Genomic DNA, 70,639 nt, shown 5'->3' with positions numbered 1-70,639 from the left:
GGTAATAGGCTGCACAAGGAGTCGGCAACATTTCTCATGTGGAATGACCATTTATCTTACCATTTCTACTGATCTGCGTGCCAGTTATAGTTTTCATATGCACATTTTTATAATAACATCTTCGTACCTCAAAATCATTGTCATGTGGTTAATCAAAATTCTATTCAAATCTAAATGAAAATAATACAAACCTAAAAAGTAACTTATATTGCCATTTCCAACTATAGAAAAATAGCCTATAAAGCCAACAAATAAAAACATTGCTGCCTGCAGGTAGAAAATGTCCTGATAAAAGTATATTCAATAAAACACATTGGCTACGCATGGCCTGCCTGCAGCGAACGTTGAAACATTGTATCAACTATTTACTTGGGTCTGGCCTGAAACTCCTTGCAACATTGTATAAAATATCTTGGGCTCTCAAAGTTGTCCATGCTAATGAGCTCGGGACAAACACAGCTGTAGGCTATTTGCTTAAGGGATAAGAAGTAATCAGTTTGGCCTATTTTATGTTTCCAGTGGATCAGAGCATACCATTTTTCCCTTTCACGCTGAGTGGTTATTGAAAGGGAGAGAGCTGGAAAGATTTTTCTTTTTTTAAATACATTGAGGAATTGTCATTTTCAATGGATGTGAAAACCTACTTTGTTTGAGGTGAAGAAAACAACATTTCTTTGAGAAGCTCTACAGCTCATTAGTGTTCGTGCATTAAGCCAATCAGAAATACTAACATATCCCCAAATGGGCACATTTATATGCCTACATTTGCTCAGGCCAGGTAGACAATAAAGACCACATTTACTCAGGCCAGGTAGCCAATACAGACCAACTTCTATGCATAATCAGGTGCATGTCCTTACTCAACATCGACAGGAACGCTCCAAACAAAAGACAGACTAAATGAACAAAACTCATAAATGGAATTAAATAAACCAAAACTTGTTTCTCTCAAGTGTAGCACAGGTTATGCACTCTGCAAACAACATGCCCACTCCAACAATAAGAATGGTACAAGTCTGAAAGAACATATTTAATGCATTAAAAGACATTACCGTAACCAACCAAACTTTTGTAGATGAGATATTATAGGAATGAACTGTAAATGTAGTACTGGTGATGAACGTATGTAATGGGAAATTGATATAAACTAACAGTCAAATGCAAACAATTCACACAATGAATTTATGAAACAATGAATGTACACAAATTGGCGGGAGGGAGCCCATTCTGGAGGGAGACGTGCAGCCACACTCCTCTTCTGCTTGGACTGTGCCACCCCCACGGCCTCTGCAATGGATTAGTCTCGGCCTCCGCAATGGATTAGTTCACTGAGATGGGCGCAAATAAGGTGGGTGTCTCGTGTGCGATTATCATGTACAAAAGTATGTGGACACCCCTTCAAATGAGTGGATTTGGCTATTTCGGCCACACCTGTTGCTGACCATTGTATAAAATCGAGCACACAGCCATGCAATCTTCATAGACAAACATTGGCAGTAGAATGGCCCATAGCGTAAAGCTCAGTGACTTTCAACGTGGCGCCGTCATAGGATGCCACGTTTCCAACAAGTCAGTTTGTAAAATGTCTGCCCTGCTAGAGCTGCCCTGGTCAACTGTAAGTGCTGTTATTGTGAAGTGGAAACGTCTAGGAGCCACAACAGCTCAGCCGCAAAGTGGTAGGCCACCCAAGCTCACAGAACGGGGACCGCCAAGTGCAGAAGCGAATAGCACATAAAAATCATCGGTCCTCTGTTGCAACACTCACTACCAAGTTCAAAACAGCCTTTGGAAACAATGTCAGCATAAGAACTGTTAGTCGGGAGCTTCATGAAATAGGTTTCCATGGCAGAGCAGCCGCACACAAGCCTGGAATCACGTTGCGCAATGCCAAGCGTCGGCTGGAGTGGTGTAAAGCTCGCTGCCATTGGACTCCATCTTGCAGTCTGACGGATGAATCTGGGTTTGGCGGTTGCAAGGAGAAATCTACCTGCCCCAATGCATAGTGCCAAATGTAAAGTTTGGAGGAGGAATAATGGTCTGGGGCTGTTTTTCATGGTTCAGACTAGGCTCCTTAGTTCCAGTGAAGGGAAATCTTAGCGCTACAACATACAATGATATTCTAGACGATTCTGTGCTTCCAACAAAGTGAGGTCCATACAGAAATGGTTTATCGAGATCGGTGTGGAAGAACTTGACTGGCCTGCACAGAGCGCTGGCCTCAACTACCTTTGGGATGATTTGGAACGCTGGCTGCGAGCCAGGCCTAATCGCCCAACGTCAGTGCCCGACCTAACTAATGCTCTTTTGGCTGAATGGAAGCAAGTCCCCGCAGCAATGTTCCAACAGCTAGTGGAAAGCCTTCCCAGAAGAGTGGAGGCTGTTATAGCAGCTACTGCTCTGTGGCATCATGAAGGGACATTGTTTGATGATACAACATTAAGGCCCATGGGTACAAAGAGACTTTCCCACCAAACATCACCGTGACACTACATATCCCAATAGGACACTGGCTAAAGACGTGTGTTTGTTGAGAAAGACAACACCTACACACACACTGCTCTCTGGGTTGGTCTAAAGGGCAACTGGCCCACAGTTACTGTCAAGGAAAGACTGAGTCAGGGAACCCCCCCCACAACCTCCTCTCCCCCTTTCTCTCCATTTTTGTTTCTCTCTCTGTTTTCGCCTGTCAATTTGTCGTGTTGTTTCTCTGTGGGTCAGTTACCCGAGTTGGATTGTGCCGTGTGGAATTGAATCAATGTCTTACTTGTCCCGGCTGTTCTGGAAAATATGAGTGTCATAGCAATGTTATTGACATTCCTTGTTTGGTAAGACACGAGTGATGGATGGATGGCGCTAGATCGGCCTGCCAGTTGTCACGTCGTTGAGTCAAGTGTCTTCTGTGTTTCATGTTGTAGAGTTGCTCCTAATCTGTTGAGATTGTAGTCCACCGTAAGTGTGTGATCACCTTGTTTCAATGGATCCATTGTGAGAATTGTATTTGGTGAGAGAACAGTATGTGTTGAATAGTGACGTCATTATGATATTAGTTAACTGTCTCCAGTGGGTGTATAGTGTTGGTCTATTTGAGAGGGAAATCATGTACGGTATATTGGAGTAGTGAGACTGTCGACAGAAGCTTCCTGTGTTGGGGAATCGGAGAGAATTGACCTACACAGCAGTCAGTGGGTTACTGTATACTCTCCTCTCTCTCACTCTGTCCTCTCTCTCTCTTTCTCACCCTCTCTCTGGAGTCACAATGATTATGACAGACTGGCAGTGTTGCTCGCTCTCCCTCTCTCCCTCCTCGTCCCTGGTACTCTGCCAAGCAGCAACAAATCATCCCTTCATCCCGGGAATAAGTGACATTTGGAATGAATTTCCATTCAGTGATGTTATGGAAAGTGGAGTGGAGGAGGTGAAAAAAGAGGGAGAGAACTATGTCCATGGGAGAGAGGAGGGCATTGATTAGGGAGAGCTGTTGGAGTTTGGTTGGTCAATAGTCTATGTGCATTGAGTTTTGAGTTCAGTTCCCGACACGGTCTGTAGGATAGTGTTGGGGGATGGTTTCACCCATGGTCAGCTGTGGCCATATGGTGTTCAGAGAAGGCTGTTTACTTTTATCACAAACAGCCAAACATTTAGTTATTTTAGAGCTGTTAGTTATGGCCTTTCTGGTGTATGCTGTCAAACGGACTAGTTAAATGCCTTAACATCTCCAACCTGTTTCCTTATGGGATGAAACACAGACATAACATTGATAGACATCTTGGTCTGAGTGTACAGTATCTGAATGAAGATTATTTATTTGGGATTGGCCTCATATCGGTGAGAGAGGAAGGCTGGGAAAGCCCCCTTTCTGCTTCTTTCATGACAATAATCTCATCCAAGATGTCTGCATTGCGTGCATGCACACACTACTATAATCTCATCCAAGATGTCTGCATGGCGTGCATGCACACACTACTATAATCTCATCCTAGATGTCTGCATTGCGTGCATGCACACACTACTATAATCTCATCCAAGATGTCTGCATTGCGTGCATGCACACACTACTATAATCTCATCCAAGATGTCTGCATTGCGTGCATGCACACACTACTATAATCTCATCCAAGATGTCTGCATGGCGTGCATGCACACACTACTATAATCTCATCCTAGATGTCTGCATTGCGTGCATGCACACACTACCATAATCTCATCCTAGATGTCTGCATTGCGTGCATGCACACACTACTATAATCTCATCCAAGATGTCTGCATTGCGTGCATGCACACACTACTATAATCTCATCCAAGATCTCTGCATTGCGTGCATGCACACACTACTATAATCTCATCCTAGATGTCTGCATTGCGTGCATGCACACACTACTATAATCTCATCCTAGATGTCTGCATTGCGTGCATGCACACACTACTATAATCTCATCCTAGATGTCTGCATTGCGTGCATGCACACACTACTATAATCTCATCCTAGATGTCTGCATTGCGTGCATGCACACACTACTATAATCTCATCCTAGATGTCTGCATTGCGTGCATGCACACACTACTATAATCTCATCCAAGATGTCTGCATTGCGTGCATGCACACACTACTATAATCTCATCCTAGATGTCTGCATTGCGTGCATGCACACACTACTATAATCTCATCCTAGATGTCTGCATTGCGTGCATGCACACACTACTATAATCTCATCCAAGATGTCTGCATTGCGTGCATGCACACACTACTATAATCTCATCCAAGATGTCTGCATTGCGTGCATGCACACACTACTATAATCTCATCCAAGATGTCTGCATTGCGTGCATGCACACACTACTATAATCTCATCCAAGATGTCTGCATTGCGTGCATGCACACACTACTATAATCTCATCCAAGATGTCTGCATTGCGTGCATGCACACACTACTATAATCTCATCCTAGATGTCTGCATTGCGTGCATGCACACACTACTATAATCTCATCCTAGATGTCTGCATTGCGTGCATGCACACACTACTATAATCTCATCCTAGATGTCTGCATTGCGTGCATGCACACACTACTATAATCTCATCCTAGATGTCTGCATTGCGTGCATGCACACACTACTATAATCTCATCCTAGATGTCTGCATTGCGTGCATGCACACACTACTATAATCTCATCCTAGATGTCTGCATTGCGTGCATGCACACACTACTATAATCTCATCCTAGATGTCTGCATTGCGTGCATGCACACACTACTATAATCTCATCCTAGATGTCTGCATTGCGTGCATGCACACACTACTATAATCTCATCCTAGATGTCTGCATTGCGTGCATGCACACACTACTATAATCTCATCCTAGATGTCTGCATTGCGTGCATGCACACACTACTATAATCTCATCCTAGATGTCTGCATTGCGTGCATGCACACACTACTATAATCTCATCCTAGATGTCTGCATTGCGTGCATGCACACACTACTATAATCTCATCCTAGATGTCTGCATTGCGTGCATGCACACACTACTATAATCTCATCCTAGATGTCTGCATTGCGTGCATGCACACACTACTATAATCTCATCCTAGATGTCTGCATTGCGTGCATGCACACACTACTATAATCTCATCCTAGATGTCTGCATTGCGTGCATGCACACACTACTATAATCTCATCCTAGATGTCTGCATTGCGTGCATGCACACACTACTATAATCTCATCCTAGATGTCTGAAAGGTTTTTTGGATAGCTTGACTTTTTCCACATTTTGTTGAATTTACAGCCTTATTCTAAAATTGATGATCAATCTACACACCATACCCCATAATGACAAAGCAAAGAAGTTTAGAATTTTTTAGCAAATGTAGAAAAAATAAATTACTCTGTACTTTTTTTTGCAGCACCTTGGATGTGATTACAGCCTCAAGTCTTCTTGTGTATGACGCTACAAGCTTGGCACACCTGTATTTAGGAAGTTTCTCCCATTTCTCCTCCACAGATCCTCTCAAGCTCTGTCATGTTGGATGAGGAGCGTGGATGAGGATCCTTTCATCAAGGATCTCTCTGTACTTTGCTCCGTTCATCTTTCCCTCCATCCTGAATAGTCTCCCAATCCCTGCTGCTGAAAAACATCCCACAGCATGATGCTGCCACCACCATGCTTCACCGTAGGGATGGTGCCAGGTTTCCTCCAGACGTGACGCTTGGCATTCAGGCCAAAGAGTTCAATCTTGGATTCATCAGAGAATCTTGTTTCTCATGGTCTGAGAGTCCTTTAGTGGCCTTTTGGCAAAGTCCAAGCTGGCTGTCGTGCCTTTTACTGAGGAGTGGTTTCCATCTGGCCACTCTACCATAAAGGCCTGATTAGTGGAGTGCTGCAGAGATGGTTGTCCTTTTGGAAGGTTCTCCTACCTCAACAGAAGAACTATGGAGCTATGTCAGAGTGACCATCGGGTTCTTGTTCACCTCCCTGACCGAGGCCCTTCTCCCCCGATTGCTCAGTTTGTCCGAGCGGCCAGCTCTAGGAAGTGTCTTGGTGGTTCCAAACTACTTACATTTTTAAGAATGACGGCGGCAACCCTGTTCTTGGGGACCTTCAATGCTGCAGACATTTTTTGGTATTGTGTGTAGATTGATTTGGTATTTTTTTTTAATTGAATCCATTTTTAGAATAAGGCTGTAACATAACAAAATGTGTAAAAAGTCCAGGGGTCTGAATACTTTCTGAATGTAATATGGTGGTTTATTATGCCATAAAAGGATTTCCATAAAGCGTGTGAGGTTCTGGAATTCCACTATGTTGTGATTTATATATGGTGGAGCAGTGGTCTGGACAATATTCCAGACTGGGAATAAAGTGGAACTTTATAGCCTTGGGTTGGAAATAACAGCACACCAGACCTGGACACATCACCTCAACCTGGCCGACAGCTGCTCACGTATCTGTGTGACGATGTCTGTATGTTTGTATCTTTTCCTTGACGTGTTTCTACCTCATCCAGGTCCTGTTGCCCGTCGACACAGACGCTGAGGAGGAGGATAGTTCAACAATGGATCCGAGGAGGGTCCCACTCTAGCCTCCCAGTAGTGGGCATAATACCTAGCTGGGTGGAGGTGTAGCTCTGATATCCTTCTCTAAAAGCCCCCTGACACACACGCTGACCCGCACCACACACAAACAAATCACACGCATTTGCTTTTTTTCATTGTACACATCCCAATGATGTCTTTGATGATGACTTGGCTGTTAGAGGATGTTGAATGTTATCTTAACTATGCTTTATGATGGAGGGGGCTATAAGCTTGGTGGGGGCTATAAAGTGTCTCGTAATGGAGATGATTAGAGAGCACAGTGATGATGAAAGAGTAAATCTGTCCTCTCTCACGGGGGGGATTTTGTGAAAAGGGTGTTTGTTGATCTCCAAAGAGCTCCTTGACATACCGTATCAACTTCTAAAGAGTAGCGGTAAGGTGTCAGTACAATCTCCTCTGTTTTCCTTCATCATACAGATAACTGCTTAGTTCAAACCTCGACATACATCATCTAATGATCTGTAATTAAATAAGTTTTGGACCTGTAGTATTCAGTAGAATCCACTACTAGTGTCCTTGTCTCCTTTCCTCCTTCGCCACTAACAAGTGGAAGGGCTGGGTAGTTTCAATCATATGGATTTCAACGTCCACTCATATCAGTTGTCAGACTATTGTAACTCAGCCCAAGCAGTTGGACCTTAAAGTTGGCAATGTTTTATCTGAGTTGGACTGTAGTGGTCTGGAACAGTTCTTCACACTTCTCCAGAGGATGTTTAACAAGGTGGAAAATGGACCAGATCATTTTCTATTCCTCATGGATGTCCATTTGGGATTGATTTGGATTTATCCAAATAATGTTTCTGATATGAAGTAAAGAGCTTTGTGATTTTGAGTTCTAATGTATTTTCTTATGTCTATTGGACATATTTGACTGTATTCATATTACTTGTGGTTAAACCTGGAGTAATGGGACATTTCCAAATGGTATCCCAGAAATGATCACGGTCAACCCGAGATACAATTGTAAACGGAACACTATTTTGGTATGTTCATTCTTATAGATCACATTTCTCAATCATTGAGCTGTTAACTCTAACAAGAAAATACAGTACTGCCATTTTTGTATTCATTGAATTCTGTTCCTGGAACCATTTTAATGTCTTAGTGATATGAAGGATTCTGATTGTGTGAGACTGTCATTTCACGTGACCTCAAATGTTTGGAACAGGTACTGTGAGGACCTGCGCCACTACACTGTTTGCATTTATGCAAATTATTCACTTTTTTTTTTTTTATCTACATTTTTTAAATTTAGCGTTGCTCCAGTCCATCATGTATGTATGTGTTTGTGGAAACATCATTTTTAATTGTGACTGAAATAGTTTGAATGTTTAATGGATTTCCACTTGAAAGTGCCATGTTGCCATAATATATTCAAATATGATACGAGAAACATTTCTGTTATTTGTCTTAACAGTTGTCACTGTTTGTATTATAATAATTTAAAGTGAAGTTGTATAATAACAAACACGGGTGTTGAATTCCTTTGGTGGCTTAGGTCAGCCCGGTGGCTTAGGTCAGCCCGGTGGCCCCTGAGCTCGATGACAGACACCTGAGCGGGACGTGGAGTAGTACACCTCTGTGACTCCAAACTGATGACAGGAGGGATGAGGGGGGTGGTTAGAGAGGGAGCTAGTCGTTGGGACAGGTAGAGGAGAGGGTTAGTTAGGGGGGTGTCTGGTGTGACCAGGTGTGATCCTAAGCAGTGTCGCCACATGATCGGGTTCACCTGTTTGCTCTCCCAGTTAGCACCTAACCCTAGCATGTAAAGAGCCTGCCTTCCTGCAATGACTAAGGCCTGGATTCAGTCCTAATACGAGTTGTAGACAATGCGGCTGTTAAACGCAATTTCAGATTGAGCAGCGTTTACCGTGAATGTGAGCCCTGTGAACATGAGGACATTGTCTTTAAAGCCCTTGATGGGATTGACTCGGTAGGATGGAGCACAGTACTAGTTTTGGGTGTGATTCCTGCTTGGGCCACATACAGCACATACTTATACTGAATGTTTGTGTTAACTGTTAGTTACTTTCATAGAACTGTTTACTTTGTTAGTATTATGTTTCAAGTGTTCTTACAATCTAGAGCTGTTCAGAAAAAAAGTTGATCTTTACCAATAAATCTTGTTTTTACACACAAAAAGTTCATCAGGTTCAATAAGGGTTATATTTACAAGTAAAAAATGACAGTATAAAATGATGCAAGTCAAACAATGTCCTTATTACATTTATATTAAAAATAGTACAAAAATATATTGAAGAATATTGATGGTTGGTTATTCAGCGCAGGTGCACCTGAGGAAAAAAACTGAAGAACAACAGGAAGCAGGCAATACGAAGTGGGTTGAAAGACATGGTCGGAGGGGGATGGGTGGCTGGGGTAGTAGCATAGAGAATGATAGAGGCCTCTAGTGGCCAAAAGGCCGTATTAGCATGGGCTGTGCTATTGAGGGCTTCAACCATTTTAATGTAGTCAACTGGGTGGGACTTCCAACTTCATTGGCTGATCTCTCCTGGTGACCCAGTTGGAGTCATGTCTTACTAGGTCATCAGGAGGGATCAGCCAATTGTGAAGAAGAAAATTGACTACTTTAAAATGGAGATAAATTCAATGACACTGCCCATGATGTCACAGACGCTATATGGCACAGTTACAAACTCTATGGGTAGTAGAGTAGTGTTTGGAGTGTGAGTATGTGGGGCAAAAAGAAAGATGATTTAGAGGTTTAGTGTCAGAGGATATGAGAAGGGTCTGTTGGCTACTATAGATGTACCTGGGTTATTGTTCCAGTGTGGATGGGACATGTACATTGCTGGCTCCTTATTGGCTCCTTTTTCAGGCTCCGTTACTTCCGTGGGGCCAATCGCCCGTGTCAAATAGGTGAGACACCACATAGTCCTCATACTGTCCGTCGATCAGTTTGGCTGCGTTGTTCCTGGCGAACCAGCAGTCCACGCTCTGACGTCCGCTGTAAATACGCCGGGTCTTCTGGACCACCGGCACTGAACGCCCTTTGACCTTCAAGATGGGTGACCGTAAAGATGTGCTGTGGTCTCCTGTTGCTGTAGCATTGCCAGAAAGCTCTGCGAGTCCCACTTCCTCATACAGGAACTGACCTGGAAGTAGAATCAGAGAGGGTCAGAATGGAACAGAACCACAGAGCTATAGGCAAAACAATGGTAATCTTCACTAGGGCCTAATTCCATTCCGGCTCAAGCCCCCTTCCTCGACATCCCACTAGTAGTTTCTGATACCTACCCAGTAGTCCATGACAGTCGTGTGACAGCCCTTTGCTGTTGGAGATGTAAAATCCCAGGTGGTTTCTCTGATAGGGAGCAGGGTTCTTGTACTGATGCACCAATATGACGAAACGAATGGTTCCTCCTATGGTTACGGTCACGGTGGACTTTCCCACTATCGTCACCACAAGCCCGCCACTCTCCACGGAGACTGTGGTGTCGCAGGACAGGACCAGGCGGTCCTGTCCATCCAGGATGACCTTCTTGGGGGTGACCTCGATGTAGGAACGTTTGGGTCGGTTCACCACGATGGTAATGGTGCTGAAGTATGTCCTCTGCTGTTTGTGGCTGCCCGCTGGTGCCGGGGCGCCTATCAGCTTACCGTTTACTGTCACACCTAGACTCACATACACACACGCACGATCACACACACAAATAGACCACACGAATCATATGAAAACACATAACCAAACATCAAACATAAAGTCAGAATCTCTTGAGAGGACAGTCTTACCAGAGTGCTTGTGGTCAGATACCATTCTGAGAATGTGTCCTGGCTCTCCGTTGATGTTGAAACACACAGTCAGTTTACTGAGGGGGAACTCAACCACAAAGTGGGGATCGCCGTCCGCTGTGGCAAGGGGGTTGGTGTGAGAGAGACGGGTTGGAGAGACACTGTTATTGAATATGAGGGAATAGTACATCTATGCATACCTGGATTCAAATACATGTGTATTGGAGTATTTGTTATTGAAATACTTTTTTCTGTGTATTTGAGTATTTTCAAATACACAGCCAAAACAAGTACTTTTATTTGAGTATCTGAATAGTTATCAAAGCCAAATAGTCGACCAAATTGTATTTGAAAGTTGTTGTTTTTTAGAAAGTATTTTAAAATACTGATTTAAATGCTATTTTGAAATACCTGGGTTAAATGCATGGGAGTATGTTTGAGTCAGTGTATTTGAGTATCTGAATACTTGTTTGGAAATGTATTGACCCAGGTCTGTTAAATACACGTTTCTGTATATTTCTGTGAATGTGAAGCACAAACGACTACACTGTATGTACGTATGTATAATCAGATATCACCAGATACCAGTGTAGGCAGTTAGTTGTAAGCAGTTAGTTATCGGCAGTTAGCTGTCGGCAGTTAGCTGTTGGCAGTCTGGACAAGAGGAATACCTATGTAAGAATGCTGTTCATCGATTACAGCTCAGCATTTAACACCATAGTACCCTCATTAAGCTCGAGACCCTGGGTCTCGACCCACGCCCTGTGCAACTGGGTCCTGGACTTTCTGACGGGCCGTCCCCAGGTGGTGAGGGTAAGAAACAACATCTCCACCCCACTGATCCTCAACACTGGGGCCCCACAAGTGTGTGTTCTCAGCCCTCTCCTGTACTCTTCTGTTCACCCATAACTGCGTGGCCATGTACGCCTCCAACTCAATCATCAATTTTGTAGACGATACAACAGTGGTAGGCTTGTTTACAAACAACGATGAGACGGCCTACAGGGAGGAGGTGAGGGCCCTCGGAGTGTGGTGTCAGGACAACAACCTCACACTCAACATCAACAAAACAAAGGAGATGATCGTGGAGTTCAAGAAATAGCAGAGGGAGCACCGACACATCGACGGGACAGTAGTGGAGAAGGTGGAAAGTTAAGTTCCTCGGCGTACACATCACGGACAAACTGAAACGGTCCACCCACACAGACAGCGTGGTGAAGAAGGCGCAACAGCGCCAAAAACACTCAAACTTTTACAGATGCACAATCGAGAGCATCCTGTCGGGCTGTATCACCGCCTCGTACGGCAACTGCTCCACCCGCAACCGTAAGGCTCTCCAGAGGGTAGTGAGGTCTGCACAACGCATCACCGGGGGCAAACTACCTGCCCTCCGGGACACCTACACCACCCGATGTCACAGGAAGCCCAAAAAGATCATCAAGGACAACAACCACCCGAGCCACTGCCTGTTCACCCTGCTATCATCCAGAAGGCGAGGTCAGTACAAGTGCATCAAAGCTGAGACTGAGAGACAGAAAAACAGCTTCAATCTCAAGGCCATCAGACTGTTAAACAGCCATCACTAACATTGAGTGGCTGCTGCTAACATACTGACTCAACTCTAGCCACTTTAATAATTAAAATTGGATGTAATAAATGTATCACTAGTCAGTTTAAACAATGCCACTTTATATAATGTTTACGAAGCCTACGTTACTCATCTCATATGTATATACCGTACCCTATACCATCTACTGCATCTTTCTTATGCCGTTCGGCCATCGCTCATCCATATATTTATATGTACATATTCCTATTAATTCCTTTACACTTGTGTGTATAAGGTAGTTGTTGTGAAATTGTTAGATTACTTGTTAGATATTACTGCATGGTCGGAACTAGAAGCACAAGCATTTCACTACACTCGCATTAACATCTGCTAACCATGTGTATGTGACCAATAACATTTGATTTGATTTGAGTTAGTTGTAGGCAGTTAGTTATCGCAGTTAGTTGTTTCCTGCTTTGAGTGGGCCTGTGAGAGCTGAGCTAAGTAAAGATTCAGGAGATGAGAAAGCAGCAGCAATGACAGGTTCATTGATGTCTTCTCACGTTTTTTCTTTAGTCTACTGACCTCTCTCTCGGTCTCAATCTCAGTGTGTGTGTGTCTACGTGTCTACAGTACCTTACTCCAGTCCCCGTCCCTCTAACAGAGCCTCAGAACCACTAACCTGATGTTTTGGAGATGGTTATAGATTTTTGGACTGGCCTCTTCACAACTTTACCTATAGACAAAACAGACTTCGATTTTTACGGGTTTTCAGTAGTCCAATACTTCCTCTCATTTTCTATTTGTTGGCGTTGGCATCGTTAACAGGAAGCATTTGATCAAACGGATTAAGTCAGAAACAAAAGCCTCAATCAAGCCTGCTAACCCGTTGTCTTGGTAATTCTGGAACTCTGTCCGCCCGGCTGGTCTTTCTTCAAGTGCAGGCTCTGGGCCGTGTCTTCCTCCCCTTCCGTCTCATCCGAAAGCTCATTGGCTGAAGCAGCCTTCTTATTTGTCTCTGTGGTTACAGGGGTGGGGGTGGGTGTGTCCTCGGCCATGGTTCCATCGGCCAGCACCTGAGGTTTTTCCACCACGAGGGAGGTGAGGGGCGTGAGGAAGTGATAGGTCAGGGAGAGGTCAGTTGCCTGCTGGGTATATCCGTCTCTCTCCCTGCTGGTCTGGCTCTTCAGCCTGGACCTCAGCCCCTCCTTCACACTCAGGAAACCCCATACGCGCTCCACGAAATCATCCGCCACTGACCCTGTCGTGCCCGCCCCTGTGTCCCCTGACCCCACCCCGGCCGCCGCCTCCTTCACGTGCCTCTCCGTCTCCACCTCCCTTTGACGTAACGCCACGTCTGTCTCCAGGACGATGCTCTTGTCGCTGTTGCTGGCGGTGACCTGGACGTGCAGGGAGTCTGCACTTTGATTGGTCAATTTGCCGGCGATGACGATCTCTGAGCCATTGAAATAGTTGGTGAAGAGGTGCTGGGTGACGTACTGGACCGAGTCCTCTGTGTAATTCACCCTGATGTCAGAGAGCAGTGGAGTGCCTATCTCATCATAAAACCTAGAGGGAGGGAGGGACATGGAGGGAGGGAGAGAGAGATATATGACAGAGTGATATTTCCAGCCAGGCCTTGAACCGTAGCACAGTCAACCTCCTCACCTCTTTAACTGTGTGTTGAGTCAGCTAGGTCTCTCCTCTGTTATTATCTCAGGAGGCTATCAATTAAGCCCTCAGACATACCCAGACTGCCCTTTCACAACACACAGTCACACACATTCCTCCCCTCACTCCTAAACAAACACTTCAGAAAAGTGGCCGGTAAGACTGTCGCCGAATGTGTGTGTGTTTGGTTTGGTTTGAAAGATTGCAGTTCAAGACTCTGAAGAGCCTTCTCTCAGTATGTGTATCATTTGTTATTATTTCACTAGTTCCTATTCCTTTATCTCACCCCCTGACCTTCTCTATACCATTTGATTATAATTAATTATAATTAATAAAGTCTAACCACTTCTGCCTTATCCTCTGTACTAGCTGTCTACTGAACACTTCTCACACACACGCACGCACGCACGCACACACACACACACACACACACACACACACACACACACACACACACACACACGCGCACACACACACCCTTTGAGCATGGTGCTGGCGTCTGAATCCTCATGTATCCTCCTCATCATCCCACAGTTTTCCAGGGCCATGCGTTCCAGAAGCCTGTAGTCCACATCGTTCCCCATCCCAATGGTGAACACGCAGAACTGCTCCTTCACCGCCGTCCGCGCGTTGCTGAGGATGCTGGGAGACTGCAGCTCGCCCACCGTGGGCCGCCCGTCTGTCAGGAAGATGATGAGAGACACACTGTGGTGGTTGGCGTCTGGATCTGCGTTCAGATAGCCGCTTAGCAATGAGGAGCCCGTCTGTATGCCACCGTTGATGTCGGTGCCTGGTAGAGGAGGGATGGAGAGTGAGATTGATCTTGGGAAATAGTGATTAGTAACAGATATATATGTAACTATGCCTTTGAGCAAGGCATTTAATGGTGACCCTGACCGTGACCCCACTCCCTAGGGCTGTCACAGGGGGAGTTGGAAATGCAAGAAACACATTTCCATTACACCTTTGTAGAAGTGTGTAAAAGGGACAAATATAAGCACCCTTAAATGATTCTGATTAGGCCTATCAGTGAAACAACTCATCTTCCTCTATCCCAGAATGCACTGCTGTGTCTCTATCTCTCTCACCTCCAGTGGGTTGGAGCATATAGATGAACTTCTTGGCGTCTCGGACATTGAGAGGCGTGACGGGGACCAGGCGGTTGGGCTGCCACACCTTGATACGGTTAGAGAAGCTGACAAAGTTAAACCGGTCGCCTGGACGCAGGTCCCTCAGGATAGTGAACAGGGCATCCTTAGTCTGAGAGAGAGGGAGGAAGAGGGGCGAGAGAGAGAGAGAGCATTTTTGTTTTGCTTTCATCAATAAATCAAATGATATCATTTTAATACCTTTGCCTTCGTGCAAAATCATTCTATTCAGTTGTGTTCACACGAGCGAACCAAACAGGCCTGGAAAACTTTGGCCGACGGGAAGAGACACCTTGTCACACAAAAGGCTATAATAACACCCATGGTCATGGTTTCTGTTAGCACCAATACTGTGGTAATCACCAAGATGTAATGTTTTAGTCATGGTTTTTGGGAGCAGTATTGTTGCCTTGCTAACTCTGTAATGGTTGGACTTAACCTGACGCTGCCACTCAAAGACCCGGCCCTTTGGAACAGCTGGAGATTCCATTTCCTTGGTCCAGAAACTCTGTTTCTCTCACCCTCTCAAACACACACAAATACACGTAAACACACACACCACAGCTATTTACCGTATGAATGCTACATCTTGTTTCTTGACTGTACTGGGGTTTAGAAGTTGCACAGAACGAAAAGCCTACTAAATGAATATGAAATCTGGAGTCGAGTGGGTATGATAGAGTTAGAGGGGTTACCAGATGCCTATAGACTGTAGGGGGCAAGGGTCAGAGCCATAGACAGACTGAGTGCTCTATTGTAGGGAGAGATCAAAGCCCACTTGTTCACTACAGAGTGGTCCACTGGGGGTGGAGGGGAACGGGGGAGGGATCAAGGGGTGATGATGCTGCCATCTGGAGTGTTTACATTGCGCCAGAGACAATGACGTCTCTCCTCCATAGCATTCAATTCAATATGACTGCAATAGTGAACTTTGAGCATGTTTCCAGCATTTCAGAGTATCCATCAATCAGTTTCTCTTTTCTGTTTTTGCCACTCTAAGTCTTTGGGTTTCTGGATCTGCAGTGGAGCAGCTGCTCAGATGAAGTATCAGATGATACCAGAGGGATTATAACGCAATCTCCCAGAAGGAAGGATCTGATTTTGATATTACCAGACCAGTGTGGGAGTATTGCGCCAGAGACCGGAGAGGGGGCGGACTGGGGGTAATATTCATCCTCCGCTGCTACACTAACTCAGGATCTCTCAGGATCTTAACGGCTTGATCCCAGAAATGTGAAGGACTAAAGTCAAACTAAAGTTGACTCCACCTGAAATGTATTAAAACTCACAGATTCACCATAAGCTATACAGTATATATTTTTCATCATTGTATTCAGAAGGAAAGCATGTTTAATGACAACAACAACAAAAGGAGAACGAGAGAACAAGATGTCTTGACTCTATCTAAGCATTGGACACTGGTGTGATGAGAAGGGTTTGACCGTAACCGGCTACCTGTCTGATCTTGGTGCCCAGCATAGAGGCGCTGGTGTCGATCACGAACACTACGTTCTTGGGCACCACCGGCAGATCCTTTGGGGCGAAGTAGTGGACAAAATGGCCGTTCAGAACCTGAGAGGGAACCAGAGAAATGTTAGACAGTTCTCGGTAGCCATGAGCAGTTAAACAGAGCCCACCAACACAGTGTCCACAGGGCTGCTGGACTGATGGTGTGGTTGTAGAGTGACCCGGGAGGGGGTGGATGTGGTGCTGGAAAATGAATGTATTGACGGTGGATGAAGGCTATGGGACCCGGATGTGTGAGAGTGTGTGTGAGAATGAGAGAGATGTGTATTTGCCCTGTTTGATCCTTGATTAATGCATGCAGTTTTCATGTATACTGTGAAGCGGAGATACATAGTTTAACATGTTCATATCTACCATGTCTGGACAGGCCTGGTCACAGCATGACACATTTACACTAATCGCGGGAGCGTTGGATGTGTGTGTGTGGGTGTGTGTGTGTGTGTGTTTTTGGTGTGTGAAATCTGACCTGTATGTCTCCTATCCCCAGCTCTCTCTCCACGTCATAGTGCACCACAAACTCTCCCAGCATGCCACTGGTGGTGATCTTAGCCTGCTGAACGATGTTGGGGCTGAAGGTGATCCTACAGAACGTCTTATTTTGTTTGATCACCGTGGAAACGGGAAGAGCAGGCTTGGCTGGTGGTAGGGAAACATTAAGTGTGTGTGAGAAAAAGCTGGGAAGTGTGTGTGTGTGTGTGTGTGTGTGTGTGTGTGTGTGTGTGTGTGTGTGTGTGTGTGTGTGTGTGTGTGTGTGTGTGTGTGTGTGTGAGAGTGTGTGTGTGTGTGTGTGTGTGTGTGTGTGTGTGTGTGTGTGTGTGTGTGTGTGTGTGTGTGTGTGTGTGTGTGTGTGTGTGTGTGTGTGTGTGTGCACGTGTGTGTGTGTGTGTGTGGGGGGGAAGGGTGTGCTGAACTAGAGATGCTCAACATTGCTCATAGGAAGGTTAAATAGATTGCAATCTGTTGGAATCTGAAAATTTGAGCATTGGCCAGGCATTTTCAGAGGTGCCAATAATATCACTGCAGAACTATTTCTAATGTTAGATAAAGTGCATTCGGAAAGTATTCAGACCCCTTGACTTTTTCCACATTTTGTTACATTACAGCCTTATTCTAACATTTATTAAATAGTTTTTTCCCTCATCAATCTGCACACAATACCCCATAATGACAAAGCAAAACAGTTTTTTAGAAATGCTTGTAAAGTTATAAAAAATATAAAGCGGAAATATCACATTTACATAAGTATTCAGACCCTTTACTCAGTACTTTGTTGAAGCACCTTTGGCAGCGATTACAGCCTCAAGTCTTCTTGTGTATGACGCTACAAGCTTGGCACACATGTATTTAGGGAGTTTCTCCCATTTTTCTCTGCAGATCCTCTCAAGCTTTGTCAGGTTGGATGGGGAGCGTCGCTGGACCACTCTTTTCAGGTCTCTCCAGAGATGTTTGATCGGGTTCAAGTCCGGGCTCTGGCTGGGCCACTCAAGGACATTCAGAGACTTGTCCCAAAGCCACTCCTGCTTTATCTTAGCTGTGTGCTTAGGGTCATATTCCTGTTGGAAGGTGAACCTTTGCCTCAGTCTGAGGTCCTGAGAGTTCTGGAGCAGGTTTTCATCAAGAATTCTCTGTACTTTGCTCCATTCATCTTCCCTCGATCCTGACTAGCCTCCCAGTCCCTGCCTCTGAAAACATCTCACACCATGATGCTGCCACCACCATGCTTCACTGTAGGGATGGTGCCAGGTTTCCTCCAGACGTGACACTTTGCTTTCAGGCCAAAGAGTTCAATCTTGGATTCATCAAACCAGAAAATCTAGTTTCTCATGGTCTGAGAGTCCTTTAGGTGCCTTTTGGCAAAGTCCGTCGTGCTGCAGAGATGGTTGTCCTTTTGGAAGATTCTCCCATCTCCACAGAGGAACTCCTGAGCTCCTCTTGGTTTTTGCTCTGACATGTACTGTCAACTGTGGACAGTCGTGTGCCTTTCCAAATCATGTCCAATCAATGGAATTCACCACATGTGGACTCCAATCGAGTTGTAGAAACATCTCAAGGATGATCAATGGAAACAGGATGCACCTGAGCTCCGCTTCATAGCAAACGGTCTGAATACATATGTAAGTAAGGTATTTGTAAAAACCCGTTTTGGCTTAGTCATTATGGGGTATTGTGTGTAGATTGAGGAGGGAAAATGTGTATTTAATACATTTTAGAATTAAAGCTGTAACAAAATGTGGGGAAAATAAAGGGTTCTGAATACTTTCCGAATGCACTATATATTACACACCTAGTATGGACAAAGCACAGACTCAACACATCCCACACTCAAACTGTACCAGGTGTCTTCGCTGCACTGGCACCACTGGCTACTGCCGTGTTGCTCTTGCCGATGCGCAGTGGCAGCACCTCGAGGTGGGTGATGGTGGAGTGATCCACAATGGTGACGTCCACACTGAGACGGCTGACCAGCTGCAGGGGTCTCAGGCTGGTCACATGCTCATACCTCCCCAGCCTCCGCTGGAGCAGCTCCTCATAGGTCAGCATGAACATGGCCCGGTTACGACCTGGGATACTGGCCCCCATCCTGAACACCTCCACCTCTGGTTCGCTACTGATGGAGAAGAGAGGAGGAGAGAGAGTTGGGGAGGGGAGAGGGGAGGAATGGAGGAAGAAATAAGAAGAATATAGAGGGGGAAAAAAGGGAGAGAAATAGTTGGGGAAAGAGGAGGAGTAGGGAAGGAGTCATTCCAAGTAGTGACATCATCAGTGTGGAAGGGCAGTGACTGCCAGGAGCTCTCCTCACTGGACTCAGCACTGGACTAACCATTAAGCATTTCCATTCCTCTATCTATATCTCTCTCTCCTTCTTTATTTTCTCCCTCCCATTCTCCCTTATGCTTTCTATCACTCTCCTTCTCTCCCCTCTCTGTGAAAATGTAATACCCTCTATGTAAATCTGATTTCATTTTACAAGTGCGATTTTATGGACTGGCAAGTAGAAGCACGATGTAATTTCTTCCTGTCAGAGACTGGTCACAGATTTACAGTGCCTTGCGAAAGTATTCGGCCCCCTTGAACTTTGCGACCTTTTGCCACATTTCAGGCTTCAAACATAAAGATATAAAACTGTATTTTTTGGTGAAGAATCAACAACAAGTTGGACACAATCATGAAGTGGAACGACATTTATTGGATATTTCAAACTTTTTTAACGAATCAAAAACATGAAAAATTGGGCGTGCAAAATTATTCAGCCCCCTTAAGTTAATACTTTGTAGCGCCACCTTTTGCTGCGATTACAGCTGTAAGTCGCATGGGGTATGTCTCTATCAGTTTTGCACATCGAGAGACTGAAATTTTTTCCCATTCCTCCTTGCAAAACAGCTCGAGCTCAGTGAGGTCGGATGGAGAGCATTTGTGAACAGCAGTTTTCAGTACTTTCCACAGATTCTCGATTGGATTCAGGTCTGGACTTTGACTTGGCTATTCTAACACCTGGATATGTTTATTTTTGAACCATTCCATTGTAGATTTTGCTTTATGTTTTGGATCATTGTCTTGTTGGAAGACAAATCTCCGTCCCAGTCTCAGGTCTTTTCCATTCTTCCAGAATGGTCCTGTATTTGGCTCCATCCATCTTCCCATCAATGTTAACCATCTTCCCTGTCCCTGCTGAAGAAAAGCAGGCCCAAACCATGATGCTGCCACCACCATGTTTGACAGTGGGGATAGGGTGTTCAGGGTGATGAGCTGTGTTGCTTTTACGCCAAACATAACGTTTTGCATTGTTGCCAAAAAGTTCAATTTTGGTTTCATCTGACCAGAGCACCTTCTTCCACATGTTTGGTGTGTCTCCCAGGTGGCTTGTGGCAAACTTTAAACAACACTTTTTATGGATATCTTTAAGAAATGGCTTTCTTCTTGCCACTCTTCCATAAAGGCCAGATTTGTGCAATATACGACTGATTGTTGTCCTATGGACAGAGTCTCCCACCTCAGCTGTAGATCTCTGCAGTTCATCCATAGTGATCATGGGCCTCTTGGCTGCATCTCTGATCAGTCTTCTCCTTGTATGAGCTGAAAGTTTAGAGGGACGGCCAGGTCTTGGTAGATTTGCAGTGGTCTGATACTCCTTCCATTTCAATATTATCGCTTGCACAGTGCTCCTTGGTATGTTTAAAGTTTGGGAAATATTTTTGTATCCAAATCCGGCTTTAAACTTCTTCACAACAGTATATCGGACCTGCCTGGTGTGTTCCTTGTTCTTCATGATGCTCTCTGCGCTTTTAACGGACCTCTGAGACTATCACAGTGCAGGTGCACTTATACGGAGACTTGATTACACACAGGTGGATTATATTTATCATCATTAGTCATTTAGGTCAACATTGGCTCATTCAGAGATCCTCACTGAACTTCTGGAGAGAGTTTGCTGCACTGAAAGTAAAGGGGCTGAATAATTTTGCACGCCCAATTTTTCAGTTTTTGATTTGTTAAAAAAGTTTGAAATATCCAATAAATGTCGTTCCACTTCATGATTGTGTCCCACAGTTTTATATCTTTATGTTTGACGCCTGAAATGTGGCAAAAGGTCGCAAAGTTCAAGGGGGCCGAATAGTTTCGCAAGGCACTGTATGTGACAATAGTTCTTCATTTCCAGTCTCTGGAGCTATGATCGAGCCCTGCTGCTCAACTCCAGGCAGGTCAGAAACACATTCTGTGGTCAGGTTGGTGTTTGAAGTCGCACTCCAGTCTCCTTTTCACCTCGTTTAACACCTGATTTACTTAACAAAAGGCACAGAAGCCTTTCCTCTTTGTTTCTCCATTGCTCCTCTATTGTTCCAGAAAGGCCAGAGGGCATCATCAGATCAACTCATTGAATGGCCTTACTCCATTAAGTTTTCACTTGTGACAAAAAAAAAACTATTTTATTTTACCATAAGTGTGTGTTGATTACTGTATGTATATGTGGAGTTTTGTATTTCAACAATGAAAAGTTCAAAAATAGCCGGGGTACATCTTTAAAATAGGCTTTTATATGGGATATGAACCTGTTTCTACTGGCAGAATAGTAGCTAGTGACTCCAGAGGACTCTAGAGGTTGTACTGGCAGACAAGGTTAGACACTGGTGATTGGCCACACACACACACACACACACACACACACAAGAACACACTCACACACACAAGCACACACACTTTTACCTCTGTTCACCTTTCTCCTTGTTCTTGGGTTTGGCCTCATCCCCCTTCCCCTCTTTGACCTTCTTCTCCTTGGGCCTGACCTCACTGGGGTAGACACGCCCCCCAATGATCCTGTGTTCAGGGTAGAGGTCAGGGGTTAAGCGTGGAGATGATCACCCTAGTAAGTAAACCTTACAGTTCAAAACTCTGTCTAAGAATCATTGGGGAAATCCTAATTTCATTGTGTTAGGTCTATATTACTGTGATACATAAAAGTAAACAGGCAAGCCTTTCACAGGCTTCTTCTGAGTCTTCTGGACTATGTCTCTCATGGTCCAGTGAACAATCTAGTAAATGGAGATGAATGAAGGCTTGTGACCACAACATAGTAAATTACCTTTGCACCACTGAACAGTCACAGGCCCCACACTAACCTCTCCCATAGCAACAGAGCCCTCATAAACCCATACAATGATTGACTGGCCACAATGGCATGCCATGGGAAGAGGGAGAATATGGCAAGAGGGGTAGTAATCACACAACAATAAAGTGAGAAAATAAATGAGAAATCTAAATAAATTGAGGGGGAAAGATACATTGTAGTTCACTTGCAACACGTGTACACAATCTGAACCATATTAGACTCAGACTGACATGATCTATTACCCAGAAGCATCTATCTAGGCTACAAGTAAAAAAATAAAAAAATAAAATTACGCATCTGTTGCGTTTTGGCGCTTACATGGTAAAGTTCGAGACATAGGCGTTCTTGGGAATCAGGAACTGGAAGACGCCCTCGGCGGCGGCGGAGTGCCGGTTGAGCATGGTGCACGACACCGCGGTGAAGGCGTATCGGGAGATAATGGTGGTCTTCACCGACAGCTCCTGGATATGCGGTTTGGTCTCCTACGCGGTTGGACATCAACATGTTAGGTTCATGTTTATTGCTGATACCTTAGGTTTGATTGGTTTGTAATACATTTGGTTAATTTAAATCTGGCAGTGATTTATGTTTTTCATGTATCGTCGATGGGACAGCACAGCACTGCGTTCACGCACACACACATGCTGCGCACTGGCCACTGTTCCATTCCGTTCATTACCAGTGGCATATCGTTCCAAACTCCTTATCAACACGTTGGCGGGATATATTTTATATTTTTGATTGTATTTCTGGATAGGATGTCCAGCGATTTCCACGTATCTGCAGTACAGCCCGGTGCGCTTGGCAGGTCTCTGCGTGTCACACCCAATGAGAGTTTTCGAGGATGACAAACCGCAGTGGTGAACTACCCATCCCTCTACTCTGCTTTCACGAAAGACTTTTTGAGACATATTCTTCAATTGTTATCAATGAACAACAGTATGCAACATGCAGATCTCTGATTATTAATGCGGGTGATATTTAGTCTACAGTAGCCTAGTCAACACACACAATGACACACAAGAGCGCAAAAGATGCATACGGGCAGAAATGTCAAGACATTCAACTTTGTAATCTTTACCTTAGTAAGCATGGATTTCACCTGGCGAGGCACTCTACGGGGAGACTGAAATGGGAAACAAAGTAGATTGGTTAAAAGGGGTTCCAATGAAGCTCTCAAAATATATATATATCAATGTTGCCAAATTAAATAGTTCAGAGTTCAAATGACACTCACAATATCCAAATCAAAGTCGGGAGAAAGATCCTCCTCAATATTAATATCCTCAAACAGTCCAAAAACATACGGATTGTAACACATCAGTAACGTCAAAAACAGCATGTTTACGTCCATATCCATTTACAGTATTAACGAACAAGAGCCTGAGGGTCGTTCGGATGAGAGTGACCGAATTGTGAGACGATGGATGACTGAGGACACTTGACTCGCAGCGGCACGCCCACCCGCGGAGTCTTCGACCTCGACTGGATTTGTCGCGTCAGGGCTCGGGGGCCTTAGAGAAAAAGCGCCTGACCCGAGTCACACACACAGGCACACAACTATTACAATGTGTAAGCCACTCCAAAGCCCATCAATTACCTCTATAGTCTTCATTCACTATTCGCCTTGAAGTTGACCCCACATTCACTTCCACCCCAACAAATCACTTGGACTTCAAGGGCAATGTGGTTCATTTAGCCATGTGTCACTGTCACGTTTGAACTCTCAAGAAGGTTCGTAGTTTTGCTTATTAACTGCATTTATAAATACAAATGGCGTACACTTATGCAGTATGACACAAAGGCAAAATGATTTAACCTTAAAAGGGCAAACGGGTAAATTGAGCAAAACCTCATAATTTCGAAACCGTTTTGTTGTCCTTCTGAAATTGTATGACTTTGTCAAGCAACTATTTAGAGACAAAAACCACAATTTACTATTATTTCGGTGTTAATATGGAGGAATGGAGGAATGTACAGTCGTGGCCAAAAGTTTTGAGAATGACACAAATATTAATTTCCACAAAGTTTGCTGCTTCAGAGTCTTTAGATATTCTTGTCAGATGTTACTATGGAATACTGAAGTATAATTACAAGCATTTCATAAGTGTCAAAGGCTTTTATTCACAATTACATGAAGTTGATGCGAAGAGTCAATATTTGCAGTGTTGACCTTTCTTTTTCAAGATCTCTGCAATCCGCCCTGGCATGCTGTCAATTAACTTCTGGGCCACATCCTGACTTATGGCAGCCCATTCTTGCATAATCAATGCTTGGAGTTTGTCAGGATTTTTTTTTTTTTTGTCCACACGCCTCTTGAGGATTGACAACAAGTCCTCAATGGGATTAAGGTCTGGGGAGTTTCCTGGCAATGGACCCAAAATATTGATGTTTTGTTCCCCGAGCCACTTAGTCATCACTTTTGCCTTATGTCAAGGTACTCCATCATGCTGGAAAAGGCATTGTTCGTCACCAAACTGTTCTTGGATGGTTGGGAGAAGTTACTCTCGGAGGATGTGTTGGTACCATTCTTCATTCATGGCTGTGTTCTTAGGCAAAATTGTGAGTGAGCCCACTAGCTTGGCTGAGAAGTAACCCCACACATGAATGGTCTCAGGAAGCTTTACTGTTGGCATGACACAGGACTGATGGTAGTGCTCACCTTGTCTTCTCCGAACAAGCTTTTTTCCGGATGCCCTCAAACAATCGGAAAGGGGATTCATCAGAGAAAATTACTTTACCCCAGTCCTCAGCAGTCCAATCCCTGTACCTTTTGCAGAATATCAGTCTGTCCCTGATGTTTTTCCTGGAGAGAAGTGGCTTCTTTGCTGCCCTTCTTGACACCAAGCCATCCTCCAAAAGTCTTCGCCTCACTGTGCATGCAGATGCATTCACACCTGCCTGCTGCCATTCCTGAGCAAGCTCTGTACTGGCGGTGCCCCGATCCTGCAGTTGAATCAACTTTAGGAGACGGTCCTGGCGCTTGCTTGACTTTCTTGGGGGCCCTGAAGCCTTCTTCACAACAATTGAACAGCTCTCCTTGAAGTTCTTGATGATCTGATAAATGGTTGATTTAGGTGCAATCTTACTGGCAGCAATATCCTTGCCTGTGAAGCCCTTTTGTGCAAAGCAATGATGACGGCACGTGTTTCCTTGCAGGTAACCATGGTTGACAGAGGAAGAACAATTAAAAGCACCACCTTCCTTTTGAAGCTTCCAGTCTGTTATTCGAACTCAATCATTATGACAGAGTGATCTCCAGCCTTGTCCTTGTCAACACTCACACCTGTGTTAACTAGAGAATCACTGACATGATGTCAGCTGGTCCTTTTGTGGCAGGGCTGAAATGCAGTGAAATGTTTTTTGGGGATTCAGTTAATTTGCATGGCGAAGAGGGACATTGCAATTAATTGCAATTCATCTGATCACTCTTCATAACATTCTGGAGTATATGCAAATTGCCATCACTGTATACTGGTGGTGTGGCTAAGATGAAAATGTTGACTCAATTGTGCACTTTGTGATAGAAGCAACAATTTTGGCACATAGGTAAATGAATGTACCCTGGAAGATATAGATATGCAGCCGCTCCAGATTTTGCCCCTGGGGACCTGACAGCCACTAAAATAAAAAGTAACTCCAAAACATAGGCTAGTAGTCTACCCACAACAGTGCCGGTGCCAGAACGAATCAGTTGGAAAGGCATTTGATTTCTATAGGCGGGCATGTTTTTTTCGCGGGACTTCCTGTGTGCACACGCTTGTGCTTGCACAAATTTGACTAATGGGTGTTATAATAAAGACCATTGGCAGCTTGTGAGCTCAAAGTTTGGGGAAGCTTACAGTTTCTCCAATTTATCCTACCATTTCTACCAATCTGTGTGCCAGATTTGATTATTTTAATATGCATATTTTCAAGGAACAGTTTAATTTCAATAATAATGTTTTTGTATTTTCAAAATGATTGTCATGTAGTTACTCTTAAACATCTTAATTAAAATCATACAAATCTAAAAAACAAATTACATTTATGCAAGAGCACCAGAAGTTAGCAAATGGAACTCAGAGATAGCCTATCGGCCAATGCAGTAGTAGGCCTGTAACTTCCATCATCAACTAAGTAAAATACATAGGCCTAAGGCCTATGGGTCGGCAGGTAGCCTAGTGGTTAGAGCGTTGGGCCAGTAACCGAACGATTGCTAGATCAAATCCCTGAGCTGACAAGGTAAAAAAAAATCTGTTGTTCTGCCCCTGAAGAAAGCAGTTGTAAATAAGAATGTGTTCTTAACTAACTTGCCTAGTTAAAAAAAAGCAGACAAATAAAAACACAGAAAATGTCCTGATTAAAATGTAGGTTTCAATCACATTAACCTCTCTACTCCTGTTCTATATGTCTTGACTTGAGCTATTGCTAGGGAAGTGCAACATTGTATCAACTCAGAAGGTTGGTGTGCTTAGGTCGCACACACTCCCTCGATGTTATTAGGATAGAGAAACAAAAATGGACAAAACTCCTAGATGATTCAGATCAACTTTATTATCCCACCAGGGGGAAATTCATTTGGTCATGTGCTTAAAAAGACAGTGCATAAAATATGAAAACACAGAAACTACACAATAGAATTAATTCAAAGTGCTAAAGCCACACATTGAAAGTGAAAGTGCAACACACTGTATACTTGCCTGTCTATTATATGACCTAATGGCTGTTGGAATAAAAGAGTCCCCATATCTATCTGTTTTCATTTTCTTTCCCCTTGTTCTGCTGCTGCTGTGATTGAATTTTGAGTGAAGGGGATGAAAGGGATAAGTACTGTCCTGTTATATGCTTTCAAGTTTTGTGTACAGGGTGGAAGCTGAATCTGGATCTACATTATACCAATTATTCTTCCCACCGTCTTAATCAAGCGCTGAATCGTTTTCAAACACGCATATCACACCAAATTACAGCATACTCTGCAGGAGAGATTTATAGAACCTTTGTAAGATATGGCGGTTTACATTAAAATGGTTCAGTTTGGGGAAAAAAAAAACATTCTCTGTTGGTTATTTTTATTTGTATTTATTTAACTAGGCAAGTCAGTTAAGAACAAATTCCTATTTGCAATGACAGCCTAAACCTAACCCAGACGCTGGGCCAATTGTGCACCGCCCTATGAGACTCCCAATCACAGCTGGTTGAGATACAGCTTGGAATCGAACCAGGGTCAGTAGTGACACCTCTAGCACTGAGCTGTAGTGGCTTAGACCGCTGTGTTTCTCACAAGTGTAGCAGGTTGTGAATTTTGCCAACAACATTCCACTCTGAGAATGAGAACCATAAATGACTGTAATGCATGCATTAAGAGTAGTAAACTTAACCAAATGCCAGGGATTAATGCTACTTTTACTAGGTCTACTGGTTACATATATAATGGGGAATTGATCAAAATAACCAATCAAAGGGAAAACAATTCACAAAATGAAACAATGAACGTGCAAGAATTGGCGGTAGACAGCAGAGCACGTTCTGGAGAGCAGAGTGCAGGCATTCTGGAGAAAGATGCCCATAGACGACTGGCCACCCCTCAAAGCCTGGTTCCTCTCTAGGTTTCTTCCTATGTTCCTGCCTGTCTAGGGAGTTTTTCCTAGCCACCGTGCTTCTACATCTGCATTGCTTGCTGTTTGGGGTTTCAGGCTGGGTTTCTGTGTAGCACTTTGTAACATCGGCTGATTAAAAAATGGCTTTATATATACATTTGATTGGTTGATTGATATCTTCACAACACAACCCTCCCCTTCTTCCTGCCTCAACAATTGAAATGATACTCAAAACACATATTTTAGAAGCTTTTCACTGACAGCCACAACTCAAAAATCAGCTAGGCCTATTGCCATGCGCGCTGCCCAATGTGCTGGCTTCCCAAATAGGCCCATGCACTTGTGATTTGAAACAATCCACAGCTATTTTTTAAAGGAAGCTAATGGTCATCTGTGGCTAAGTCAAGCTCTTTGGTAAAGCATTTTCAATTATTTTATTTAGACAGGAGTAATGATATAATTTTTTATACTTTTTTTTTCCTCTCTGCTGAAACTAGCGCGCAGAACTGTGCTCCTGTGTCTTAACATACGTAGCCCATGTATCTGATGCTGTCTGGTCAGAAAAAGTATGAGTAGTAGTCTCAGCACCACACTCCCTCAAAAACTAAACCCAGTTGCATGATTCCCCCAGAGAGCTTGCGAGAGACTCCCTATGATTGGTCAATGAATAATTCAGGAACAGTGCTTCCACCTTAAAGGAATAATCCACTCAAAAACTATTTTTTAAATGCATTAGTCCGCTATTGATACAGTCCCAAAGTGTTTTGCATGTCAGCAGTCAAGTAATCAAAGGATTTGCATTATCACGATGATGTGGCAAGTTAAAATGTGCTTTTTAAAAGTCCCATATCTTGAAAACTTGATTGCTCACATGCAAAACAATTTGGGACTGTATCAACAGTGGACTACAAATACCAAAATATAGTTTTTTAGTGGATTATTCCTTTAATGCAGTGCACACCCAGCATGGTGCCAAAGGTCAATTTGTTCGCTCTATTTCTGTTTTTGTTCTATTGTTATTGCACAGCAAAAATGGAATTGACGTGACCTCACAGTGATTGCCATGCAAAATGGCCAAATATGGCGCCAAATGGAATGTTTGAACCCTGTCTAAAGTCCAAACGTTAGCTCCACTGCACGTGGCCAACCCACAGGTATTATTATGATCACATAGAGAGAGGCAACTACTGCTACAGCATGCCAGCGTTTAAATCTGTACATACCAGCATTGGAAACCCAGTTCTGATTGTCTGGGCGTGTTGCAGACTTTAGGCCTACATAAATCAACGAGAAATCCAGCCGTAAACCGAACCTGTATGATCCCAAATATGCTGTGTTTACCCTCCTACACGGCAGGTCAAGTTTCAAAGTTTCCCTCTCCGGGATACGTGAAACACAACAAATATTGACTGGGGCCAAGCGACTATCAGCACTCGGTGGATTTTTAACCCTTATTTTTGGGATCTCTCTGCTGCCTCTTGGGTCCCGGCTGAAGGACTATATCTGGGAGTGTTAAACCTCAGGCAACACATACAGGCCTGGAACCATGAGACGCCTGGCTCTCCTCCTAGGCCTGCTGGCCCTACACCAGACCCACTGCTTTGAGTTTGTGGTCGAGGGCGAGTGGGAGACAGAAACTGTGAGTTCATATATTTCAATATTAACTGTTATACGATAACGAGATTGTTTTATAGATGTGTCTTAATTGCCTTAATGCTGATGGTCCCCAGGAAGAGTAGCTGCAGCTAATGGGGAGCCCTAAAAATACAAATACAAATGTGTGTAGAAACAGCCTTCTCTCTGTCAAATGTGTTTTTTGATAACGTTCCTTTAACAGAACTATATTTTATGCGACGTTCATGTGACTGATTAATGCACAACTTTTATTCTCTGTTTTACAAACGGCCCTTTGGTTCTACCAGTCATTAGAGAAACAACATGGACGATTTAAGGTGAGATGAAACTCTTCTTTTATTTTTTCCCAAACAATTTGTCTGAATTAATGTTATATAATGTCATAATCTTCTTATATTCAATATGACATTGATTCAATAATGCAACATATTATGAGGGAAATGATCCTGTCTTGAGGTGGGTTTTTGTTTTTGCCCAGTTACAGAAATAGAATACCAACAACATGTAAAAAAGCAAGCAGTCTGCTTCATTGACCTCTGAACTATTGATAAAGGGGTTATGGAGAGGTCAATGGATTGAACCCAATGACAGTCCTATAAGGCTTACTGACAATTCCGAATTTTTATTTAGAATGTCTATAGAATTGTTATGCCATGACCACCTACCTATAGTTACTGTTACATATCAAACTGTTCTTTCTGAGTGCAGTATGGGACAGTACAGAAACTTCTGCATCCACATTGCTTGCTATTTTGGGTTTTAGAATGGGTTTCTGTAAAGCACTTAGTGACGACTGCTGATGTAAAAAGAGATTTATAAAATACATTAGCTTGATTGATTGGTACAGAGCTGATTGTTTCTGTGTGTTTCCAGAGGGCGATATTGACCAGTGAGGAGCAGGAAGACTTTGAGGTAGGTTTCTCTCTCTGGTCTCTGCTTGATGTTCGACCCCTCTGTCCACTGTGACAGAGTTTAGTCCTCTTATCTACTAATCAATGGTCCTGTTTGAAGAGAATCCGCTGACAGACAGGTTATTGACTTCACTTTGCAGTTGCTACATCCATTTAACGTTTCTGTGGTAAAATGTGTCACTTTCTTTCTCAGAATTCTCAGCCTGTTATACACTGAGTATACCAAACCTTAAGAACACCTTCTTAATATTGAGTTGCCCTTTTACCCCCAGAACAGACTCAATTCATCGTGGCATGGACTCTACAAGGTGTCGAAAGCATTCCACAGGGATGTTGGCCCATGTTGACTCCAATGGTTCCCACGGTGGTGTGTCAATTTGCCTGGATGTCCTTTGGGTGGTGGACCATTCTTGATACACACAGGAAACGGTTGAGTTTTAAAAACCCAGCAGCGTTGCAGTTCTTGACACAAACCGCTGCGCCTGGCATCTACTATCATACTCTGTTCAAAGGCACTTAAATATTTAGCTTTGTCCGTTCACCCTCTGAATGGAACACACATACACAATCCATATCTCCATTGTCTCAAGGCTTAAAAATCCTTTAACCTGGTCTCCTCCCCTTCATCTACACTGATTGAAATGTATTTAACAAGTAACATCAATAAGGATTTCACCTGGATTCACCTGGTCAGTCTGTGTCATGGAAAGAGTAGGTGTTCTTAAGGTTATTTATACTCAGTGTATAAGTAGATACTCCAAAGAAACATGTTTCCTATTCATTTTTCAGTCAGATATTCAGATTTGTAGATGGGAAAAAGAAGTGTCCCTAAACCGCTTGTTTTATGTGGTTTAGATGTAAAGCTGTAGAGAGCTTGACTCACAATTCCTATGCAACGGCACTCGTCCCTAGTCGATGACATCACAGCCAAAGTCAGTCTCACGTTCTCCACCTCCCTATGTAGGCCATCCGGGGTGATGACATCACGGTTAAGAGCTACAAGGTGGAGAGCCGCATCACGTCGCGGTTCTGCCACACCACAGTCAAGAGCTCTGTGGTCAACTCTGGTCCAAATGCCCAGAGCATTGGGTTCAACGTCCAGATCCCCAAACGAGCCTTCATCACCAACTTCACCATGTGAGCAACCGTCTCAATCAGAATAAAAAGCACAATCTCAAATGTCAATCACAATCACACTGAAATACAATCCTCAACTTAATGGAAAGAGCTGTGGACTATGTTGTGTGCTGTTTTTAGGAATGTGAATGGGATCATGTTTGTGGGCTCAGTAAAGGAGAAGACTGTGGCTAGGAACCTCTACGCTCAGGCTAGAGCCAGAGGGAAGGCTGCAGGCCTCGTCAGGTACGGTACAGCCCACAGTGCACCATGGCCATAGTATTTAGTGTAGCTATACTGAAGAATGACATCTTGGACAATACAGGGAAATGGGTTCCCACCCATTTTTTGACCGTTATGAATCCTATGCCATTCATAATGGTCTATGCTGTGTGTAACAAACATTGTTGTTGCATAAGACCTTTCTAGTGTCCTGTGACTGACTTTAGAGCTGGTAATCCTACACCACAGGGCTAACTCCCAGGACATGGAGACCTTTAAGACGGAGGTCCACGTGCCTCCCGGCAGTAAGATAGAGTTTGAGTTGCACTACCAGGAAATGATGCAGAGGAAGCTGGGCTTCTATGAACACTCACTATACCTGCAGCCTGGACGCCTGGTGCCCCAGTTCCAGGTGAGAGAGCTTACCTGTGTGTGTGTGTGTGTGTGTGTGTGTGTGTGGTGTGTGTGTGTGTGTGTGTGTGTGTGTGTGTGTGTGTGTGTGTGTGTGCATGCCTGTGTGTGGTATTTAAGGACTGTATTTGATAGGTCAGTGCCTCTGTGTCAGCATATTTCGGCCTTCTCCCTGTCTCTCTGCAGGTGGATGTGTATATCTATGAGCCCAACGGCATCGCCTCTGTGGAGACACCGAACACCTTGGGAGAGCATTTCAGCGGCATGGCCAAACTCACCTCCTCGAAGGACAAGGCTCACGTGGTGTTCAAGCCCTCGCTCCAGCAGCAGAGGAAGTGCGAGAACTGCACCACCAGCGCTATCGATGGCATCTTTACCGTCAAATACGACGTCCTGAGAGACAGCAATGCCGGGGAACTACATGTGGGTACACACACTGACAGAAACACATGTAGTAACACAGTCTTTGTGTCACTTTACTTTGTAACAGAAATGTAATACAGGAAGTATTGGTCACTGTTATTTCAATGTTTCTCCTAGGTTTCTGACGGGCATTTTGTGCATTTCTTCGCCCCGGCCAATCTCTCCCCCCTCCCAAAAAACATTGTGTTCGTCATTGACGTCAGTGGATCTATGTGGGGAGTCAAGATGAAGCAGGTGTGTGACGTAACCATAGAAAAACTCACAGGGGTCAATCTGTGCCCCATCAGTCGTACATCTCTCTTCTCTCACAACCGGCAGAGCCTGCCTGACAAATACAACACCGCCCTCGTGTGGGTATTCTGTGAAACTGCACTGAAATGACTGTCCAATCTCATTTATGACTTTATCGCTCTCTCTCTTGCTCTATAACTCTCTCTCTCTCTCAGACTGTGGAGGCTATGCAGACCATATTGGATGACCTGACCATGGATGACTACTTCAGCATTGTTGACTTCAACCACAATGTGCGCTGCTGGAGTGAGGAGCTGGTTCCAGGCAGCACCATACAGGTGGCTGAGGCCAAGAAATACATCCAGAACATCAAACCCAACGGAGGTGAGAGAGAAGGGAGGGATGAAAGAAAGAGAGCGACAGAGAAAGAGAGAGATGTGGAGGATTATAAGGAAGTAGAAGGTTGCATGGATTTAAGTAATGGGGAGAGACCGAGGAAAGAGGACGAGAGGACAGAGTGGTGGATAACGAAAGGTTGTCTGGATGTGTATCTGATTGGCTCTCACTGCCCTTTGACCCGATCCAGGCACCAATATCAACGAGGCATTGATGAGGGCGGTGCAGATGCTGGTGAAGGCGTCCAATCAGGGCATGATTGACCCACGCTCTGTCTCCATGATCATGCTGGTGTCTGATGGAGACCCCACTGTCGGTGAGACATCATACCGCTGCTGATCCCAAAACTGACACGGACTGACTTTTCATCACCCACCTCATACCACTTCACCCCCCTTCATTTTCCCCCTCACGCCCCATCTAATAACATCTAGTGGTGTACTGCCCTTCATACTGTTATGCTACTGTCATCCACCATCTCTCCCTCTCTCTGTAGGAGAGATCAAGCTCAGCGCCATCCAGAAGAATGTGAAGAAGGTCATGAGGGAGGAGTTCTCTCTCTTCTCATTGGGCATCGGCTTCGATGTCGACTACGACTTCCTGGAACGCATCGCCATGGAGAATAGGGGCGTGGCCCAGAGGATCTACACCAGCCACGACGCCTCAGATCAGATACGGGTACGACAGACCTCTGTCCCTAAAACTCCCATTCATTCTTCTCTCCCTAATCCTGCATATAGTTGCATCACTACTCCTCCTCCTTCCCTTCCCTCTGTTCATCCCCCTTTGTATGACTACCTCTCCTCTGAATTCTCCTCCTATTCTTGTATAAACACTCTATCTTCACTGCCTCTCTCACCACCATCTCTGACCTCCCTCCTCCGTTCTCCCCTCCAGCGGTTCTACAGCCAGGTCTCGTCTCCCCTCCTGAGGAAGATCACGGTTCAGTTCCCAGAGGACTCTGTCTCTGACGTCACCCAGAACCACTTTGACAAGTACTTCAGTGGCTCAGAGCTGGTGGTGGCTGGGAAGGTGCTGCCCTCTGAGTCCACTACTCTTAACAGCTTCACCACCGCATTCGCTGTGAGTCATACATACACATGCATGCATGCACACTCATACACACAGTGGTGGAAGATGTACCCAAAAGTCATACTCGCACTGAGCTAAAGGGTAGAGCTGCCGCTTTCAAGGTGCGGGACTCTAACACGGAAGCTTACAAGAAATCCCGCTATGCCCTGCGACGAACCATCAAACAGGCAAAGCGTCAATACAGGACTAAGATTGAATCGTACTACACCGGCTCCGACGCTCGTCGGATGTGGCAGGGCTTGCAAACTATTACAGACCACAAAAGGAAGCACAGCCGCGAGCTGCCCAGTGACACGAGCCTACCAGACGAGCTAAATCACTTCTATGTTCACTTCGAGGCAAGCAACACTGAGGAATGCATGAGAGCATCAGCTGTTCCAGTTGACTGTGTGATCACGCTCTCCGTAGCCAACGTGAGTAAGACCTTTAAACAGGTCAACATACACAAGGCTGCGGGGCCAGATGGATTACCAGGACTTGTGCTCCGGGCATGTGCTGACCAACTGGCAGGTGTCTTCAATGACATTTTCAACATGTCCCTGATTGAGTCTGTAATACCAACATGCTTCAAGCAGACCACCATAGTCCCTGTGCCCAAGAACACAAAGGCAACCTGCCTAAATGACTACAGACCCGTAGCACTCACGTCCGTAGCCATGAAGTGCTTTGAAAGACTGGTAATGGCTCACATCAACACCATTATCCCAGAAACCCTAGACCCACTCCAATTTGCATACCGCCCAAACAGATCCATAGATGATGCAATCTCTATTGCGCTCCACACTGCCCTTTCCCACCTGGACAAAAGGAACACCTATGTGAGAATGCTGTTCATTGACTACAGCTCAGCGTTCAACACCATAGTACCCTCAAAGCTCATCACCAAGCTATGGATCCTGGGACTAAACACCTCCCTATGCAATTGGATCCTGGACTTCCTGACAGGCCACCCCCAGGTGGTGAGGGTAGGTAGCAACACATCTGCCACGCTGATCCTCAACACTGGAGCTCCCCAGGGGTGCGTGCTCAGTCCTCTCCTGTACTCCCTGTTCACCCACGATTGCATGGCCAGGCACAACTCCAACACCATCATTAAGTTTGCTGACGACACAACAGTGGTAGGCCTGATCACCGACCTCCTCCCTGTAGGGAGGAGGTCAGAGACCTGGCCAGGTGGTGCCAGAATAACAACCCCTCAATGTCACCAAAACAAAGGAGATTATTGTGGACTACAGGAAAAGGAGCACCAAGCACGTCCCCGTTCTCATTGACGGTGCTGTAGTGGAGCAGGTTGAGAGCTTCAAATTCCTTGGTGTCCACATCAACAACAAACTAGAATGGTCCAAACACACCAAGACAGTCGTGAAGAGGGCACAACAAAGCCTATTCCCCCTCAGGAAAGTAAAAGGATTTGGCATGGGTTCTGAGATCTTCAAAAGGTTCTACAGCTGCAACATCGATAGCATCCTGACCGGTTGCATCACTGCCTGGTACGGCAATTGCTCGGCCTCCGACCGCAAGGTACTTCAGAGGGTAGTGCGTACGGCCCAGTACATCACTGGGGCAAAGCTGCCTGCCATCCAGGACCTCTACACCAGGCGGTGTCAGAGGAAGGCCCTAAAAATTGTCAAAGACCCCAGCCACCCCAGTCATAGACTGTTCTCTCTACTACTGCATGGCAAGCGGTACCGGAGTGCCGAGTCTAGGACAAAAAGGCTTCTCAAGCCATAAGACTCCTGAACAGGTAACCAAATGGTTACCCGGACTATTTGCATTGTGTGCCACCACCCGATAACCCCTCTTTTTACGCTTCTGCTACTCTCTGTTCATCACATATGCATAGTCACTTTAATGATACCTACATGTACATACTACCTCAATAAGCCTGACTAACAGGTGTCTGTATATAGCCTTGCCACTCTTTTTTCAAATGTCTTTTTACTGTTGTTTTATTTCTTTACTTTCCTACACACACACACACACACACACACACACACACACACACACACACACACACACACACACACACACACACACACACACACACACACACACACACACACACACACACACACACACACATACCTTAGCCTGTAAGTAAGCATTTCACTTTAAGGTCTACACCTGTTTTATGGGAGGGATGGCAGTGTAGCCTAGTGGTTAGAGCGTTGGACTAGATAGAAGGTTGCAAGTTCAAACCCCCGAGCTGACAAGGTACAAATCTGTCATTCTGAACCTGAACCCGCTGTCATTGAAAATAAGAATTTGTTCTTAATTAACTGACTTGCCTAGTTAAATAAAGGTAAAAAATAAAGAATTATGGCGCACGTGACAAACTTTGATTTGATACCTTAATAGAAAATGACTCGATGTAAAGTGAGTCACCCAGTAAAATACTACTGGAGTAAAAGTATTTTGTTTTAAATATACTTAAGTATCAAAAGTAAATGTAATTGCAAAAATATACTTAAGTATCAAAAGTAAAAGGAAATGTATAAATCATTTGAAATTGCTTATATAAACCAAACCAGATAGCCACACTCCAACAATCAGACATAATTAACAAACAAAACATTGTGTTTAGTGAGTCCTCCAGATAAGACGCAGTAAGGATGACCAAGGATGTTCTCTTGATAAGTGGGGGAATTGGACATTTTCCTGTCCTACTAAGCATTCAAAATGTAAAAAGTACTTTTTGGTGCTTGGGAAAATGTATGGAGTAAAAAGTACATACTTTTATTTAGGAACATAGTGAAGTAAATGTAAAAGTTGTTAAAAATATAAATAGTAAAGTAAAGTACAGATACCGCAAAAAACCTACTTAAGTAGTACTTTCAAAAGGTTTTACTTAAGTACTTTACACCACTGCATACACACACACATGCACAGGTACACACACTCACCTGTGTCCTACCCTCTCTCTGTCCCACTCTTCTTCCCAGGATCGTCTGGACCTGTCCCTACAGACTGAAGCAGACTACCTGGAGCTAGACGCTGCGCTGGCCCAGCAGCAGCATGCCTTCACTGGCTTCGCCAGACAGATGTGGGCCTACATCACTGTCAACCAGCTACTGGCTGAGAGGTGAGAGAGAGAGTTAAACACATCGTTATTTTCAATCTAAGGAGTGAATAAAAAGATTGTGCTATAAATAGCCAGCACTTTGATACAGACTATAGAGCATGAATAAACATACAGAGTAACGTTTTGTGAATGTTATATCCCTGTTCCCTGCAGGTCCCTGGCCCCCACTGCTGGTAAGAAGAGGAAGATCACCCAGAGGATCCTGACCCTAGCTGTGGAGCACCAGTTTGTCACGCCCCTCACTGCCCTACTGGTGGAGAGTGAGGAGGCCAAGGAGAGGCTGCTCGCTGACTCCCCTAGGGACCCCAAACAGGGCTGCTGTGCAGGTGCCTGATCAAAATCACCTGAGTCCACCCTTCTTGGGGCTTGTAAATGTACATGAGTACAAGAGAGTGAATGAAGCTATCCCAAACTCGCTGTGTGTGTGTGTGTGTGTGTGTGTGTGTGTGTGTGTGTGTGTGTGTGTGTGTGTGTGTGTGTGTGTGTGTGTGTGTGTGTGTGCGTGTGTGTGTGCGTGCGTGCGTGTGTGTGTTTGCGTGCGTGCGTGCGTGCGTGCGTGTGTGTGTGTGTGTGTGTGTGTGTGTGTGTGTGTGTGTGTGTGTGTAGGAGGATCTGGTATGGTTGGTCCCAGACAAAGGACTCCAGTGCAGATGGTTCACAGCATCCCCCTCTGGGTCCAGATGACCACCCCTGCCCCCCCTAGCCACGCCGAGAGGCCCCTACCAGATCACATCACCATAGGTGACCATAACACACACACACCTCTATACACATCTGTGCTACAGTATAATACTTCTCTACCTCTCCATATCACCATACGTAATAACTCACACAGAGCTATACACTGTGTTTTAAAGGGGCAGTGTGGACAAAAACGTGAATATCCTGTGTTTTATATTTCCACACTATGAGGTTGGAATAATGCTGTCCAATTGTGAATATTACAATAATGCACTGTTAGTGAAAGAGCTGTTTGAAAAGTCTGCCTGAAATTTCAGCTTGTTTTGCTGGGTGGGGTTTTTGGACTGCCTGGTGACATCACCAGGCGATATAAGTTAATAGACCAATAACAAAGAGAGTTTGCACTCCTCTCTGCCTATAACAGCTAGTTTTGAGGTTACACATCCCTCCCATTAGGCTCCTCCAATTAGGCCCCTCTCTCAGACCACTCCCAGACAGTCCTAGCTAAATTCTTGCTTGAGAAATTGCATTTTGCTAAAAAGTATTTTTTTTTAAACTTCAGTGTTGAAATGCAAAGATTCTAGAACAGTGCATAGCACTTAGAATTTAAAAGTTATTGTCGGATATTATTCATCCTAATCAGACAGGTTTTTTATGGACTATACATTGGAGATAATATAAGACAAGTACTGGAAACTGGAAACAATAAAACACTATGAAAAATCTGGGAAACCATGCCCGATATTCATACCTGACTTTGAAAAGGCTTTTAACAAAGTACGACTGGAATTTATATATAAATGCCTGGAATATTTCAATTTTCAACCCTAGGTGTAAAATAGTAAATAATGTCTAATTCTCAGAAAGTTTTAAGCTGTCAAGAGGAGTAAAACAATGGCCATCGAAATGTTAGATATTAAAATCAGATCCAACAATAATAGGTGTCATTGTACACTGATAATTCATGTTTTCTTTTAAATCCACAGTTTGGATCCCTCCACAGCCACAAAGATGATCTAGATACTTTTTTTAACGTCTCTGGATTACAACCAAATGATGATGTGTACCATATTATGCATTGGATCACAAAAAAATACAACTTTTACATTAGCGTGTAGTTTACCAATAAAATGGTCTGTTGGTGAAGTGGACATACTTGGTATTCATATCCCGAAAAAAAGCAATGATCTCGTTACAATGCATTTTAATAGAAAGTTAGCAAAATAGATAAGATCTTGATACTGTGGAACCTGTCTATTGTCTATTGTGGAAAAATCACCCTCATTAACTCTAGTCATATCCCAGTTGACCTATTTGCTTATGGCCTTGACTACTGTTTACATAGCAACTTGTTTTTAAAGTTATATAGACAAAGAATATTCTATTTTATTTGGAACGGCAAGCCAGACCAAATTAAATGGGCCTATTTATATAATGAATATGAATTCGGAGGACAATAATGATTAAATATTAGACCTCTCAATAAAGGCTTCAGTCATTCAGAAGTTGTACTTAAATCCAAACTGGTTCTCTATCAGATTAGTAAGGATGTCTTACCTCATGTTCAAGAATGGCCTTTTTCCCTTTACTCAGATTACAACCTCTCACTTTCAGTCATTTGGAAATGAAATAATCTCCAAAATATCGCTATTTTTAAAACAAGCAATAGAAAGTTGGGTTGCAATTTCAGAAAAGACAGAACAAATATTACGGTTAAATTCAAATATACTAATTGATAAAACATGTTTTTTTTTGGAAAGAATGTTTAAAAAGGTATAATCTTTGTGAATGATATCCTAAATAGGACTGGTGGAGTTATGTCACACATGCAGCTAACACAGACATATGGAAATGTCTGCTGTGCTCAAAATTACAACCAATTAATTACAGCATTACCACAGAAATGGTAGAGGCAAGTAGCAGGGGGAGGAAATAAGGAACTTGTCTGTCGGACCTGCATTAAAGACCAAAATTGGCTAAAGAAAATTGTGATAAATAAAAAAGTATACCAGTTTCATTAAAGGACCCAAAAAATGACAGCTATGCCAAATAGATTTGCAAAATAGTTGGGCAGAGATTTTCGATATATTGATTCCATGGCACATGGTTTATGAACTGATACACAAAACAATACTGGATTCAACATGCAGAGTTTTTATTTAAATAGAATGTTATACATATGGGGGATACAACTATCCCAGTAGTGCAGATTTTGCTGCAAAGAGACAGAATCATTAGATATTTTGTTTTGGTACTGTCCATATGTAACTATTTTTGTTTCTTTTTGACCATTTTAATTGAAAACAATCACAGTAAGTTACTTAATTGTTCCCAGAAATCATTTCAAATTGAGATAAAAACAGCTGCATTGGGCCATCAATATCGCCTACCTCCCTACCTGCAATTTTGCAGTGGGTAATACTCTCATGTCCATTGTGTCACCATAGTAACGGTTGTCTGTCTGTGTGTTTTCTGTGTGACAGTGGAGAACGACCCTCACTTCATCGTCCACCTGCCTAAAAACAACATGGACGTCTGCTTCAACATTGACTCAGAGCCTGGACACATCCTCAATCTGGTGTCAGACCCCGGTGCAGGTATGTGTGTGTGTGGTTGCAAAAATGTGTGTGTCTGTGCTTGTGTCCTCTTAACTCTATCCTCCACCCTCGTTGTCCTCTAGGTGTGGTGGTGAATGGCCAGCTGGTTGGCTCTAAGAGGGTGGAGGAGAAGGAGAAGGTGTACACGTACTTTGGCACCATATCAGTGTTCTACCAGCCTGACGGCATCAGGGTGTCAGTCACCACCGACCGTATCGACCTGACTGACGGCAGGAACAACCACTCCTTCACCTGGGGAGCCACGGCCGACATCACCCAGGACAGGTAGGAACATGCACGCCCGCACACATAGACACACACGAACCCCTGGTCAGGCACCATCAGCCTGTTTTACTATGGTAAGGTAAAAAACTACATTTCAAAAGTACACGGTTTCCTGTTTGAACCCCATGCTATGATCCCTGTGTGTTTCAGGGTGAAGGTTTCCATAGTGAAGGACTCCAAGGTGATGGTGACGGTGGATGACAAGATCACTGTGATGGTGCTGCTACATCGTGTGTGGAAGAAACACCCAACCCACGTGGACTTCCTGGGCCTCTATATCCCCAACAACAACCAGTACTCCTCTCAGGCCCACGGCCTTATAGGTAGGTCACCAAGAATACAATAATGCTATAAGCTAATTACATGAGTTGACATATAGTGACAAGATACCCTACATCACCCTTATAGTGAATCCTGCATCAGTATCCCTATATTCAATTACAGCCTACTTCATTAGGTTTCACTGACCTATGTGTGTTTGTAGGTCAGTTTGGCCAGGAGCCAGAGGTGAGGGTGTTTAACCTGCACCAGGGAGCTGACCCTCTGAAGAAGGAGGCCACCATGGAGGTGAAGGGCAACAAGCTGGTCGTCACCAGGTAAGAACACACACTCTCTTATGCACATCCCTGCTGCCAGGTAAACCACACACACACCACTATAGGAATAACATCAGCATGTCACACATACTCAAGTCAGTAAACTTAATCTCTGTTGAGGCAATCCTTCCACCATATCACAGTGGGACATAGTGCATGTGAGTGCTAACACGACGAGGCTTGTAGACGAGGTTGTAACTATTCCACGTGTGTGACAGGGGCTGGCAGAAGGACTACAGGCGGGATCAGAAACGTGGATCTGACGTCTTCTGCTGGTTCATCCACAACAGTGGCAAAGGCTTCATCGACGGCCATTACACCAACTACATCGTCCCGCGACTCGACAGCTTCCTGCCGCTCCCGCTCTGAGCGACCAATCGCAAGGCACACGGGGGTACCATGTAACCCAGGCAGCAAGAGACAGGGCATAGTTATAATGGATATCCTAGTCCACAGGTACAGGAGACACACACATTTGCAGCCAATCCGACTAGACACATATGTGTTATGACCTGTTTTCATATCACAGCTCTGTCTGACAACTCTCTCTCTTTACAACAGGTTCTAAAAAAGCAGTATCAGTATGTATAGCTGTGTGAATGTTTCTTTATTTTCATGAAGACTACACTGTCGGCTTTGAACTTTATGTACACACACACACAGACGTCTTAACCAGAACCTTCCAATGACTGTTGTATTTCTCAGACCTCATCTTACATGGCAAAATACAAATGTTTTTCAATCAATTCATAGGTCAATTGTGTTGTACTTCATTCAATAAGTAATATTACAACATTAAAATGTATTTGTAGAGAACCATTTAATAACAATACAAAATAAAAATACAACCCCCCCCCCCCTCCCCAATCATTACTCGGCTAACTCAGGAAGTGATACCTCCATAGAAAATGCATTCTGGGATATTTACAGAGGGTAACTCTGACACAGTAGAGTCTCTCAGCTGATGGGCCTCTCAGTGGAAGGGTAGGGGCTCTTGGGTTACGCTGTCATGTAACGGAAGTCATGATAGATCAGGCCATTTTGGAGAAATCCTCGTAGGCGATCCCGTCCACCCTCCTCCCTTTCATCCGACCCTGAGGAAGAAAAACACACCCTTGTATGAGAAAATAAGAACCATTCATATCATCCCAAAGCAGTTGCCACACCAAACATCTATTCCACCACCAAACGGTAGAAACTGATGCATGACGAGAGCCATTTTGTGCCTGGTCCTTACCGAGTCAAGTGTGAGGGTGGCACTGAACTTTCTCTCGTCTATGGAGTCCAGTAGGGCCTCTGTGTCTCTGTACACACCATTCAGAACCAGGACCCGTTTACCTGTGGGACAGATGAGTTAGACTTGATTATTTGATTTGGTAAAATAACAGGCCAGATATCAAGTCAAATGTACAGTTTGAAAATGATCAATTTCCTGTGGACATGTGTGTGTAACCATGGCGAGAACTAGGTTACCTGGTGCAGGGATGACCGTCTCCAGGTGACTCTGGTCTAGTTTCAGTTTGTCCCCTGAGTCAATCATCTTCACTACGGCCGTGTATTTATCCTGCACCTCCTACAACACACAACAACTGTTAGCCTAAATACATACAGTTGAAGTCAGAAGATTACATACACTTAGGTTGGAGTCATTAAAATTTGTTTTTCAACCACAGTTTTGGCAAGTCGGTTAGAACATCTACTTTGTGCATGAAACAAGTAATTTTCCCAACAATTGTTTACAGACGGATTATTTCACTGTATCACAATTCCAGTGGGTCAGAAGTTTACATACACTAAGTTGACTGTGCCTTTAAAAAGCTTGGAAAATTCCAGAAAATGGTGGCATGGCTTTAGAAGCTTCTTTTAGGCTAATTGACATCATTTCAGTCAATTGGAGGTTTACCTGTGGATGTATTTTAAGGTCTACCTTCACACTCAGTGCCTCTTTGCTTGACATCATGGGAAAATCAAAAGAAATCAGCCAAAACCTCCGATTTTTTTTTGTAGGCCTCCACAAGTCTGATTCATCCTTGGGAGGAATTTCCAATAGTACGCAAGTATAAACACCATGGGACCACGCAGCCGTCATACCGCTCAGGAAGGAGACGCATTATGTCTCCTAGAGATGAACGCACTTTGGTGCGAAAAGTGCAAATCAATCCCAGAACAACAGCAAAGGACCTTGTGAAGATGCTGGAGGAAACGGGTACAAAAGTATCTGTATCCACAGTAAAACAAGTCCTATATCGACATAACCTGAAAGGCGGCTCAGCAAGGAAGAAGCCACGACTCTAAAACCGCCATAAAAAAGCCAGACTACGGTTTGCAACTGCACATGGGGACAAAGATCGTACTTCTTGGAGAAATGTCCTCTGGTCTGATGAAACAAAAATAGAACTGTTTGACCATAATGACCATCATTATGTTTGGAGGAAAAAGGGGGAGACTTGCAAGCTTTAGAACACCATCCCAACCATGAAGCACGGGGGTGGCAGCATCATGTTGTGGGGGTGCTTTGCTGCAGGAGGAACTGGTGCACTTCATAAAATAGATGGCATCATGAGGAAAGAAAATGATGTGGATATATTTAAGCAGCATCTAAAGACATCATTCAGGAAGATAAAGCTTGGACGCAAAAGGGTCTTCCAAATGGACTATGACCTCAAGCATACTTCCAAAGTTGTGGCAAAATGACTTAAGGACAACAAAGTCAAGGTATTGGAGTGGCCATTACAAAGCCCTGACCTCAATCCCATAGAGAATTTGTGGGCAGAACTGAAAAAGCATGTGCGAGCAAGGAGTTCTACAAACCCGACTCAGTTACACCAGGTCTTTCAGGAGGAATGGGCCAAAATTCACCCAACTTATTGTGGGAAGCTTGTGGAAGGCTACCTGACACGTTTGACCCAAGTTAAACAATTTAAAGGCAATGCTACCAAAACTAATTGAGTATATGTAAACTTCTGACCCACTAGGAATGTGATGAAAGAAATAAAAGCTGAAAGAAATAATTCTCTCTACTATTATTCTGACATCTCACATTCTTAACTGATCCTAACTGACCTAAAACAGGGATTTTTTACTAGGATTAAATGTCAGGAATTGTGAAAAACTGAGTTTAAATGTATTTGGCTAAGGTGTATGTAAACTTCCGACTTCAACTGTATGATATTCTTCTATTGACTATAAACTTCTTATAAGCTACTTAGAACACAAAACTGGCCCAATCACCCACCATGTGTGAAACTAATGTGTTACCTTGATGACTCCTTTCTTCTTGTGGTATTTCTCCCCCAGTCTCTTGGTAACAACTTTGATTACGATGCCGGGGTGCAGCCAGTGGTCCGCTCTCACAGACCTCTTCTTCTGCTCCTCCATCTGAACACAACACAGCTCACAAAGGGTTACATGCGCACATGTTTAACACAGAGTTAACTTGACAGTGCATCAAGTCAGAGCTGAGAGGGAGAACTGGAAACACTACCGTACCTCCATGATCTCATCCAGGGCCGACTTCTTCTTCTTCTCTTTGGCTTCTGAGGTGGAGGGCGCATCTTTCCTTTTCCCTGATCCTGCTGCCTTCAGGGCACTGGGACCCAGGGCCACACTAAGGGGAAGAGGTAGACACAGTGTTAATCAGAGTGAAATCCCCACAGTCATTTACTTTTGCTGTTTTGCATTGCCATTGATGACGGTGAGTCATTCTTACTGAGATCCAGGTTACTGTACCTGGCTTTAGATGGGCCATCCGCAGAGGAACAGGAGCCCTTGGCCAGATTGAAGGTAACTGAAATATAATCAAAAATATAACCAGTGAGAGAAGAGCGGGCATAACGGTGTAATCAGCATAATTCCTGACCAAATGCATCATGAGCTATCTATATAAAAAATGTAATACTTTTCTCTTCTTCACTTTCTCGCTTCAACTCAGTGAAAACTGGTGCTTCCTGAAAAAAAAGAGGGACAGATTGTTATGATTCCATGACATGTCATAGGTAAACAGTATCTTTGCTGAACAGCAGTGATGTGAATTCTGTCGGAGATTACATCTCTGAGCTGTGTGTGCGTGAAAATGATGTATGGTGTGTGTAGGCGCCTGAGCTGAGCCAGAGGGCAGACTGAGCATCTACCACTATCTGATTAGGAGAGGAATTTATGCTTTTTGTCCCCTCACTTTTGTAATCTCATTCACCTACTTATTAATTTGTCATTTTTTTGCTAGTAAAATGTCAATATTTATCTTTAGAAATGAGCTGAAATAGCAAATGAATATAACACAGCTTTGGATTTCACCCCCGTCTCAAAATGGATGGTTCACAACCAGAATGGTTGTGAACATTTGGAACATTACACAGGTGAGCTGGTCTTCTCCCGCTCCGACCACAGGCCTACATTGCGGCTTGCAAAATGTTTATGAAATTACAACTTTAACCTCTTCATGTAAAAATGACAAAAAGCACTGATTGTTTAAAGCAAAACCGCCAAAACTATTTCTTAAGGTGAACCTGGCAATCGAAAAGCCCCAATCAGAAGTTAGATGTGCAATCAGAAAGATGAGAGTTGTGTCCACTCCGGTAGCCTATACAACTTGAATAAAACAATTTCCTACAGTGGTAACAATGACTCAACAAATTATATTGGTTGTCACCCAACTAATAAAGCCTAAGATTCAGAATTGCGAAAGCCATTTTACAAGCATTTGAATGCTGATTGTGCCGCACAGATATACGAATATTAGATCAGAGATAGGCTCTCGATGGTGAGAGCTGCTCTGTGCAGTTTTTTTATTTAAACTAGGCAAGTCAGTTAAGAACACATTCTTATTTACAATGACGGCCTAGGAACAGTGTGTTAACTGCCTTGTTCAGGGGCAGAACGACAGATGTCAGACCTTGTCAGCTTGGGGATTCGATTTAGCAACCTTTGGGTTACTGGCCCAACGCTCTAACCACTAGGCTACCTGCCACCATGTTATCTGACTTGGAGATCAATGACTGTCATATGAATTGACATGCTTAGTTAGATAGGCTACTGGAGGAAAGGACACATACATTCAGTCACAAAAGATTAGATGTCTTTTTGAAAAAACATCAGTGAACTGGGGGTTTGTATAATTTTAAAATAGATTTTATGATGCACTGTATCTTAAACATTTGTACCGGGTGCAGATGCGTATCAGTGAATCATTACATCGTTGGTAAACAGAACCCGTGGCCAGTCCCTGTTCAGCAGACAGAGTGTAATATGACCTCCTAGTCAGAGGAGGGCAGTAGTGGTACTCTCTCACCTCTGGCTCCCTGCCTCCTTGGCCCCGGCGGACCTGCTCCTCTATGAACTTGGCACTGCGCTCCTGGTCATCAAGGTCCTGCTTCTTCTTCTTCTCCAGCTCCTCCTGCCTCCGGATGGTTTCTGGGTCACGGTCGATGTACTGGATGTACCAGCCTTTGGGTGTCTCATCCACCTTACAGAAACCTGGGAGAAGTCATCAGACACAGCAATGTCAGGGATCATACAGACACAGACAAACACACATACCTTCTGTTCTAAGGGGTATGAGCGTGACAGTACCCTCTTTCCCCAGCCACTTGGTGAATTCAGTGAGAGTCTCCCACTGGGTGGAGTTCATATGGACATGCTCTCGGTCATTGATGTACTCGTTATAGACAATGTTGTTTTGCACTCGCTTGGTTCCTGGAGGGGAGAGCGAGAGAGAGATTCAGTCAGGTTGAGGTTTGTCTTACAGTCTCTTCATAAGTAGCTAGTGTAATATTGCATGCACTTATAATATATAGTTTCAGAAGAAATCAAATATTACCAAAGCGTCTTCTGATCAGCTCAATAAAGTCATTCTTGAACTCCCTTGGTGAGAGGAAGAGTGGAGAAAGCAAATAAGTCCACTGGTGGAACACCTCCCCTGACTCATCATCACACCATTATTGACATGTCATTTTAACATTTTTTTGGAGACAGTGCTATAGAACACGACATACCAACAGCCAGACCTAAGTAAATGCAGATGGACTCACTGTGAGAAGTTGTCCATGATCTTGTTGGGGTCCTCCGAGGCCAGCAGCAGCTGTCTCTGGTGGGACTCGGACATGCAGTGGCATTTGAAGCCATTCTATGGGCAGAAAGGGGAAGCTAGTTCAACCTAAACCGGCTCTTGTCCCGGGCGTTACCGTTAGTGTGTAGAACCTAACTTCTGACATCCCTGATCGAGATCTAACGTTACTTTCCTGAGGACAATACAGTCTATCTAGCTCGCTAACTTACATGTTTAATTTACATTCTGTCCCAACGAGTTGGTCGTTTAGGAACGCTTGCAACATTTGGCTTGCACCTACTAGCAAATATTCCAAACGTTACGCTACATGACGTAAGATAGCTAACTTAGCTAGCCATCTTTCTTACCTCGTCTCGACATTGTTTCTGGCACATTTGACAATACCATCGCAATTTTTGAAGACCTTTTGCTTTGATCCTATTCCCGATCGCCTTTGGGCTTAGAAAACCCTCTTTCCCCATGTCAAATAATAATCGTCTACATATAAATTATTTAAATTCGAAATAAGCCTCGAACACGTTCAAACGTTGTTATGCACTTCTCCTTCCTCCTAAAAATCTGCCGCTTCCGTTGGTATTTCGTCATCATTTTACGTGTACTTTGAAGTAACGCGAGGTTTGTTTTTCCGTCCACATCCTGCCATTTACTTGCGCTTGCGCAGTCCTGCGAGTCTGACCTTCATCGAAGTAATTATGTTCGCCAGGACCAGCGCGTTGGTGTTCCTCCCACAATGGTAACGTTTAATAGCAAAATTACGTATATTTCAAAACATGATTTTGAGCATTGTGCTGTCGTACACATATATGACAAATATGTACACCGTATGCGTTGACGAGCCATGTCAAACATTGCAAGGGCGCGCTAACCCGCAGGCCGCAGATGGTGTGTGGTGCAGAGTGAATGGTCAGGTTCAGCCGGTGCGGTGGCTAAACTGACATTAGCTTGCTAACCATGTCATTGAAGTGTGTGACAACTAACTAACGTTGATTAAATGGTCCTTTTAGTAATTCGTACGATGCCAGATGTTTTCAGAACAGCGTTCAGTTCTTGTCAAATGCACTGTCCCTCCCACTAAGTTAGCATGCATTCTCTGGATAAACCTAACATGCTAACTATTATCTGGTGACATGGACTCTAGTTTAACGTTAACTAACTGATTGCTAGTATAGTTGTACAAACAACATTCATTCGCTTATAGGTAGCTAGCTATTTGTATTGGTTTTATAAACCCTGAATTGAGGATGTCCACGTTATGTCGCGAACTTGCAATGATAATGTTCTAACATACCTAGCTAATTCTGTTTGTTTTTATAGTGGGCAGGTCAGGAACATGGCTACCTTGAAGGACAGTAAGTGTTTACCTTGCCATCTCTTTAACTACTCTGTGTTACATAACATTCACCCTTGAGCTTCCTCTTTTTAAGTCTTATGCACAAGTGAAACTTTTGAATCATGATGATATTGTAGTTGTACGTCTCAATGTTATTGAACCTCAAATGTTTAATCAGTCTGTGGCATCCATCTTTCCCATTCTAGTCACCATCCGTTTGAAGTCCATCAAGAACATCCAAAAGATCACCAAGTCCATGAAGATGGTGGCCGCTGCTAAGTATGCCCGCGCTGAGAGGCAGCTGAAGCCCGCCCGCGTCTATGGAAATGGTGCTGTGGGTATGTCATTGCTAACTCTGCATGTTCTCTCTTTCATATATATATATATATATCTCACACACACTAAAGTCTAAGGGAATGGATGGTTTCTATGTGAAGTTCATCACTGTCTGTTATTATGGTTCTCTATTAGGACCATAGTGAGAAGGTAGGGGTAGGTCAGGGCCTGTATTCATAGTCTCAGAGTAGGAGTGCTGATCTAGGATCAGTTTAGCCTTTTCTATCATAATGAATAAGATTACATGGACAGAGGGGACCTGATCCTAAATTAGCCCTGGTACTGAGGCGCTTCTTGAATACCATCCCTGTACTGTCACGGTCGTTTCACACACATTTATTGGAAATGTTTTTCTGGTGTTTGCCAATGGCATTCAACAAACCTGTTGACAGTCCCTCTTCTCTTGCCTGTGTGTCCTCCAGCCCTGTACGAGAAGGCTGAGATCAAGGCCCCGGAGGGAGTGGCCAACAAGCACCTCCTGATCGGTGTGTCGTCTGACCGTGGACTCTGTGGCGCCGTCCATTCCAATGTGGCCAAGGCCATCAAGGCCAAGATTGCTACCCTCACCGGCGAAGGCAAGGAGGTGATGGTAGTTAATGTGGGGGACAAGCTGAGGAACATCCTGCAGAGGTACAGAATGATAATCAAGAAATACAGCCACTTTACCGTATGATGCCCACAGCAACAGGTCCAGTCTAGTGGTTTCCTTTGGAATTTAGTTTATTACCATGATAAGTGTTTCCTCCCTCCCTCCTTGCAACCCAGGACACATAGCAATTACCTGCTGCTCAGCTGCAAAGAGGTGGGCCGCAAGCCCCCCACCTTTACTGACGCTTCCATCGTCGCCACGGAGCTGCTCAACATGGGCTACGAGTTTGACCAGGGTGCTGTAATCTACAACAGATTCAGGTATGGATGGACTCCTTCCACAGCCACATTTCAGTGTCTTGTCTCCTCCAAATGGTTTCTTAATTGAGCCACTATAAGGAGATAACTGTTTGAATGGGAAGATTCACGTCTAGTCCCATCCTTATCCTTCAAACTACATAGCCAATTATCAGAACAGGTCTTGAATGGATGTTATTTTCCCCCCTCATTCAGGTCTGTGATCTCCTACAAGACTGACGAGAAGCCCATCTTCTCCATTGATACTGTTGCTAATTCAGGTACAACACCATTGGTTTGAAGGTCGCTTTAATTCTTTAATCTAAGTTGTTGGGGGGGGGGGGGGGGGGGGGGGGGGGGCTGACGAATGGAATTGTTTTAAGGTGGTCATACTATGGATCATTTAGCTATTTCATTTACAATTTTAAGACTCTTTTATTTCAAAAGAATATATACAAATAATATAGATTTTGGCCTTGATTATTAACACCCATGGAAATGCATTGAATAACACATTCATACATGGCAAAAAGGACAGTCCAAAAATAAATCATAAGCGACAAGGTTTTGAAGTAGGAAATTTCAACAAAAAAACTTGTAGTTTTTTGGTGGGGGGGTAGGCACAACTACCTCTTGTACTTCCATTTGTTTTTTAAAACTAGTACCGGTCACCTTCAGATGAATCCCATTACACTTGTGGGGGTCATAGAGCAAAACGGGTTCGTGAGAATATCCTTTCAGCAGTGGGGGTCCTATTAGTTTGTTGCCTAATCAGTTCAGATGCTACCAAACAGAAGTTGGCACATCGACAGTACTGACTTCATGTGAGTCTCCTGACATTTGTTGGGGGGGGTTGAGGAAAAGGAAGACACTTGTGTTTGTGAGAGACCCCTTTCCAGAGTACTCATAATAGTTTTGTAGGCCAAACCGTTTGGATGGTTTTCGGGATGTCTCATGTTCAATTTTCGGGATGTCTCATGTTCTGCCACCTTTCACTGCAAATGTGGAAGTGCTACATCGGTGGATTGAGACACATCCAATGCAACAAAAAAAACATATCTCTTAAACTGACGGATTTTGATGGGAATGTTTTTGGTAAATTAGGTTGACGCACCAGTGCATCAATCGATTAGGGGGATAAAAATCGACCGACTGCTTTAAGATGTATGCCCCACAAAATGGCCGACTGATATCATACGTCTTCTTTTTCCACTTCTGTAACAGAGAACATGGGCATCTATGATGACATTGATGCTGACGTGCTGAGGAACTACCAGGAGTTTGCCCTGGTCAACATCATCTACTTTGGTCTGAAGGAGTCCACAACCAGCGAGCAGAGTGCCAGGATGACCGCTATGGACAGCGCCAGCAAGAACGCCTGTGAGCATCTTCCTCCTCCCCAGCCTCTATAACAACTGGCTTATTGCTCATCTTCCTCACTTGTCTTTTAAATCAAATCAAATTTATTTATATAGCCCTTCTTACATCAGCTGATATCTCAAAGTGCTGTACAGAAACCCAGCCTAAAACCCCAAACAGCAAGCAATGCAGGTGAAGAGGCACGGTGGCTAGGAAAAACTCCCTAGAAAGGCAAAATTCTAGGAAGAAACCTAGAGAGGAACCAGGCTATGAGGGGTGGCCAGTCCTCTTCTGGCTGTGCCGGGTGGAGATTATAACAGAACATGGCCAAGATGTTCAAATGTTCATAAAGGACCAGCATGGTCAAATAATAATAATCACAGTAGTTGTCGGGGGTGCAACAAGTCAGCACCTCAGGAGTAAATGTCAGTTGGCTTTTCATAGCCGATCATTGGCTTTTCATAGCCGATCATTAAGAGTATCTCTTCCACTCCTGCTGTCTCTAGAGAGTTGAAAAGAGCAGGTCTGGGACAGGTAGCACGCCCGGTGAACAAGTCAGGGTTCCATAGCCGCAGGCAGAACAGTTGAAACTGGAGCAGCAGCATGGCCAGGTGGACTGGGGACAGCAAGGAGTCATCATGCCAGGTAGTCCTGAGGCATGGTCCTAGGGCTCAGGTCCTCAGAGAGAGAGAAAGAAAGAGCGAATAAGAGAGAGCATACTTAAATTCACACAGGACACCGGATAAGACGGGAGAAGTACTCCAGATATAACAAACTGACCGTAGCCCCCCGACACAAGCTACTGCAGCATAAATACTGGAGGCTGAGACAGGAGGGGTCAGGAGACACTGTGGCCCCATCCGATGATACCCCCAGACAGGGCCAAACTGGAAGGATATAACCCCACCCACTTTGCCAAAGCACAGCCCCCACACCACTAGAGGGATATCTTCAACCACCAACTTACCATCCTGAGACAAGGCCGAGTATAGCCCACAAAGATCTCCGCCACGGCACAACCCAAGGGGGACAGATCAAGTCGTAGTCTTCCTGCCTGTCTCATAGCACACACAGTAGCTGTAGTCCTTTGTGATCATCTTCCTCAGTCTCCCTCTACTGCTTGATTGACCTAGTCTAATGCTTCTAGGGTTGCCATTGATATTACAATATCAGCTAATCTGGTTGCCAGGTCTCTGTGCCTGCACTTTGATGGCTTTGTTATCTGATACATATCAACCCTGGCTCTGTTCTGTCCCCTCCAGCTGAAATGATTGATAAGCTGACCCTCACCTTCAACCGTACCAGGCAGGCTGTCATCACCAAGGAGCTCATTGAGATCATCTCTGGAGCTGCTGCCCTGTGAGTACTGTTCACAATGTCAGCTTCTTTCTGCCCATCTCGCTCTTTCTCTGTTTCACTCTTTGTCCCTCTCTGTTTCACTCTCTCCCTTGGTGTTTGATCTGTCCCTCAGTAATGTTTTTTTCCCCACACACAAAACAACCCCACTCATTCTTAACCTTGATTAGCTACCTACGTCTTTGAAAATATCCCCAATTTGACTCCTTGCATGAGCCCACCCATTCTTTGTCATTAAACATTGAGTTATTTTTAAGTTTGTTCACTAACCATTATTTTGTCACCCTTATTACTCCACTCCAACCCCTCATGTTGGTATCAGGACCTAAATCATGTGATCGTAGGTAAAAGATACACTTACTGGACACAGAAAGGAAGAAAAACGTGCTATTCGGAAAACCATCCAACTGTAGTCTAAGATAGAATAGCTCCCTCTAGGGCCTAGTGTGTTCGACCATGTATCCTGTGTTTTGTTAAAAGCTGATTAAAAAGCCTGTTATTCCCTCACATTTACTGTGATATTTTGGTTGGGTATTTTGATTTCATCCCGTTTATCTGAATGCGTGTTCTCTGTGGTTTCAGATAAATGGACGAGGTCCTCCTGCCATCCATCACCAGTGGTTCTGGAATACATGCTTCTAAATACTTCAAACGGCTGTCGTCGAGAGTTTATGAACATTTGTGCTTCTATTTGTAAAATATATGGGGGGAAAATGAACCTCTTACAGAGAAACATGTTCCCTTCAGATGTCCTCCTAGTTCCACTCACAATAAATCCTACTTGTGACCATGAAAAAGATGAGTGTTGAGATGTTTGAACATAAACATAGGCTACAATTTTACATTGCTGTTTTGTTTTCCTTCTGCCTGAACAATGGAAATGCATTTCCAAATATAGGCTATAGTCTATGGCAGGTATTCCCGAACTGGGGTACGCCAAATAAAAATACATTTCAAATAAGTTTATTTTTTTTTTATTGTTTATTCCCCCTCATTTCAAACAGTTCATTTATACATTTGGGAGATGTTTTTTCCTCTCGCCTGAGTAGCCTCGTTTCACTGCCAAAAATCAAATTAAACATCTAGTCTTCAGTGAAATAACACAATGTCAAACAATTAACATCCAATTACATTAACCGTTACTCTCGCAGGAATTTCACTAACGGTATATTGCCAAACGTAGCTGCTGCTCTTTCCATTTGCTCGAAAATGGATAAATACAGTAAGGTCCGCGTCCATAAGACACATGCCAGCTCTATTGGTTGTACTGCCACTACTAGCAGTACTACACCTGCACCTGTCGACGAGGCAAGTTGTTCTGCTTCCACGAGCACATCCAATGCTAGCATCAGTAGTTCTACATTTGTTGTTAGCCCAGATAGCATGGACACTGACAGTTGTGAATCTGATGCAGCTGAAGAGCTACTGCCCCCTTACCCGGGAAAGCACCGAACAACAGACGGATGTGGGAACATCGAAGAGGCGCAAATATAACTACATTGATTCGTGGTTCACTTATATTGGGAGTAGTGCCTTTCCTCAACCACAGTGTGTTATATGTGCACAGTGTGTTATATGTGCAAAAGTACTCTCACAACTCGATGAAACCTTCACCCTTGCGCAGACATTTAGAAACAAAACATGCCAATTTGAAAAATAAACCGTGGGAGTTTTTCGAGTGAGATTTAAGACACGTATAAAAGCAACATATACCATTAATTAGAAGGGGCTAGAAGCGTCTATGGTGAGCTACCCAGTGGCTGGGACAGGTAAACCCCATACTATTCTGCTGCCGCGGATATAGCTGGGGGGAAAGGCCCAAAACACTATACAGACAATATCGTCATCAAACGACACTGTTTCACGATGCATCAGCGACATGGCAGGGGATGTTTTGAAACAATGAATGCTTTGCATACAAGCCAGTGAATTCTATGCATTACAGCTGGATGAGTCAGCAGATGTGGTGGGCCTGGCACAGCTCCTGGTATATGTCCGTTACGTTTATGGGGGGGGGGGGGGGTCAATTAAGGAATACATCCTATTCTGCAAACCACTGGAAATCAGGACAACATGAGAGGATATTTTTAAAGTACTGGACAGCTTTGTCACATCAAATGGACTTTGGTGGTCAAGATGTGTTGGTATCTGTACTAATGGCACAAAAGCCATGACAGGAAGACATAGTGGAGTGGTAATGCGCGTGCAAGCAGTTGCTCCCGACGTCACTTCGGTACACTGCAGCATCCACTGAGAGGCTCTTGCTGCCAATTGGGTGCGCAATTACGCAGGTACTTTCCCGAAACGGATGACACAAACAACTGGATTCGTTATCCCTTTCATGCCCTGCCTCCAGTCCATTTACCGATTTCTGAACAAGAGAGCCTCATCAAAATTGCAACAAGCAGTTCTGTGACAATATAATTTAATCAGAAGCCACTGCCAAATTTCTGGATTGGGTTGCGCTCAGAGTATCCTGCCTGGCAAATCTCGCTGTCAAGACACTGATGCCCTTTGCAACCACATACCTATATGAGAGTGGATTCTGTGGAAAAAGACTGAGACTCTCCAATACAACCCAACTTTGCAGAGTTATGTGCATCCTTTCAAGCACATCCTTCTCATTAACCTGTGGTGAGTTATTCACAATTGTTGATGAATAAAGAGCCAAATTATTGATTATTATTATTTGTGCGCTGGTCCTATAAGAGCTCTTTTTCACTTCCCACGAGCCTGGTTGTGACAAAAACTCACCCTCTTTCTTATGTTTAATAAATGCATCGTATAGTGTGTGTCTGGCAGGCTTACAATGATGTCAAAAAACAACATTTGAGAGTGCGCTGACCCTGGTGCTAGAGGGGGTACGGCAGCTGGAGGTTGAATGTTTGAAGGGGTACGGGACTATAAAAAGTTCAATGTAGATCAATGTATCACTAAAAAGGTTATCATTGCACTCAATTCCTTTGAAATAAAAGTTATGGTATTTGTCTACACTGATATATATATATAAACGCAATAATTTCAAAGATTTTACTGAGTTACAATTAATATATGGAAATCAGTCGATTGAAATAAATTAATTAGGCCCTAATCTATGGATTTCACATAACTGGGAATACAGATATGCATCTGTTGATCACAGACCCTTAAAAAAAGGAAGCTATCAGAAAACCAGTCAGTATCTGGTGACCACCATTTGCCTCATGCGGCGAGACATCTCCTTCACATGGAGTTGATCAGGCTTTTGATTGTCACCTGTGGAATTTTGTCCCAGTCTTCAATGGCTGTGCGAAGTTGCTGGATATTGGTGAGAACTGGAACACGCTGTCGATCCCGAACATGCTCAATGGGTGACATGTCTTGAGTATGCAGTCCATGGAAGAATTGTAACATGTTCAGCTTCCTGGAATTGTGTACAGGTCCTTGTGAAATGGTGCCATGCATTATCATGCTGAAACATGAGGTGATGGCAGAGGATGAATGGCATGACAATGGGTCTCAGGATCTCATCACGTATCGATGCATTCAAATTACCATCAATAAAATGCAATTGTATTTGTTGCCTGTAGCTTATGCCTGCCCATACCATAACCCCACCGCCATCATGGGGCAATCTGTTCACAACGTTGACATCAGCAAACTGCTCTCCAACATGACACCATACACGCTATCTCCCTGGTACAGCAATTTGGTCACCTACAAACAAGCAAGATTTCTGGCTCTCACAGACCTGTAACTTATTCTTTAAGAGGCTCCTCTGTCCTCCACTCGTTACCTGTATTAATGGCACCTGTTTGAACTTGTTATCAGTATAAAAGACACCTGTCCACAACCTCAAACAGTCACACTCCAAACTCCACTATGGCCAAGACCAAAGAGCTGTCAAAGGACACCAGAAACAAAATTGTAGACCTGCACCATGCTGGGAAGACTGAATCTGCAATAGGTAAGCAGCTTGGTTTGAAGAAATCAACGGTGGGAGCAATTATTAGGAAATGGAAGACATACAAGACCACTGATAATCTCTCTCGATCTGGGGCTCCACGCAAGATCTCACCCCGTGGGGTCAAAATGATCACAAGAACGGTGAGAAAAAAATCCCAGAACCACACGGGGGGACCTAGTGAATGACCTGCAGAGAACTGGGACCAAAGTAACAAAGCCTACCATCAGTAACACACTACGCCACCAGGGACTCAAATCCTGCAGTGCCAGACGTGTCCCCCTGCTTAAGCCAGTACATGTCCAGGCCCGTCTGAAGTTTGCTAGAGAGCATTTGGATGACCCAGAAGAAGATTTGGAGAATGTCATATGGTCAGATGAAACCAAAAGATTACTTTTTGGTAAAAACTCAACTCGTCGTGTTTGGAGGACAAAGAATGCTGAGTTGCATCCAAAGAACACCATACCTACTGTGAAGCATGGGGGTGGAAACATCATGCTTTGGGGCTGTTTTTCTGCAAAGGGACCAGGACGACTGATCCGTGTAAAGGAAAGAATGAATGGGGCCATGTATCATGAGATTTTGAGTGAAAACCTCCTTCCATCAGCAAGGGCATTGAAGATGAAACGTGGCTGGGTCTTTCAGCATGACAATGATCCCAAACACACCGCCCGGGCAATGAAGGAGTGGCTTCGTAAGCATTTCAAGGTCCTGGAGTGGCCTAGCCAGTCTCCAGATCTCAACCCCATAGAAAATCTTTGGAGAGAGTTGAAAGTCCGTGTTGCCCAGCAACAACCCCAAAACATCACTGCTCTAGAGGAGATCTGCATGGAGGAATGGGCCAAAATACCAGCAACAGTGTGTGAAAACCTTGTGAAGACTTCCAGAAAACGTTTGACCTCTGTCATTGCCAACAAAGGGTATATAACAAAGTATTGAGATAAACTTTTGTTATTTACCAAATACTTATTTTCCACCATAATTTGCAAATACATTTATGAAAAATCCTACAATGTGATTTTCTGGATTTTTTTTCTCATTTTGTCTGTCATAGTTGAAGTGTACCTATTATGAAATTTACAGGCCTCTCTCATCTTTTTAAGTGGGAGAACTTGCACAATTGGTGGCTGACTAAATACTTTTTTGCCCCACTGTACATACACACACACACACACACACACACACACATACATACATACATACAGTACATACACATGCTACTATGGGTTTCTTCACGGTACCCAAACCAAAAACAGATTTAATGCGTCGTTCAGTTATTTATAGAGCCATGTCATCGTGGAATGCTCTGCCACCAGAAGTTATTCAGGCAAAAAGCAAGTTTAGCTTTAAAAGACAAATAAAGCAGCACTCCTCTTTCTAAAGTTCAAATCTAACTGCACTGCATATACGAATATGAATATGTATACAATGCCTTCACAAAGTATTCACACCGCTTGACTTGTTCCACATTTGTTGTGTTACAGCCTGAATTTAAAACGGATTAAAATGAGATTTGTTGGTCACTGAGCTAAACACAATACCCCATAATGTGAAAGCGGAGTTGTTTTTCCAAATTAATTAAAAATGAAAAGCTGAAATGTCTTGAGTCAGTAAGTATTCAACCCCTTTGTTATGGTATGGCTCAATAAGTGCAGGAGTAAACATTTGCTTAACAAATCACATAATAAGTTGCATGGATCCTAGTGTTTTAACATGATTTTGGAATGACTCTGTACCCCACACATACAATTATCTGTAAGGTCCCTCAGTCCAGTTGTGAATTTCAAACCGTTTCATCCACAAAGACCAGGGAGGTTTTCCAACGCATTGCAAAGAAGGGCACCTATTGTTAGATAGGTACAAATACAAAAAAAAGCAGACATTGAATATCCTTTTGAGCATGGTGAAGTTATTCATTACACTTTGGACAGTGTATCAATACACCCAGTCACTACAATGATGCAGGCATCCTTCCAAACTCAGTTCTTGGAGAGTAACCGCTCTTTAAAGGCCAGTGGGGACTTTAAAACAGTTACAGAGTTTAATGGCTGTGATAGAAGAAACTGAGGATGGATCAACAACATTGTAGTTACTCCACAATACTAACCTAATTGACAGAGTGAAAAGAAGGAGGCGTGTACAGAATAAAAATATTCCAAAACAACCATCCTGTTTGCAACAAGGCACTAAAGTAATATTGCAAAAAAGTGGGCAAAGCAAATAGCTTTTTGTCCTCAATACAAAATGTTATTTTTTAGGGCAATACCAATACAACACATTACAGAGTACCACTCTCCATATTTGCAAGCATAGTGGTGACTGCATCATGTTAAGGACTGGAGAGTTTTTCAGGATAAAAAAGAAATGGAATGGAGCTAAGCATAGGCTCATTCTTAGATGAAAACCTGGTTTAGTCTGCTTTCCACCAGAAATGGAGAGAAAAATGAACCTTTCAGCAGGACAATAACCTAAAAGACAATGCCACATCTACAGTACTTACCAAGAAGACAGTGAAACACAGTGCAGACTAACAGTTTTGACTTAACTCTGCTTGAAAATCTATGGCAGCACTTGAAAATGATCAACAAGCAATTTGACAGAGCTTGAAGAATTTTGAAAAGAAAATATGGGCAAATGTTGCACAATCCAGGTGTGGAAAGCTCTTAGAGACTCACCCAGAAAGACTCAAAGATGTAATCGCTGCCAAAGGTGCTTCTAAAAAGTATTGACTGAGGGTTGTGAATACTTATGTAAATGAGATGTATTCCCATATTCCCATATTTCTGTATTCAACCCCATATTTCCTTTTTAATACATTTGAACAAATTTCGAAAAACATGTTTTCTTCTTGTCATTATGGGGTATTGTGTGTAGATAGGTGAGAAAAAACATATTTTATCCATTTTGATTTGAATACATTCTGACGATACTATATATGAGTAGTGTGTAAACAGTATTTTTGTTGTCTCTTGGTGTCTTTCCAATATATAACTATTAAAAAATGTAATATCTTATGTTGTTCTTGTAAGTTTTATGTGGACCCCAAGAAGAGTAGCTGCTTCACATACAGTAGCTGACGGGGATCCTAATAAACCAAACACCCCACGTCTCTGTAAGTAAAGAAAGTAAGCCTTGACCGAGGAAGAATGACCCACATGTCCTTAGGGTGGACATTATAGCATGGTTGTGTGAAGTGTAGGAAGAGGATGTTTGTGTGGTCTTATCAAGTTCTGATTTGCCAGGACGCCACACAGCAGGATAGAGAGGTGTGGTATTGGTGGTGGTGGGGGCCCAGTCCAAATGGACAGAAAGGTGTGTGTTATTTGTGTGATGTAAGGAGGGTGTGGTCCAGACTGGCAGGATGGCAGACAGTGAGAGTTAACTGGGCCTGGAGCCAGGACTCAGCTGGATGTCTCTCTCTACTCTACTCCACTTCCACTGCTCTCTGACTCAACCTCCTGCAGTTCAGACAATGTCCAGCGGCTGGCGATATTTGATAACAAATGCGTGCCTTCCATAAATGTATATAAGCAAGTTAGCAGAGCTCTGATTCAACAAGGCTGTCAGTAGAACCTTCGTAGATCTCTGATACAACAAGGCTGTCAGTAGAACATTAGTAGATCTCTGATTCAACAAGGCTGTCAGTAGAACCTTCGTAGATCTCTGATTCAACAAGGCTGTCAGTAGAACATTAGTAGATCTCTGATTCAACAAGGCTGTCAGTAGAACCTTCGTAGATCTCTGATTCAACAAGGCTGTCAGTAGAACCTTCGTGATCTCTGATTCAACAAGGCTGTCAGTAGAACATTAGTAGATCTCTGATACAACAAGGCTGTCAGTAGAACCTTCGTAGATCTCTGATTCAACAAGGCTGTCAGTAGAACATTAGTAGATCTCTGATTCAACAAGGCTGTCAGTAGAACCTTCGTAGATCTCTGATTCAACAAGGCTGTCGGTAGAACATTAGTAGATCTCTGATTCAACAAGGCTGTCAGTAGAACCTTCGTAGATCTCTGATTCAACAAGGCTGTCGGTAGAACATTAGTAGATCTCTGATTCAACAAGGCTGTTGGTAGAACATTAGTAGATCTCTGATACAACAAGGCTGTCAGTAGAACATTAGTAGATCTCTGATTCAACAAGGCTGTCAGTAGAACATTAGTAGATCTCTGATTCAACAAGGCTGTTGGTAGAACATTAGTAGATCTCTGATTCAACAAGGCTGTCAGTAGAACCTTCGTAGATCTCTGATCCAACAAGGCTGTTGGTAGAACCTTCGTAGATCTCTGATTCAACAAGGCTGTCAGTAGAACCTTCGTAGATCTCTGATTCAACAAGGCTGTCAGTAGAACATTAGTAGATCTCTGATTCAACAAGGCTGTCGGTAGAACATTAGTAGATCTCTGATTCAACAAGGCTGTTGGTAGAACATTAGTAGATCTCTGATTCAACAAGGCTGTTGGTAGAACATTAGTAGATCTCTGATTCAACAAGGCTGTTGGTAGAACATTAGTAGATCTCTGATTCAACAAGGCTGTCAGTAGAACCTTCGTAGATCTCTGATTCAACAAGGCTGTCAGTAGAACATTAGTAGATCTCTGATTCAACAAGGCTGTTGGTAGAACATTAGTAGATCTCTGATTCAACAAGGCTGTCAGTAGAACCTTCATAGATCTCTGATTCAACAAGGCTGTCAGTAGAACATTAGTAGATCTCTGATTCAACAAGGCTGTCAGTAGAACCTTCCTAGATCTCTGATTCAACAAGGCTGTCAGTAGAACCTTCCTAGATCTCTGATTCAACAAGGCTGTCAGTAGAACCTTCCTAGATCTCTGATTCAACAAGGCTGTCAGTAGAACATTAGTAGATCTCTGATTCAACAAGGCTGTCAGTAGAACCTTCGTAGATCTCTGATTCAACAAGGCTGTCAGTAGAACCTTCGTAGATCTCTGATTCAACAAGGCTGTCAGTAGAACATTAGTAGATCTCTGATTCAACAAGGCTGTTGGTAGAACATTAGTAGATCTCTGATTCAACAAGGCTGTCAGTAGAACATTAGTAGATCTCTGATTCAACAAGGCTGTCAGTAGAACATTAGTAGATCTCTGATTCAACAAGGCTGTCAGTAGAACCTTCCTAGATCTCTGATTCAACAAGGCTGTCAGTAGAACCTTCGTAGATCTCTGATACAACAAGGCTGTCAGTAGAACATTAGTAGATCTCTGATTCAACAAGGCTGTCAGTAGAACCTTCGTAGATCTCTGATTCAACAAGGCTGTCAGTAGAACATTAGTAGATCTCTGATTCAACAATGCTGTCAGTAGAACCTTCGTAGATCTCTGATTCAACAATGCTGTCAGTAGAACCTTCGTAGATCTCTGATACAACAAGGCTGTCAGTAGAACATTAGTAGATCTCTGATTCAACAAGGCTGTCAGTAGAACCTTCGTAGATCTCTGATTCAACAAGGCTGTCGGTAGAACATTAGTAGATCTCTGATTCAACAAGGCTGTCAGTAGGACCTTCGTAGATCTCTGATTCAACAAGGCTGTCGGTAGAAGATTAGTAGATCTCTGATTCAACAAGGCTGTTGGTAGAACATTAGTAGATCTCTGATTCAACAAGGCTGTCAGTAGAACCTTCGTAGATCTCTGATTCAACAAGGCTGTCGGTAGAACATTAGTAGATCTCTGATTCAACAAGGCTGTTGGTAGAACATTAGTAGATCTCTGATTCAACAAGGCTGTCGGTAGAACATTAGTAGATCTCTGATTCAACAAGGCTGTTGGTAGAACATTAGTAGATCTCTGATACAACAAGGCTGTCAGTAGAACATTAGTAGATCTCTGATTCAACAAGGCTGTCAGTAGAACATTAGTAGATCTCTGATTCAACAAGGCTGTTGGTAGAACATTAGTAGATCTCTGATTCAACAAGGCTGTCAGTAGAACCTTCGTAGATCTCTGATCCAACAAGGCTGTTGGTAGAACCTTCGTAGATCTCTGATTCAACAAGGCTGTCAGTAGAACCTTCGTAGATCTCTGATTCAACAAGGCTGTCAGTAGAACATTAGTAGATCTCTGATTCAACAAGGCTGTCGGTAGAACATTAGTAGATCTCTGATTCAACAAGGCTGTTGGTAGAACATTAGTAGATCTCTGATTCAACAAGGCTGTTGGTAGAACATTAGTAGATCTCTGATTCAACAAGGCTGTTGGTAGAACATTAGTAGATCTCTGATTCAACAAGGCTGTCAGTAGAACCTTCGTAGATCTCTGATTCAACAAGGCTGTCAGTAGAACATTAGTAGATCTCTGATTCAACAAGGCTGTTGGTAGAACATTAGTAGATCTCTGATTCAACAAGGCTGTCAGTAGAACCTTCATAGATCTCTGATTCAACAAGGCTGTCAGTAGAACATTAGTAGATCTCTGATTCAACAAGGCTGTCAGTAGAACCTTCCTAGATCTCTGATTCAACAAGGCTGTCAGTAGAACCTTCCTAGATCTCTGATTCAACAAGGCTGTCAGTAGAACCTTCCTAGATCTCTGATTCAACAAGGCTGTCAGTAGAACATTAGTAGATCTCTGATTCAACAAGGCTGTCAGTAGAACCTTCGTAGATCTCTGATTCAACAAGGCTGTCAGTAGAACCTTCGTAGATCTCTGATTCAACAAGGCTGTCAGTAGAACATTAGTAGATCTCTGATTCAACAAGGCTGTCAGTAGAACATTAGTAGATCTCTGATTCAACAAGGCTGTCAGTAGAACCTTCGTAGATCTCTGATTCAACAAGGCTGTCAGTAGAACCTTCGTAGATCTCTGATTCAACAAGGCTGTTGGTAGAACATTAGTAGATCTCTGATTCAACAAGGCTGTCAGTAGAACATTAGTAGATCTCTGATTCAACAAGGCTGTCAGTAGAACATTAGTAGATCTCTGATTCAACAAGGCTGTCAGTAGAACCTTCCTAGATCTCTGATTCAACAAGGCTGTCAGTAGAACCTTCGTAGATCTCTGATACAACAAGGCTGTCAGTAGAACATTAGTAGATCTCTGATTCAACAAGGCTGTCAGTAGAACCTTCGTAGATCTCTGATTCAACAAGGCTGTCAGTAGAACATTAGTAGATCTCTGATTCAACAATGCTGTCAGTAGAACCTTCGTAGATCTCTGATTCAACAATGCTGTCAGTAGAACCTTCGTAGATCTCTGATACAACAAGGCTGTCAGTAGAACATTAGTAGATCTCTGATTCAACAAGGCTGTCAGTAGAACCTTCGTAGATCTCTGATTCAACAAGGCTGTCGGTAGAACATTAGTAGATCTCTGATTCAACAAGGCTGTCAGTAGGACCTTCGTAGATCTCTGATTCAACAAGGCTGTCGGTAGAACATTAGTAGATCTCTGATTCAACAAGGCTGTTGGTAGAACATTAGTAGATCTCTGATACAACAAGGCTGTCAGTAGAACATTAGTAGATCTCTGATTCAACAAGGCTGTCAGTAGAACATTAGTAGATCTCTGATTCAACAAGGCTGTTGGTAGAACATTAGTAGATCTCTGATTCAACAAGGCTGTCAGTAGAACCTTCGTAGATCTCTGATTCAACAAGGCTGTTGGTAGAACATTAGTAGATCTCTGATCCAACAAGGCTGTTGGTAGAACATTAGTAGATCTCTGATTCAACAAGGCTGTCAGTAGAACCTTCGTAGATCTCTGATTCAACAAGGCTGTCAGTAGAACATTAGTAGATCTCTGATTCAACAAGGCTGTCGGTAGAACATTAGTAGATCTCTGATTCAACAAGGCTGTTGGTAGAACCTTCGTAGATCTCTGATTCAACAAGGCTGTCAGTAGAACATTAGTAGATCTCTGATTCAACAAGGCTGTCAGTAGAACCTTCGTAGATCTCTGATTCAACAAGGCTGTCAGTAGAACCTTCGTAGATCTCTGATTCAACAAGGCTGTCAGTAGAACATTAGTAGATCTCTGATTCAACAAGGCTGTCAGTAGAACCTTCGTAGATCTCTGATTCAACAAGGCTGTCAGTAGAACATTAGTAGATCTCTGATTCAACAAGGCTGTCAGTAGAACCTTCGTAGATCTCTGATTCAACAAGGCTGTCAGTAGAACCTTCGTAGATCTCTGAATCAACAAGGCTGTCAGTAGAACATTAGTAGATCTCTGATTCAACAAGGCTGTCAGTAGAACCTTCGTAGATCTCTGATTCAACAAGGCTGTCTGTATAACATTAGTAGATCTCTGATTCAACAAGGCTGTCAGTAGAACCTTCGTAGATCTCTGATTCAACAAGGCTGTCGGTAGAACTTTGCCCCATCTCTGGATGACCAAGCTCTACCTGACCTGATGTAACTCTGAGCCTGCCTGCCGTCCTGTACCTTTGCCCCTGTTCTTGTAATGAACATTGTTACTTCGACACGGTCTGCATCTGGGTCTTACCTTGATATCTGATAGTGGTACCAGGTACAAAAACAATCCTAACAACTGAACCTAAAACACACTATTGATTTTTTCCCTCATAACAGCTGATGTAAGTTCACTAGAGCCCTAACCTTGATTATTATAAGGGACAGACCACAAACCAGTTAAGAGGGCTTAATGTACTTACATACATCTGTGACCTGTGTGACATTAGTGAGCCTGGATCAATGTTTCTCCTTGGCGTCGCATTTGTGTGTGTGTGTCTGTGTGTGTCTGCGACTGTGTGTGTGTGTGACTGTGTGTGTGTGTGTGTGTGTGACTGTGTGTGTGTGTGTGCCCCCAGCAGGTCTTGTTTGTCTATTGTGTTTGAGCTTGTTATTGTTTACTCCTGTGGGAAGGAGGAGCGATAGCATCTGAACACTGAAATTACAGCGATGCCAGTCTCTGATAAACGAGGAACTCCCCTCGCAGGCACAGCCCAACGGTCCCAGATCACATAGGAGGCACTCTGGAATTCTGGTTTTGGGAATTTTGGGACCGTATTGGAAATTCTCCTCCTCCTGCCTGGGCTCAGGGTTCTGGCTGTGGAATAGAGGAAGGACTCAGAACTGTTGGGATGTGTAGGGATCTATAGTAGTTTGTCTCATGCTACAACGACACACAGAACATTCACCACTGTGTGTGAACATTCAGACATGAACATGTCTGGATTAGCTCGGTGTGAAGGGGTGTGTGCGTGTGTGTGTGTGTGTGTGCGTGTGTGTGTGTGCGTGTGTGTGTGTGTGTGTGTGCGTGTGTGTGTGTGCGTGTGTGTGTGTGTGTGCGTGAGTGTGTGTGCGTGTGTGTGTGTGTGTGCGTGTGTGTGTGTGCGTGTGTGTGTGTGTGTGCGTGTGTGTGTGTGCATGTGTGTGTGTGTTTGACGGTGTGAGTGAAGACATCTGAACGTTGTTCGGGGCCCTGCTCCTCTCTCTCTGTATTCAATTCATCCTCGTTATCATTATCACCCGTGTCTCATTGTGGCGAGACGGAGGAAAATGATTAGAGGAACAGGTGACAATGGAGGGAGAGACTTCTGCCGTTACCCCGGGCACTGGCCCTGTCAGGTGCAGCAGCATTACACTCACCAGAAGAGAGAATGAATATAAAAGTGTCTCTTCAGAGAGGAGAATGGCTTTCGTTGGAGCCAATCGACTTTACATCTCTCCCTCCCTTCTCCCCCCCCCCCCCCCCCCATTGCTGGCTCAGGGGCAGTCACAGAGGTAGAGGGAAAGAGCTTAGTGCTGAAAATACACATTGAGGAGAGAGAGAGAGACCTCGCCGTTCCTCTCCTCGCGTCCTCTCCCTTACATATCCTTTCCTCCTTTCCCCTTCCGGCCTCCTTATTCTTATCCCCCACCTTCCCTCTTTCCCCTTCCTGCCTCGTTATTCTTATCCCCACCTTCCCTCTTTCCCCTTCCTGCCTCGTTATTCTTATCCGCCACCTTCCCTCTTGCCCCTTCCTGCCTCGTTATTCTTATCCCCCACCTTCCCTCTTTCCCCTTCCTGCCTCGTTATTCTTATCCCCCACCTTCCCTCTTGCCCCTTCCTGCCTCGTTATTCTTATCCCCCACCTTCCCTCTTTCCCCTTCCTGCCTCGTTATTATTATCCCCCACCTTCCCTCTTTTCCCTTCCTGCCTCGTTATTCTTATCCCCCACCTTCCCTCTTTCCCCTTCCTGCCTCGTTATTCTTATCCCCCACCTTCCCTCTTTCCCCTTCCTGCCTCGTTATTCTTATCCCCCACCTTCCCTCTTTCCCCTTCCTCTCTGCTCCTCTCCTCTTGATTTCACCTCTTCTCCTCCTCTTAAATCCATCCCTCCTCCTCTCTATTCCCCTCTCCCCCACCTATGGCCAGACCCCATGAAAGAGAAAGAAGAAGAGACTCAGGACTGGGCTAGTTCCCATGGCGACAGATGGTGCTAGTCTGTCTGTGTGTTTGCGGTTGTGACACTGACTCTGATGTAGTAATGCCAGAGCATTATCTCATTCACCCCGTTATCTCAATGCATTCCCCTCCCTCCCCCACGGCCCGACACAAAGCTATCTGCTCGCCGGACTTTCCGGACTATTTATGTCGGACAAGGTCACAATCGTTTAAACTTGCCTGCCTCGCTCAAGCCCTGCAGATGAGATAGCAGGGGAAGAGGAAGAGGAGGAGGGAGAGATCGATCCACCCCACTCAGATTTATCCCTTCTCCCTTTTTTTTATTTTTATTTTGAAACTTTTACCATCGCCGTGGTAACCGGGCCTTATAATTGAGGCTCCTGCGGCGGCGGCCCCATCAGTCTCTTTAACATGGTGCGGAGTGTGAGAAAACACTCAGGACGTTTAAAATACAGTAGCGCTTTTAAACGGGCCACTTTTCTCTGCCTCTCGCCCAGTCCAAATGAGAGAACCTTCACATCAATCTGAAGGTTCTGTTTACCGTCCTGGCTCTGAATAGTGAGGCCTGCTCAGAGACTCATTGAGCTGTGTTGAGAGAGAGAGAGAGATAGAGAGAGAAAGACAGATCGAACAAGTGAGAGTCTTTTAGTGGTTTTACAACTAAATCCTGGCTCAGGGTAGTGGCTGTGAAATGGCTGGTGAGGTATGCTTGCGACTGAGGGGGTCTGTAAGTGTTTTAGACGGTATGCGTGTGTGTGTGTGTGTGCATGAAATCGTGTGTGTCTGTGTGATCCCTGTCACTCAGGGCTTGGGTTACTGTGTTCTGGCTGTATGATAGATGGGCCAGCCCAACCTCAACGCCCCCAGCCTCAACCACAGGAGATCGTGTCACAACCAGTTTCCGCTCACTCTGTCCACTGCCTCACTATGTGTGTGTGTGTGTGTGTGTGTCTGCTTGTGGGGTGGTGGGATGACCCCCCTCTGCAACAGGATAGGTGGGTTAGGATGGGCTGAGCTGTGTGTGAGTGTGTGTATTTGTGTGCACTTGTGTGCTTGTGTGCGTGGGTGGGGTGAGCTGACCTGGGCTGAGTCCTGCTGAGTTTGTGTTGGCCCCAGCTACTTCCTGTCCAGACCACACTGCTAACCAGAACCCAATGTGGTGGTGTTACACCCCACACCACAAGACGCGGTTCACTCATTCATACTTCTCTTCCTTTCATCTCTGTTTCTGTCGTGCTCTCCTCACTCTCTCTATTCCGTCTTTTCCTACTCTCTCTCTCTCTCTCTCTCTCTCTCTCTCTCTCTCTCTCTCTCTCTCTCTCTCCCTATTCCACTCTCCTCACTCTCTCTCTATTCCTCTCTTCTCACTCTCTCACTCTCTCACTCTCTCTCTATTCCACTCTCCTCACTCTCTCTCTATTCCTCTCTTCTCACTCTCTCACTCTCTCACTCTCTCACTATCTCTCTCTCTCTCTCTTTCTCTCTCTCACACACATTTGTGTCTGTCTCTCTCTCTCTCTCTCTCTCTCTCTCTCTTTCTCTCTCTCACACACATTTGTGTCTGTCTGTCTGTCTCTCTCTCTCTCTCTCTCTCTCTCCTCTCTCTCTCTCTCTCTCTCTCTCTCTCTCTCTCTCTCACAGACATTTCTGTTTGTCTGTCTTTCTGTCTGTCTGTCTGTCTGTCTGTCTGTCTGTCTGTCTGTCTGTCTTTCTGTTTCTCTATTTCTTTCTCTCTTATGATTTTATGTTCTTCCATTTTTCATTTGTCCTCCCTCGTTTCCTCTTTTCCTGTTAATGTATTGACTCGTCAGATATGTATCTCAGCTTTACAGTCCACGTCCTTTGCTCTAACTCTTACAGATACAATACGCTCAGTATAAGCAGATGGACCACTCACAGGAAACAAATGAATTTTACATTTCTTTCTCTTCTGACCAATACTTTTAGAGGAATGTGTAGCAGAGATTATACCATAATAACAAGAACGCAGTCTCATACCATAGCCGCTCTGAATTACAGATCAGCCGTTTTAAATCATATTTTAAAGACTTTTCAGAGGGTCTTATTTCATTGTTGTTACAGTAGTACTGTATTTTTCTGAGAAATGGTGGTATGATGTATTTAAATGAGAAAGGGAGGTTTAGATACTGCCTTCTTGCCTTTGGAAAATCCCTCCGTTCTTTTGAATGTCTTCTTGGTATAAATAAAAGTAGTAAAAAGTGTGTTAAAAGGACAGAAATGAAGGACGCTAATTAGCCACAATGTCTTGTGGCATGGGTGTATTAAAGTTAGATACATGCAATAATTGTTTTTCTGTTGCTTTATAGCTGTTCCTTTGATTATTCCTGCAATGTGGGTGTTTGTTTTATGACCACGCAAGGATTTAACTTGAATGGTTTTTCAATGCTCATGTATATCTTTATTGGTGAAAGGAGAGAGCATGTTTTTGTGGCTGTGGTGTGCCCACAGGCTGCAGTACCTGTACTGACCTGCTAGATGGTGCTGTTGCTCCAGTGATCCTTAGCCTGTAAGGTCCCTCTATCTCATGTTCTTTGGCTGAGCTCTTTGTGTTCTGGCGTTTCATGTTGGGATTCTGTGGAGAGCAATGGATAGAGAGAAGTACTCCTTCCACCTCACACCTACTCCTCTCTCCTCTCTTTCCCTCCTTCCTTCCCTCTCTCTCTCCTTTCCTTGTTGTAATGCTTTCTCTCTAATCAAAACAGTTCTTCCACCTTCCCTGCTGGTTGTTGACTTTATATGTGTTTGTGATGGGAAATGAAAATGAACTGGAAACCGAATCATATTGTAGTGTTTAGGGAAATTCTCTTTTGTGTCGGACTTCAGTTGGACGCAGAGGTTGAATCATAAGTAAATTACTGTTAATTGCAGTCACACACGCACACACACGCACACACACGCACGCACACGCACACATACACACACACGCATGCGCACGCACGCACACACACACACACACACACACACACACACACACACACACACACACACACACACACACACACACACACACACACACACACATACACACACACACACACACACACACACACACACACACACACACACACACACACACACACACACACACACACACACACACTGCCCATTATGATCTTGTTTGTTTATGGTATCTGAGGGGAAAGTATGTAGAATGGGCCCTGGGGAGGGAACAGGGTTAAACAAACACTTTCTCCAGTCTCACCCCCTGCCAACCCCCTTCTTACCCCTTCTTACCCCTCCTCAACCCTGCCTCATGCCTGCCTTACCCCCTCCTCACCGGTGCCTTACCCCCTGGCTCCCTGCCTCCAACTAATCCCCTGATTCCAGCAGTGTGTGGATAGTGGAGGAAGATTGGGCCATCTTTGGGCCAATA

At 43.9% G+C, this 70,639-nt stretch overlaps 5 protein-coding genes across 8 annotated transcripts in view; 3 read left to right on the top strand and 2 right to left on the bottom strand.

Moving 5' to 3' along the window:
* Positions 1–9,237, top strand: part of LOC109910343 (store-operated calcium entry regulator STIMATE-like) — an 18,147-nt gene extending 8,910 nt beyond the window's left edge. The window contains exon 8 of the mRNA XM_020509518.2: positions 7,005–9,237. Coding sequence (XP_020365107.1) covers positions 7,005–7,079 — 75 coding nt within the window. The 3' untranslated portion in view covers positions 7,080–9,237. The remainder of the gene's footprint in view (positions 1–7,004) is intronic.
* Positions 9,238–9,242: 5 nt separating this feature from the next.
* On the bottom strand, positions 9,243–23,780 carry LOC109864574 (inter-alpha-trypsin inhibitor heavy chain H5-like). 2 transcript variants are annotated; one of them, XM_031797082.1, is made up of 14 exons: positions 23,586–23,780; positions 23,430–23,474; positions 22,667–22,830; positions 21,946–22,056; positions 19,077–19,348; positions 17,210–17,379; positions 16,672–16,788; positions 15,157–15,328; positions 14,546–14,858; positions 13,284–13,966; positions 13,080–13,133; positions 10,849–10,965; positions 10,354–10,731; positions 9,243–10,211 (listed from the first exon to the last, which is right to left on the bottom strand). In XM_031797082.1, exons 1-14 carry the CDS (start codon positions 23,706–23,708, stop codon positions 9,931–9,933), a joined length of 3,000 nt encoding a protein of 999 aa, XP_031652942.1. In that variant the 5' UTR covers positions 23,709–23,780; the 3' UTR covers positions 9,243–9,930. The 2 variants fall into 2 exon arrangements, with proteins under 2 accessions (XP_031652942.1, XP_031652941.1); XM_031797081.1 differs by having other exon boundaries at positions 19,077–19,351; positions 23,586–23,779.
* Positions 23,781–29,091: 5,311 nt separating this feature from the next.
* On the top strand, positions 29,092–42,416 carry LOC109864573 (inter-alpha-trypsin inhibitor heavy chain H2). The gene is made up of 20 exons (XM_031797078.1): positions 29,092–29,566; positions 29,850–29,879; positions 30,436–30,474; positions 31,438–31,610; positions 31,731–31,835; positions 32,061–32,223; positions 32,409–32,645; positions 32,763–32,879; positions 33,092–33,260; positions 33,463–33,588; positions 33,769–33,950; positions 34,170–34,355; positions 37,307–37,446; positions 37,600–37,772; positions 38,053–38,187; positions 40,611–40,724; positions 40,808–41,009; positions 41,160–41,332; positions 41,494–41,605; positions 41,824–42,416. The coding sequence occupies exons 1-20, from the start codon at positions 29,474–29,476 to the stop codon at positions 41,972–41,974; spliced, it is 2,820 nt and encodes a 939-aa protein (XP_031652938.1). The 5' UTR covers positions 29,092–29,473; the 3' UTR covers positions 41,975–42,416.
* On the bottom strand, positions 42,192–48,950 carry LOC109864572 (DNA/RNA-binding protein KIN17). The gene is made up of 12 exons (XM_031797079.1): positions 48,017–48,950; positions 47,632–47,726; positions 47,421–47,464; positions 47,174–47,296; positions 46,893–47,077; positions 45,504–45,552; positions 45,335–45,392; positions 45,095–45,212; positions 44,864–44,983; positions 43,079–43,178; positions 42,843–42,943; positions 42,192–42,699 (listed from the first exon to the last, which is right to left on the bottom strand). The coding sequence occupies exons 1-12, from the start codon at positions 48,128–48,130 to the stop codon at positions 42,637–42,639; spliced, it is 1,170 nt and encodes a 389-aa protein (XP_031652939.1). The 5' UTR covers positions 48,131–48,950; the 3' UTR covers positions 42,192–42,636.
* Positions 48,270–53,896, top strand: LOC109910340 (ATP synthase subunit gamma, mitochondrial). 3 transcript variants are annotated; one of them, XM_020509513.2, is made up of 9 exons: positions 48,270–48,402; positions 48,984–49,018; positions 49,206–49,337; positions 49,758–49,965; positions 50,101–50,244; positions 50,437–50,501; positions 51,445–51,600; positions 52,842–52,938; positions 53,518–53,896. In XM_020509513.2, the coding sequence occupies exons 1-9, from the start codon at positions 48,362–48,364 to the stop codon at positions 53,519–53,521; spliced, it is 882 nt and encodes a 293-aa protein (XP_020365102.1). In that variant the 5' UTR covers positions 48,270–48,361; the 3' UTR covers positions 53,522–53,896. The 3 variants fall into 3 exon arrangements, with proteins under 3 accessions (XP_020365102.1, XP_031652940.1, XP_020365103.1); XM_031797080.1 differs by having other exon boundaries at positions 48,297–48,402; positions 53,258–53,777; XM_020509514.2 differs by lacking the exon at positions 53,518–53,896 and having other exon boundaries at positions 48,297–48,402; positions 52,842–52,942.
* The last annotated feature ends 16,743 nt before the right edge of the window (positions 53,897–70,639 follow it).

Source organism: Oncorhynchus kisutch, linkage group LG19 (genome assembly GCF_002021735.2).
Source record: "Oncorhynchus kisutch isolate 150728-3 linkage group LG19, Okis_V2, whole genome shotgun sequence".
NCBI classification, from domain to species: domain Eukaryota; kingdom Metazoa; phylum Chordata; class Actinopteri; order Salmoniformes; family Salmonidae; genus Oncorhynchus; species Oncorhynchus kisutch.
This window is presented reverse-complemented; position numbering and strand designations above follow the sequence as displayed.

What these genes read in the sequence shown, in the direction of transcription:
- LOC109864574 (XM_031797081.1), bottom strand. Translation starts at nt 23,708, where the DNA reads ATGGATATGGACGTAAACATGCTGTTTTTGACGTTACTGATGTGTTAC. An exon ending in CAGTGCAGCGAAGACACCTG is followed by an intron (nt 17,380 to 19,076) that starts GTACAGTTTGAG and finishes CCCTACCACCAG; the next exon opens with CCAAGCCTGCTCTTCCCGTT. An exon ending in GCCAGCACCATGCTCAAAGG is followed by an intron (nt 13,967 to 14,545) that starts GTGTGTGTGTGC and finishes CCCTCCCTCTAG; the next exon opens with GTTTTATGATGAGATAGGCA.
- LOC109864573 (XM_031797078.1), top strand. Translation starts at nt 29,474, where the DNA reads ATGAGACGCCTGGCTCTCCTCCTAGGCCTGCTGGCCCTACACCAGACC. An exon ending in AACAACATGGACGATTTAAG is followed by an intron (nt 29,880 to 30,435) that starts GTGAGATGAAAC and finishes GTGTGTTTCCAG; the next exon opens with AGGGCGATATTGACCAGTGA. An exon ending in AAGGCTGCAGGCCTCGTCAG is followed by an intron (nt 31,836 to 32,060) that starts GTACGGTACAGC and finishes CCTACACCACAG; the next exon opens with GGCTAACTCCCAGGACATGG.
- LOC109864572 (XM_031797079.1), bottom strand. Translation starts at nt 48,130, where the DNA reads ATGGGGAAAGAGGGTTTTCTAAGCCCAAAGGCGATCGGGAATAGGATC. An exon ending in CCCTGGATGAGATCATGGAG is followed by an intron (nt 44,984 to 45,094) that starts GTACGGTAGTGT and finishes TGTTGTGTTCAG; the next exon opens with ATGGAGGAGCAGAAGAAGAG. An exon ending in AGAAGAAAGGAGTCATCAAG is followed by an intron (nt 43,179 to 44,863) that starts GTAACACATTAG and finishes TGTGTGTTGTAG; the next exon opens with GAGGTGCAGGATAAATACAC.
- LOC109910340 (XM_031797080.1), top strand. Translation starts at nt 48,362, where the DNA reads ATGTTCGCCAGGACCAGCGCGTTGGTGTTCCTCCCACAATG. An exon ending in GTAATCTACAACAGATTCAG is followed by an intron (nt 50,245 to 50,436) that starts GTATGGATGGAC and finishes CCCCTCATTCAG; the next exon opens with GTCTGTGATCTCCTACAAGA. An exon ending in TGATACTGTTGCTAATTCAG is followed by an intron (nt 50,502 to 51,444) that starts GTACAACACCAT and finishes CTTCTGTAACAG; the next exon opens with AGAACATGGGCATCTATGAT.